Source organism: Benincasa hispida, chromosome 9 (genome assembly GCF_027475165.1).
Source record: "Benincasa hispida cultivar pf3 chromosome 9, pf3_genome.v1.1, whole genome shotgun sequence".
NCBI lineage: Eukaryota > Viridiplantae > Streptophyta > Magnoliopsida > Cucurbitales > Cucurbitaceae > Benincasa > Benincasa hispida.
Window position 1 is genome coordinate 5,269,324 of NC_143486.1, and position 72,089 is coordinate 5,341,412.

Consider the following 72,089-nt stretch of genomic DNA (forward strand, 5'->3'; position numbering starts at 1 on the left):
AATGTATGCTATTAACTTGAACATAGATCGTAAATAATAATTGAGATATTGGCAACTTCACTTATATGTTAAAAAAAATTACATTAACAAATAAACAAATTGTTTATATGTACAAATATAAATACACTGTAAAATGTATAGTTTCGTGATACTATATATAAAATGAATTTTGAAATCGTCTATTAGTTTTTTTTAGTCTAATAAATAGATGAGGATCTAAATCCTCGATCACGAGAAAGTACATAATTATTGTACCAATTAAGTTGTCGTTGAGTCCACAAAAATTGTCTAAAGTTTAAATAAAACTTATTGTTTTCACTTGCATTGATATAGTATGCAATCTGCCAGCCAACCTGGTAAAAGATGGAAAATTTATAACCTTACCATAGTCTTATAATTTTCCCTAACATGCCACATTAAGTTGATGTTTCACTATAATACTTATAGACTATATATACAATGTTGGATCAATTGATACATATGTATTTTCCTATTTTTGGTATTTGCATCGACAATAATTACTGATTTGGTGAAACACATATGGATCAGGGTTGTTCCATCTATGATTTATTATATCCCAAAATTAGCCAGCGAAGTATCTTGTCATATGTTTGAAACATATATATACTTTTTTTTCTTTTTTTTCTTTTTTTTTTTTTTATAATATGTGGGGTGGGGAATCTAACTTCACATCTTGAGTTGATAGTACAAATTTATATCAATTATACTATATTCATGTTGGATTGAGTTAAATGTTTAAAAAAATGAAAGACAGAAAGAAAAACTTTAATGTTCAAAGATAAATTAAAAAAAACTGTATAAGGCACGGAGATTAATTGAATAGAAAGCTATCCTATAATTATGAAACCAGTTAATCAAATAACTACCTGCTTGGTTACAGTTCAACGATAAATGTGAAATCATTGATCAATCCAAAAACTTAAGCGGAAAGGTTATGACAAATTTAAGATCATATATCAACACTCTAACAATATACATGCTTTAGTTATATATTAGAGTTTTGAATTTACTAAGAGGGTGTTTGAGGCATTGATTTGAGTTATGAAATTTATATTCCGGGTGCAAGATGGAATTTGTCGATAAATGTGCAAATTGCGACAATGTTTACTATTGAAGTTGAATTATTACAATCCTTAGGGAGTGTTTGACCTACTAATCGGAATTAATAAGTCTATAGTTAATATGTTGGTAAGTTATTGTTTAGGGTGTATACGGAGTTCTTATACAAATTTGAAAAGCAAAGAAAATTATTCGATAAATGTACAAATATAAGTAGTGTCTACTATTGAACCTAAGTTATTTAACATCAACTCATGAATTTGGTGTACCAAACTCGGCCTAATGTTATATTTTTTAAGTAAGAAAAAGAAAAGAAAAAATAAATAATAAATTAAAAATATAATCCAAAAGTAAAATCAATGGAGGAAAAAAAAAAAAAAAGAGAGAGAGGCTCGGGAACGGGCAGTGAATTTGAAAGGGAAGTGTCGGTGGTGTATATTGTATAGATAAATAATTGCGTATAGAAAAAACAGAGAGATTGAGAATCGAAGAAGAGAGAGAAGTTGAAGTAGCATCATCCACAGTCGTAAGTACTACGACTCTCTCTCGATTCAGCGGAGCAAATTTCTCAATCCTTCCATTTTGCCTTCCCTCAACTCATCAACGACCTCTCACTTCCATCCGCCATTGATTCCACTGCTTAATCTTCAGCTTTCTTTCTCCTTCTTCTTCACAAACCGTGACAGAAACCACAGGAGCAAGATCTCTGAACTGCAATGGGGGTGGATCTGAGACAAGTTTTGGCCGGAATACTCACCCTCACTATGTTCGTTATGCTTGGCCATATGATCAAGCGAGACCACTTTGATTCCGTCCAAGTATATCCTCTAAACCCCCGTTTCCTTTTCGATCTGCTATTTTCTCCATTTTTTTTTCATCTCGAGATCTTATGCTGTTCAATTCCTCGTTTCTCTCTGTTTTCTATAATTCTTATCTTTTGGTTTCTTTTTTCATGATATCTTTTCCTTTTATGTCGCTTTCTATCATCATTCTTTCCCGTTTTTGTTGGGATTTCATTTCATTGTGCGTATAGTTTGTCTAGCACTAGCAGAGAGCTCTCTATCTCTGCTTCTCCGAAATAGAGTATATATTGCGGAAGTTACAAGCTATTGTGGTGTATAGTTGATCTAATCTGCCAGTAAAACACAAGCACATTTTCCCTCTGTATATTTGATTGAGTGATATTTTGCTTCTCACAAATCAAGTTTAAAAATTCCGAATCCTAATTGATTGCGTTATATATTGCTTTTGTTTTGAAGGAAAAGTTTCCAGGGCCAACTAAGGATGTTGCAAAAGTAACAACAATGCGCAGCGTCCACAAAAAAAGTGACGTTCCGTGGAAAAATGAGGCTCTAGAGCTAAAACAATGTTGGAGTAAACCCGAATCTGGTTTGTATTCTATTTCTATCGGAATTGAAAAATGAGCGAAAGTTAACTACCATTTATCGTGCTTTTGTATCTCTTATCCTTCCCATTATCTCATTGCTCTTTCTTGGCTTGGAAGCAGATGAGGGGCAGCAATCAAAGGGGTATGTCACATTTTCATTGACCGATGGTCCTGAATACCATGTCTCACAGGTACCCAATTAGACTGTTCGATACGATTGGTTTTTGTTTTTTGTTTTTTGTTTTTTTTTTTTTTTTTGTAATTCAACAACGTTTATGTTTGGGATGGGATCAGTTAAAGTATATGCTTAAACCAGTTGAGCGATATTGCAATTGGTTGTTACTTATAAACAACTAACTTGATAGTGCACTGAACATTACTACTGAGGTTCATGTTCTTTATTAACCATCATGTTTATGAAGTAATTCCAGCATAATACTCAGGCTTCTTACTCTAAAATTCCCCATTTTACGCATTATTATTTTGGTTCTTCTCAGATCTTCGTACTTGTCATCTAGCATTGCCTTCCCTTCATTTTTCTGTATGTCCTATTGATGTTTATTGCCTCTTTTCAGATTGCTGATGCAGTAGTTGTGGCTAGATATCTAGGTGCGACTCTTGTTGTCCCAGATATCAGAGGGAAAGAGCTGGGAGATAAGTGGTAAGTTATAAGTTCTAATGAGGATAACAGTAGCAAAGAATAATTCCCATGTGATTAGATATTGGTTTTAGCCGGAGCAAGATCCTCTGTCTAAAGGATCTTCGTCTCCACATATATTTTCTTGGAATTTCCTATTGCTTCACTCATATTCAAAGATTTGTGCTTCTGTAATCTGTCTAGTACTTCTGGAGAAACTATTCTGGTTGAAACCTGATATTATCATAATCTTCCAGGAGCTTTGAGGATATCTATGACATCGATAAGTTCATTGGAAGCCTTGATGGAGTTGTGAAAGTAGTTAAACAGTTGCCATCTGAAATATCTCCAAAGAAGATCTCAGCTGTCAAAGTGCCAAATCGAGTTACAGAAGATTACATTTTGGAACATGTTGAGAAGATTTTTAAAAAAAGTGGCAGCATAAGACTCGCAACTTACTTCCCTTCAGTAAATATGAAAAAGTCAACCACATCAAGTGATGGTGATTCCGTTCCATGTTTGGCAATGTTTGGAACATTGGAGTTGCAGCCAGAAATAAGTGAGGTGATTGAATCCATGACTGAGCGGCTAAAAACTTTGAGTCGGAAGTCCAACGGTCAGTTCATAGCGGTCGATTTGAGGATTGAAATGTTGGGAGAAAATGGATGTCAAGAGACATCTGGAGGTAAAGGCTGTTACACTGCACAAGATATAGCTTTATTTTTGAAGAAGATTGGTTTCGACAAGGATGCTACCATATACTTGACTCAACCGAGATGGGAAAACAGTCTTGATGATCTCAAGGATTTATTTCCAAAAACTTACACAAAGGTGAGTCATTGATGAATTTATCTTTCTTCCATATATCCTTCAATTTCATGAGAATATAAAGATTTCTTTGAATGATTTATATTCCCCTCTGCTGCTTTTCTTAAATGGGTAATTCTAATGGATAGCATTTAAGCAGCCATTTTAAAGAATTGCAAATATAGCAAAATTTATCATTGATAAACTCTATCACGGATAGGACCCTAGGAGCTAAATCTAAATTTTATTATGTTTGCAATTTTTTCTTTTAGATATAGTCCAATATTTTGGATTTGATTGCTATATTTGCAACTGTCTTTTTTTTAAATATTATTTTGATTAGGATTTGAAACTTTGACCGAACTATGTACTCACTCTTTTGGAAAGTTGGGCAGTTCATCCATTACTGATTGTGAGAGTAATCCTCTACTTTTGCAGGAAAGCATAATGCCTGCAGATAAGAAGGCAAAGTTTTTTAATTCAAAGAGTTCTGAATACGAGAAAGTAATTGACTTCTACTTATGTAGCCAAAGCGATATATTCGTACCAGCAATCTCTGGCCTCTTCTATTCCAATGTTGCAGGCAAGAGGATTGCTTTGGGCAAGAATCAAATATTGGTTCCAGCTACCATTAGAGAATCTACTGCTTCCGCTTCCAATTTCATCTCCTCTTACATCACAAAGAAGAATCACTTGGCATACTCATGCTTTTGCTAGGCTCATCCTAAAGGTAAATGAAGACAAAAATGTATCGTCTGCGTGCATCAAGCTTCTTGGCTAGCCAGATGAGACAGCCCAATTGTATTGCATATGTTTTCTTTTTGTTTTTAAGTGATTCCTAAACAGAAGAATTATTTGTTAAGGTAATTTTGCAAGACATGCAGCAGAATGATTAAGATGTCAACTATTGTTTGATAAAGGCTTCCATTTAAAGTAATGAGATTGAGAAAGTACTACATTTTGTGTTCAAGTCCAGAGATATATAACGTATTTATATTGATGTTTTGCCTATCCTCTAGTTTTTGGTTTCTTTTATTATTATCCCTTCAAGGGAGGGGAAAAAACAATAAATAGGTTTAAATCCTATTTGAGTCAATATATTTTTTAATTTTGTTCATTTTAGTTTTTATATTTTTAATGTCCATTTTAATACATATATTTTCAAAGTATTCATTCTAATCCTTATACTTTAAAAAAGTGACCATTTTAGTCTCTACATTTCCATTTTCATATAATTTTTAAGAAACTTAAATGGTCACTCTTTTAAAGTTGATCAAAATGAATCAAAATTGAAAATATAAGGACTAAAATGAATATTTTGAAAGTATAGAGATCAAAATAAATTAAAATTCAAAGTATATAAACCAAAAGTCAGTATAGAGATCAAAATGAAAGTATAAAGATTAAAATAAACCAAAGTCAAAAGTATAGTAACACTCTCAGAACTGAACTGAATGAATATATATCTGGTAATAAATCATAAATTTGAAGGCCAAGAGCTTATTTATACAAGCTGATGGATTGGTAACCTAGGTAGCCGGTCATCCCTCCTTAAGTAACCGGTTACCAACTTACCATAAGTAAAAATTACAACTTAACAGCCGGTTACAGTGAATACGAAGAGAAGACTGATAATTCCTACACTATATAGGGATGAAAGTAGTATTTAAATCTAATAAATAACATTCCTCTTCTGGAACTAAAGATATTTCCAAGACAAACAAGAATGAACAAACAAAACAAGAGAGGAGAAACAACTATCTTTCTTCATCATTCAAAATTCATCCTCTTCTCAGAAATTCCTTTCCAAATCCAACCATAGTAGCCACATTGACATTGAAAGATACATAAGAGGTAAATATATAAAATTGTTCACAATCTGGAAATTCTTCCTCCAAACTTCAGAGAACATCACTATGAGTATTCATCATCAACCTTAAACATTACAATTACCATAAAATAATAAAAACGAAAAAAAAAAAGAAAAAAGCAATATACTGTAAAAAGTATGGAGTAAAATTTACAATTACGCTTTATCTCCTGGGTTAGTAAAGATACATTTGGCAGAGGTAATATTTACAAGCAGTCTGATGAGTAACCTTCAGCACATATCTTTATATCTGCTGTGACATTCATTATTATAACTGAACTTTTGAGCAAGCTAGTAATGGAGAAAAATTATGGGATTCTTCTCAAAAAACAGCATTATTAAGAGGAACAATTCTAAAAATAGCACGGCCCTCAAAAGTAATTATGAAACATTGTGAACAAAATGACATGATTTTACATCTTCAATAATCATTATGGTTAAAAATGATTTCATATCTTCAAGAACAAGATGAAGTTTCACTGTTCATAAGAGATAACGTCCAAACAGTTCAGTTTTATTGCATTTTAAATGTCATGAAATCAACACAAGAAAAGTGATTTTGCTTTCTAAAATGCATCATCTCTGAGAAAAATTTATATTTAGTCCTCAAAACTTTGGAACGGGTAATATTTTGGTTTTAATGTATACTCTTTTTTTTCTCTTTTTTTTTTCCTTTCTTTTTTTATGGCAACAATTTAGTCCATACTTTAAAAACGTAACAATCAAGTCCTTGACGTTAAAAACTTAATCCAAGTCATGAATGAGTAAATAATGAAATCACTTTTAATTTGAATTTAAGAAATCCATATGCTTTGTTGACTTCTTGCTCATATATCTCATACAAAGATTTTTCTAGAAAGTTTTAACTTTAGGACTTGACTGTTATATTTATTAGAGTATGATGACTAAATTATAACAGATAAAATAAAAATCCAGATTATAGAGATTAAAAGTATATTTTAAAACCTAGAGATACTAAATTATGAACTGTCTTTCAAAATAATGCTATTTTAAGGAAAAAAAATCCCAAAATTAAGCACCACGTGACCTTCTGCATCGTTGAACTGACTTTGTGAAGTATTTAGCCAATGGGGTCTCCGGAACTGGAATCAGTTTGCCAACAACCGCCAGCGGCCAACTGAAAGAGACAAGATAATTTAATTACAACTTGAAAAATCATTCAATATTGTTATTGGTCATTTAATGGCATATTAATCAATCGTTTAATATTGTTGTTGGTAATTAGAATTATATTAATAAATCATTTTATATTAACATATTAGTCAATTTAATGTTGTGGGTAATAAACAACATAGTAGTCAATCATTTTTTCAAATAAAGAAAAATGAACCTATTTATAATATAGTCAAATTTCACTATCTATCAGTGATAGATGTCTATCGCGATCTACGCAATATCACTCTAATAGACTGACATTTAAAATATTTTCAACAGTTTTATCATTTAAAACAATTACCTATCATTTAATGTTGTTGGTGATTAAGAACATATTAGCCAATCATTTAATATTGTTGTTGGTAATTAACAATATATTAATAGGTAAACGGACCATCAAAAATGAAAAACGTGAGTCAGATTCTTTATAATTCAATTCTCAATTGCCCATTCTTTAAAACTTTGTTTACATTGTTTTAAAATAATTCCTTTTGCTTATAACCAACCAGATTTTTGAATTTTTTTGTTATGGTTTCGGAAAAGCTATTAAAAAGGTAGAAAAGAAAACGAAAAAGCTCTTAATTACACGAATGCATTTTGAATGATCCGAAAAGGATGAAGAGTTAGGCCAACCTCACAAGGGCGACAGCGAAGCATATAACCCATTGTTTCCCATCAAGTTTTACTGTCGAAGTAAATTTTCCAGCAAATTCGACGATCAAAATCTGCATTCCAATTTTAAAATGAAAAGCATTAAAGTGAGAGCCTATCCATGGAATATTACAAACCAATACGTAGATGAGTGCTTCAAACCTGAAGCACGAACGTCGTTCCAACTATTCCCATAAAGAGATAATTTTTTGTCACTCCACTGAACACGTTCATTTCATCTGGTTTTCGAGCATTAAATTCGTTGAATATCTGCATTGTCAATGGAAAAAAACAGACATGTTTCAAATGGTACAAAGGAAAAATAAAAAGAAAAAAAAAAGACGGCGGGATGACACAACAAGAATTACACTTTCATGTTCTAAAAATTAAAGGAGAAAATTCGAAGAAATTTTTTAATGAATATTTTGAATTTTAGAAAAAATTAATATGTTTTCTTCTACACTATGGTCCTCGTGATTAGGTTATTGAAACTGCCCGATCAGATACTCCCTAGTTGTAACTAGCTAAAAAAGTAGATAAAACTCATGTTAAAACTTTAGTTGAGACACAAGGAAGATGCACAAAGATTTTGCATAAATTTCATAGTTATAATTACTTGGCAGAGGACAAATGCATTGAAAATCACTGTATTCTTCACATTAAAGGCATGCTCCTTGGTATCACTATTCAATTGAAGAATATCAGTGGCGTAGAAGTTGAGAACAAGAAGTACAGCGACTTGATATAAAGCCTGCACCAACAAAGGCGAGGAGAATTAGGGAAAAAGAAATCGATCCATGAGTTTCAAAGATAACAAACACCCGTCTTCTGCTCACATACCTGTACAATCAAATTCCTCCACATAATATTCGTTATAAGGGGTTCCCTGTAATCAACACAAATTACCATTAATCAATTGATAATAAAATAAATACACAACAAAGATTTTATAACCTGAGATGGTTCAATTGACGCATCATTTGATGCACTAGACTACCATATTAAGATTGATGTCCACAAATTGAATTTCAAATAAACATATAAGTTCCACCCTTCATTTCAACAAGAGTATTAAGAGTTTGAGATCGATACTAAAGAAAACTAATGAAGCTCTGTTCAAACATTGATGGGAAAAATAACAGAAAGAGTTAAAACCTTGGATGGAATGGATGGGGGATGTTGTACTTCGTTTCTCTAACTTACCGTTATTTTCCTTGACCTAACTTTATGAGAGTGCAATGGAAATTCACAGCACTAGGGAAATTATATTCAAGTTTCATATGATATTTGCAAAGAAGAGACCAAGTTTCATATCACTCGAGCCATTGAACTCCAAACTTAACAGGAACAGAGAGAAAATTAGAAGCATGTTCATAACTAGTAATTTGAAAAGGCTCGATATGGGGTTAACGAACAACTAACTTGTATGATGGGATAAATTTAGTACTCTACAGCATATGCAGCATTGATTGTTACCTTCGCCCAACAGGTGACCGATGCATCAGGTGGTCTGTTGGTGGTTCAGTGGCTAATGCTAGAGCACCAAGTGTATCCATGATCAGGTTAACCCAAAGAAGCTTAACAAGGAAGACAACATACATTCATTAATCAACATCTGATAATCTTCATAGAAGAAAAAAGAAAAGGAATATTAAATCAAGTTCATGGAACCTCTGGCTCTAAAAATTAGCCTAAACTCCCACCATTATGATAGATTATAGAATATTTAATCTTATTTAATTTTAACATACCATAGCAATGTGATATGAAACAAATCATTTCAAAAGGAAAGAAAATGATTGGTACAGGGAGAGGAGCAACCTGCACAGTATTTAAAGGAACATCACCGGAAGACACAGCTGCAACGACATTGATCACAAGAGCGGCAACATTTACAGTGAGCTGAAACTGGATGAACTTTTGAATGTTTGCATACACAGAACGCCCCCACCTGACAACCTACATAAAATACACAATGGTATCCTGAAGTAAATACCAAAACCTGGAAGGAAAAAATGAGAGCACAAAATGAATACGACCACCATATCATTCTTGGAAACATTTGCACCGACCATATCTCATTGGCATAAATTGGCATAAGCAGTGTAATCATGAACTGGCAAGCCAATATTGCAGAATAAATGCAATAAATTTAGCAACTTCAATGTTCTCAACTTTGAAAAGATCAATGTTTTAAAATGGCCAAGGCACACTAAGGCACAATGGCCCTCTGGAGCCTAGGCGCAAGACACACAAAAATGGTGTAGGTTTTTTTTTCGTGAGGCGCACTATATATAAAAATATATATATAAATATACTATATACATGTTTTTACCCAACCAAAACATAGATGGATAGAAATGTGACTTTATTTTTTTCAACAAACCGTGAATGAATGAAGGAAGAAGGAAGAGAATAGACAGTACGGTTCTGATTTTTTTTTTTTTTTTTGAAGAGACAGTGAATGAAGGAAGGAGAAGAAGAGGAGAGAAGTTCTGATTTTTTTTTTTCTCTGAAAGAAACCGTGAATGAAGGATCAAGGAAGAAGAAGAAGATTTTGTGAAGAAAGAAGAAGAAGAGAAAGGGAAAGAAGAAGAAGAAAAGACTTACTGACTTCTTGGAGATGGAACCATGAAGAAGAAGCAACAAGGCTGCCGTCCAATAAAATTTGTTTTGTTGACATGTAGCCGTCATTCATACGTATCATTATGATGCCAAATTAGGTTTAAAAAATTATAATATATATATATATATATTAAAATGCAATCTTATTTGGGTTTAACTAAATGAGTATTTAATATGTATTTATTATAAAAAAAATTGATAGGCACGCCTCAGCGCTTCGTGGAAGGCACATGCCTTCCGTCGTGCGCCTCACCTTTCCCAGACGAGGCGCCACCGCTGTGCCTTGCACCTAGGTGCGTGCCTGGCCGTGCCTTTCAAAAGACTGGAAAAGATAATATCACGAGGTAGACTACAAGGAAGGTAAATAAAGTTCTTCTGTGCACCTTACCGATAAGCATATATGTTAAATCACAAACTAACTACCTGTTTAAGTTGATGAATAATAGTATATTAATTATATTAATACTTTTAATACTTGTCCTTACGTGTGGGCTTGGGAACTTATAGAAGGCCCAACATGTGAATATGACATCACTAAGTTTCAAACATACCTACTCTGATACTATGTCAAATTACTAACAACTTCTCGTAAATCTAATTATGTTACACGGCAACGATATACGATTACAGAAGCAGATTTCATAGATTGAGAATGTCAGTCCTGCTTCAATGCATAAACACAATGTATAGGGTATTGCAAAGCTGAGACATATATGATCTTCCATTAAGTACCAAATACAACGAAGGATGACAAATCTTTATTACCCATTCAGTTCTTAGAGGTTATTAGCTTCAGAACTACAGAGCATAAAAGAAACTGCAGTAATTAAGGTGAGAAAACACAAACCTTTACAACTGAAGCAAAGTTATCGTCCAAGATAACAATATCAGAACTCTCTTTAGCAACTTCGGTACCTTGAATGCCCATAGAAAGACCGATATCTGCCTAGAATTTAAAAGGGTAAAAAATGCTATGAACGTGAAATGAACTCAGTTAAACAGTAACAGACTTTCTCATGCAATATCAATCAAAACAAACACTATAAGACACAGGCAATATGATGGCATATCAAGAGGGACTCCTTCATTGAAATAACAAAATAACAGTATATAATACGGAAATAACTGTCACGACTTCTACCATCAAAAGTCCTATATGTCATGAACTCTGATTTTAAAATAATAATAATTATTATTATTGTTGTTGTTGTTGTTATTATTATTATTATTATAAAAACTAGCAGGTACTCAATCAAACAAGAACTCAAATGTTTCTAGACTTATTTTCATACTACCAGTGGACATAATTTCCACTATGGACACGTAGTTGCACGTAAAAGTTGTGAGCAGCATATAAACATCATTTATATTATATTGTATTATCCTGTCTTATAGAAAACAACAAAGAGTATCATATTACTGCACCTTTCTAGTTCATACAGCTTGCACATATTCTATATTTAGATACTAGTGCTAAAAGAAGCAACGCAAACAAATTGACCAAAAAAATTTGTAATAAATTCTCTTCTACATTATACAAATAGAGAATCGTTTGCAGAACTAGTGAAATAAGAAAAACCACAAAGATTACAAACCTCATGGAGTGCAGGGGCATCATTAGTCCCATCTCCAGTTACAGCAACAACATCCCCTCCCTTTCTTAATGCTTGAACAAGCAAGAGCTTGTCATTAGGTGAAGACCTCCCCATCACCTGTATTATATACCAATGCATGGAGTTGACCCTTTTTTATAATTAATTCTTATAAGTTATGATGAACACAAACTCCATTAACCGGGGTGGGGTGGGGGGGAAGGGCCTAGAGGCCAAGGAGACAAAATGACCCTTGCTTAACCATGTTATCCATATAAGCAAGACCTGAACATCAATAGCTAATGCATATCGTATTTTCATGTAAAATATATGCAATTACCGTTATTTTTGGGGCAACTTGTTCTCTTTCCTTCTCAGACAAGACACGGAATGTTTTTCCTTCAATTACTGTAGGCTCGGAAGCATCTTCAGTTGCGTTTAGTATTCCACACTCTACTGCTATAGCTTTTGCAGTCTGTATATTGTCTCCAGTGACCATGCGCACCTACAAATTTGCAATTGTATTACATAAAGCACACATATGGATATAGTGACATAATTCACATGCTAGTAGACAATTGATGAATGTATAATGAAGGACATGCCCTGCCCCAGAGCTCTAGACAATAAAATAAAAACTAAAGCAATTTGAAAATACAATATGTTTTCCTTAAATTATGAACCAAAGAACTAAAACGAAGTAGAAGAGTGATCAATTCTTCAGCGTCAAAAAACATCCCAAGGGAAACATAAACATGAACTCCAAAAGCCAAATGAAGAAGGTTTAACCATGTCCTCACCATCTAAAATTCAGGGTTAAGACACTATAAAGAGTCCAGCTCAATAAAAAATATGTATATGCATGTATAGACATCGAGCCATTTGATTGCCACTTGTGAAAGGAACCAAGATCTGTGAATGAAAATACACATAATAAGGTACCTTGACACCTGCATCCGTGCACACTTTAACAGCCTCTTTAACACCGTCGCGACAAGGATCCTGCGACAGGATGACATTATTTGATTGTGAAATATATCAGGAAATCTTTGATAATTTATCAAAACTCTCTATCTTGAAAAATAAATTTATCTTGAAACTCTCTATCTTGAAAAATAAATTTATCTTGAAACTCTCTATCTTGAAAAATAAATTTATCAAAAGATAAGGAGGCCAACCTCTAAAATTTAAAAAATAAGAATCTGTTCGAGCATTATTCATGGCAAATGAAACCGACAATAATAGTAATTTAGTGTATGACAGGGAGTTCTGCACTTGATCATTACCTTTATACCAACAATTGCAAGTAAAATAAGGTCATCAGCAGGCAAATCCCATTGATCCAAACGCTGTTCATCTATTGGAATCTTCTCCAATTCATATGATCTATATGCAATGGCAACACAACGCAAACTTCTTGCAGCCATGTCACTAATAGCTGCCTTAAAATAATCCTGGAAAGGATGTAAATAAATAGAGTTCAGTCTGAACATCTGAGAACGAGAAGTAAAAATTAAAAGTAAGAAATGTACTTGAACAAGAATAATATTCGATCAAATTCACCTTGTGTGTACCATTTCTCAAATTAATTATAAGTAATAATAAGATTAAGAGAAAAAAAAAATCGAGGAACTTGGATTGAAAGAACGTGTTATGGGTTTAAAATCAATCAAAATTCAATTCTAGAATATTGTTGCACCGATAAGTGATAAATAGTGTTATAGTTCTATTGTTAAGGTTTTCCATTATCGTAAATATCTTGTTATATTTTCCTTTTCTATGCTTTGTATACTTGTATATATTCTTATCTTTGGTGAATGAATAGAGTATTCTGATTCTCTCTCAAATCTAAGAGTTTTCCATGGTATCAGAGCCCTCTAAATAAACTTAGGGTTTTATAAACCTTAGGTATTTGAGAATTTAGAATTCGTTTGTGTTACATCTAGAGTTTTGTGGAGGGGTGAGTTTACACTTTTGCTCATAGCCGCCGTCTTTGGTTCATACGCCGCCACCGGGGGGGGGGGGGGGGGGGGGGGGGGGGGGGGGGTGTGATGAGGGGAGTAGTTTTTCCACACCGCCCAATCTATCGAGGAGCCTAGCCGTTGATCTACAAAACCCCGAAGTCCGGATTCCATCTGACCAGCGTGGGAGGCTCGCACGCCACTTTTCCCTTCTGCCATCAATCCACGTGCACCACCTGTTTCGGTTCGTCTTCTATGGGTTTCCTCGATTTTGTTGCCTCTTCTTGTTGGTGTGTTTGTTTGGGCTAAATACTCATTGTTTGTAAAGACATCTCTTCAATAAATTAGGGTTTGATTCTCTTTTGTCCGGTATTTACTTTTTGAGGTAATGGCTAATAAGAAACCAGTAGTCACGTCTAAGATGGTTCAATGGTGTCAAAAGTAACTGAACACAAGTTGAATGGATCCAACTACTATTCATAAAGATCAAAATGTTCATCACTTTATTAGGAGCATGGAGATGGATGATCACATCACAGAAGAGCCACAGATTGATGTTAATAAAAAGATTTGGTGGCGGGACGATTCAAGAATGCTTCTACAAATCAAGAATTCTATTGACCATGAAATCGTTGAACTAGTAAATCACTATGAATTAGTCAAGGAACTATTGGAATATTTGGATTTCCTTTATTCTAGGAAAGAGAATATTAATAGAGTGTTTGATGTTTGTAAGACTCTATATCAACCTGACCAAGGAGAAAAACCTCTTACAAGTTACTTTATGGAGGTTAAAATTACATGTGCAGAATTCAATGCCTTGATGCCAATCAGCACGGATCCAAAAGTTCTAATGGCTCAACGTGAAAAGTTGTTTATCATGAGTTTTTTAATAGGTCTTGCACCTAAATATGAGATTGACCAAAAATCTAGTATTGTCAAGCTCAAATATCTCATCGTTGGAAGAAGCTTATACTCGAATACTTCGTATAGAGAAGACACAAGCAGTTATGTCTAAGCACAAATGATTATAGAGGTAATAAGAGGGTTGAATCAAATAGCTCTAAAGGTCATCCCAATAACCAAAGATCAATTCCAAGAGGAGGTGTTTGCTATTACTGTCATAAACCTGGTCATACGAAACGTGAATGCAGAAGAATGATGAATAAGGGTCAGAGGGTGGCATCACCCTCTGTACATGTCGCTTCTACTCCTGATAATCTTGACAAGTCAATTACAATTTCTGCAGAGGAGTTTGCTAAATTTCAACAGTATCAAGAGTCATTGAGGGCATCATCTTCTACTCCCATTATGGCCATCGCAGAGACAGGTAACATTTCTAAATGTCTTCTTTCTTCCACATCAAAATGGGTCATTGACTCTGGCGCTACAGACCATATGGCAAGTAACCCCAGTTTATTCTCTAACCTTTGTACATCTACCTCTTCACCTAATGTCACTATAGCTTATGGAACCCCCACTCCTGTTTTAGGATCAGGAACCGTCCATCTTATTGAATCAATTTCTTTGTCATCAATTTTAAATTTACCACATTTCTCGTTTAATTTGATTTCGATCAGTAAACTCACTCATGCTCTTCATTGTTGTCTCTTGTTTTTTCCTGGTTATTGCTTATTTCAGAATCTTAAGACGAAACAGACTATTGGTAAAGGGCGTCAATTTTGAGGTCTTTACATCTTTGGACCATAAACACCTATAACCATCACATGCTCTAGTGTGTCGTCTCCCTTTGAAGAGAATTGTCGTTTGGGTCATCCGTCTATCTCTGTGTTGAAGAGTCTTCGTCCACAACTTCCACATTTGTCTTCTTTAGATTATGAGTCATGTCAGTTTGCTAAATTTCATCGTTTGAGTTTGTATCCTCGAGTCAATAAATGAGCTAGTGCTCCATTTGAATTAGTCCATTCTGATGTTTAGGGTCCATTTTCTATTGAGTCCAAAGGAGGGTTTAGGTATTTTGTTACATTCGTCGATGACTATTCTTGTGTTATGTGGTTATATTTAATGAAAAATCGTTCTGAGTTACTATTTCATTTTCGTAACTTCCGTGTTGAAATTTGAACCCAATTTAATGGTGCCCTTAAAATCCTACGAAGCGATAATGCTAAGGAAATATTTCTCTCATGCACTCAAGTCTTATTTAGATGCCCATGGCATTCTTCATCAATCTTCTTGTGTTGATACTCCATCTCAAAATGAGGTTGCAGAACGAAAGAATCATCATCTCTTTGAGACAGCCAGAGCTTTGATGTTTCATATGCATGTTCCAAAATTCTTTTAGGCTAATGTTGATTCCACAACTTGTTTCTTAATAAATCGCATGCCCTCTTCCATTCTTAAGAGTGTGATACCTTTTCGTACTTTATGCCCCAAGCAATATTTGTTTCCCATTCCACCAAAATATTTGGTTGTACCTGCTTTGTTCGGGATGTTCGACCTCAACATACCAAACTGAATCCAAAGTCCTTAAAATGTATTTTCCTTGGTTATTCCCGTGTTCAAAAGGGGTATCGATGTTATTTCATCTCTCCTGATGTCACATTTTTTTAACATTCCTCATTTTTTCCATCGTCGTCTTTCTCTTCGAATAAGAGTTAGGGGGAGCATAAGGAATTAGAGGATGATTTCCTTGTCTACACAGTTATTTCTCCTTCCAATTCTCTTCCTGATTCATCTCTACTTGTGGCTACCTCTACTCTTCCACCCATCATTAAGGTCTATACTCGACGACAACCTCCTTCAATTCCATGTCCTGTACCAAAGACTTCTTCGTCTTCTTTGGTTCCATGCCCCATACTAGAGTCTTCTTCGTCATTGGATCTAGAAACGAGTGATGATCTTCCTATTGCTCTTCGTAAAGATAAACGTACATGTGCTCATCCTATTTCCTCTTTTGTTTCATATAACCATCTTTCGTCTTCCACATGTTCATTCACTGCATCCTTAGAGTCTGTATCCATCCCTAAAACTGTTCATGAAGCTTTGTCTTATCTTGGTTGGTGTGCAGCAATGGTAGAGAAGATGACTTCCTTAGATGATAATTGTACTTGGGATTTAGTTTCTCTCCCTACAGGAAAGAAGGCTATTGGTTGCAAATGGGTGTTTGCGGTTAAAGTTAATCCTGATGGTTCTATTGCTCGATTAAAAGCGCACCTTGTAGCGAAAGGCTATGCACAAACTTATGGTGTTGACTATGCTGATACTTTTTCTCCTATGGCAAAGATGGCATTTGTGAGGTTGTTTATTTCATTAGCTTCAATCAATCATTGGCCTTTACATCAAACTTGATATTAAAAATGCATTTCTTCATGGTGATCTTTAAGAAGAGGTGTATATGGAGCAACCACCAGGGTTTGTTGCTCAGAAGAAGAATGGAACGGCGTGTCGCCTTCGTAAATCTTTGTATGGATTAAAGCAGAGTCCACGGGAGTGGTTTGGTGAATTTAGTGAGGCGATTGAAAGCTTTGGAATGCGGAAGAGCACGTCAGATCATTCGGTCTTTTTTAAGAGATCTAAGGGTGGTGTCATCTTGTTAGTCGTATATGTGGATGATATTGTGATTACTCGTGATGATGCTTTAGGAATCCAGTTCTAAAGACCTTTCTTCATAGTCAATTCCATATAAAAGATTTGGGCATGTTGAAATACTTCTTAGGAATTGAGGTAATAAGAAGCAAGAAAGGAATACTATTATCACAGAGAAAATATGTACTTGACTGTTGATTGAAACAAGGAAGCTAGGAGCTAAGCCATGTAGTACCCCAATGATGCCCAACTTACAACTCACAAAAGATGGAGAATTACTAAAAGATCCTAAAAGATATACGAGGTTAGTAGGAAAACTTAATTACCTTACAATGACTCAACCCGACATAGCCTATTCAGTGAGTATTGTGAGTCGGTACATGTCATGCCCTACAATTGATCATTGGGCTACATTGGAACGGATTCTGTGTTATCTGAAGGCTGCTCCCAGGCGTGGTTTATTATACAAGGACTATGGTCATACTAATATTGAATGTTTCTCAAACGCCGATTGGGCAGGATCTAAAGAAGACAGAAGATCAACTTTAGGGTATTGTGTTTTTGTTGGCCGTAATTTGATTGCTTGGAAGAGTAAGAAGCAAAATGTGGTGTCACGTTCAAGTGCGGAATCATAATATAGAGCAATGGCATAGTCTGTGTGTGAATTGATTTGGATATATCAACTTCTTGTTGAGTTGGGATTTGAAATCACCACATCGACAAAGTTGTGGTGTGATAATCAAGCAGCACTTCATATTGTGTCTAATCCAGTATTTCATGAAAGGACTAAACATATTGAAATTGATTGCCATTTTGTACGTGAGAAAATTCAACAAGGGTTGGTATCTACAGAATATGTGAAGACTGGAGAACAATTAGGAGATATCTTCACGAAGGCATTGAATGGAACACATAGATTATCTATGTAACAAGTTGAGCATGATTAACAGATTGCCATTTTGTAGGGGGAGTGTTATAGTTCTACTATTAGGGTTTTCCATTATTGTAAATACCTTATTATATTTTCCTTTTCTATGCTTTGTACACTTGTATGTATTTATCTTTGGTGAATGAATAGAGTATTCTGATTCTCTCTCAAATCTAAGAGTGTTACAAATAGTAAATGACTAAACTATATCTTGGTCCTCCAAATAACTACGACCAATGAGGCCATGGTGTTCGACAAGATAGAAGCCAATGAAAATTTAGAATCAGACATTCCCCCAAGGTCGTATATAAGCATCCTTAAACTCTCCAAATGACCAGAGGGCTACCATGATTTAAAGTCATTATATGGTTTCTCAATCTACTCAGTTTCCTATTGTTAACTATATTGCCAGATGAACCCAGAATTAATTTCCTGAATAAACAATTCCCTTGAATCCTACAATCCTGGGTAAAAATCTCAACCTTAACTGTTCTCTAAATAACAAATCGCTACCACTGACCTCATTGTCCTCAATTGAGTGCACTTCACCATTCAAGTCCACATACTTCGTACATGAAGATAACACCATCTCTGCCGCTCCTTTCCAATGTATGCAAACTTCTGAGTTGGCCTGCCAATAAACCACATGGCTAAGTTTCATCGACACATGTATCAAGCAATAAAGGAACTGTTTAAAACGTGAACACAATCAACAGCTTGCTTAAAAACAGTATTCCGGCGCTCTCTAAATAGTCCAACGCACAAACTTGTGGCTCAACCCCAACATCATAAAGCGGTGCGGAAGAACATGGTGCTCCAAATTCAAGAACATAATAATTACCCGCTTTATTGCAACACCACCTCGCTTCTTTTCTGAATTGAAAGGGACAACATGGAGAACTTTGGACTCTGATTTGACAACATCAAACTTCATTCCTAGCTGCATGACGGGTTTAGAAAGTGAATAAAGTTTTAATCGATACACAAAATAGAGGCAAAAAATAAAAAAATTGAAAATACACATACAGATATATACACACCTTTACAGCCCAAGATAAAATAGCCTTTTCTGTAGGAGATCCAGAGACCTCTATACCTTCACCATCCTGTCAATATAAATTCAGTCAAAGAAAACTTTAGTTGATCAACTCAATCAATCACAAAATGTACAAACAAATGATAGAGCTCCCCCCAATGACAAAAGAAAAATGGAAAATAAAATAGTAGGACATGCGTTCCCTGCTCAACTCAAAAGAAAATTTATAATTTTTTGTTTACTCAAAACCCTAAACGAAAAACAAGAAACAAAACATTGCCTCAAGCGTATAACTTCCATAACATCCTTGGAGAAGCAGTCAAGTGGTCTTCCCAGGACAAGCCAAAATTATAAAGAAAAATGTCGCCTTTTCTGTATGAAAGTTCACCTTAGCCACAAAAACATTGCCCGTGCTGTTCTGAGCAATGCCCTCATGTAGCAGAATGAGTACCATCGAATGCAATTGCAGTGGATCATCTGGGGGATTAATCATTTTCTTTCCAACACATGCCTCGACCACAGTCATCTAAGATTTCAATTTTTCAGCGAAAAAAAATTAAAAATAAATAAATAAATAATCACCATTTAACGGTAAAAGTAGAACATTGACCTAGAGTCCACAAACTAACTAATTAAACGAAAATCATACAAGTTTCTGAGCTCTCATTCAATAAAATTCTCATTTTTTAATCATAATCTTTTTAAACAATGAGAAACAAGTGGGTTCAATAATGTTCTCCATTTCCACACATTTTCAGATTTGTCAATAAATTTACAGACCTCTTTTTCTCTGTCCCAGTTCTACCAAAAAAGTTCATTAATCAATAACATGTAATTTAAAATATCATTCTAGATCTAGAAATTTGCCAATAAGTTTGAACATTTTATTTTCCAAAATAAATTTTTAATCAGAACTAATGTTTTGTTTAGACTAAGAATAGATAACTGAAATCAGAAAAGGAAACAACCACCGCACAAGTTCATAGTCAATATATATATATATATATATATATATATATATAAAGAAAAGAGAGAGAGAGAGAGAGAGAGAGACAAACATAAATTTGATATCAAAACCATTTCTTCTTCCAAACCATCAGGAGACAAGAAAATAGAAAATGAAGAAGCAAAGATCTAGTCAATTGTCCAAAAGTGACTAATGAAAAATAAAATTTTCAAATCAGATATTATATTAAAAAAATAATCCAAAAGAACCTGACTAACAAAGATGAAATAAATACATGACATGATGTAGGTTTACTGAAACGAGAAAATGTTCATTATCATGGTAGATTAATTACCAGCAAATGGTTCTCGCACTGCTAAACTTACACCCAAATCTAATTGTGGAGCCTCAAACGTACCTGATTTAAAGTCAACGTTCCAGTCTTGTCACTGCATATTGTTGTTGCAGAGCCCATAGTTTCACAAGCAGACAGCCTACGAACCTGCAAATCAACTTCTGTTAGTTGGGCTTGAGAAAGATGAAGAAACTTCAGAGTCTGCTCAGAAGACAAGGATACAATAGAATATTCTATAGAATAATTCCTATTCAAGTAAGGTCGTAACTTCAAAAGAGTCTTCTGAAGCACAAGTTTATGAGATCGAAATCAATAATAATACAAACCAATGCTTTATCAGCCATCATTTTCCTCATGGAGTATGCTAATCTGGAAATATAAAAGATTAAAATTATCAGAATTGCCTTAGAGAAATAGGATCGAATCCAACAAAAACTGTAGTAAAACAAATACTGCATAATTACTTTACTTACGTTAGGGTGACAGCCAAAGGAAGTCCTTCGGGTACTGCAACCACCACAATGGTAACCTGATGATTAACCGGAAATTAGTAAAAGACAATACACAGAGAGAAACGGCAGCGAGAGGCTAAACTTACAGCAACAGTAACAATTTTAATAACTCCATCTACAGCATCACCTAGACTCGTATGCCCACGTTGAAATTCAGGGTTCCCATTTGCATCGTGTGTATTTCCCGTAAAGTATCTAAATTACCAAGTTATATTGTTAAGGACAGAACCATGAAAACTCAATTGATAAAATAATAATTGTGAAATACAATATCACCTGCCCAAAAGAACGGCTAGCACAGAAACTGCAACCGCAAGCCCAACTATGCCTATGAAAGTTGCAACTCCATTCAACCGGACCTATTATATGTCATCCAAAGATAAATTGTAAGCCCTAACCAAACACACCAACAGCAAATTCCAAGGGCTTTTAAGCAATAAATGTCAAGATTACCTGCAAGGGAGTTTCTTCCCCAGTATCCTCTGAGATACTTGCCATCAACAATCCCCATTCAGTATTGATTCCAACAGCAGTTACCTGAAGGTGAAAATAGTGAAGCTCCATACTGGTAATTTTTGCATATTTTACGACAAAAGCATACAAGCATATCCATATACATCATTTATACTAAAGCACTAAAATGAAGAAATTAGCGCTAAAAACAAAAGTACAATGATCTGACATAAGCCAAGTTCTCAAAGAGAGCTAATGAATCAAATCAAAACCTAGGACAAAACCAATATTTAACCAGCCATGCTTCCTACTACCAAAACCAGAAAATTAAGTTAGGGAACATAATTAAAGTCCGGCTTCCAGCCTGCAAAGTTCTAGCCAAATGAATAAAAAAAACTCTATGATAAAACACTGGCCGGCAAGAGCACAAAATCTTGTTTGTAGATGCATGCTCGTATTTATAGTTCAAGAACTACACCAGACAAATCAAGAACAGCCAACGGTTACAAGTAGTCAAAGCACAAAAATTACCATCATGGTACCAACTCCATCTGCAACCTTACAACCAGACATCAAAAAGGGTGCCTTCTGATCCTTGCGAACCTGAGAAACACATCAGCTTAGTCATGGAGAAAAATAAATAAATAATTACAAAAAAAAATTAAAATGACGTCATGCAGTTGAGAGGGAGATACAATTAAACTTACAATCTTGCTTTCGCCAGTCATGCTAGATTCATCTATGGCAAGTGAATGACCAGTGATCAATATTCCATCAGCAGGGATCTAATTGATGCAAATGAGTCTGGACATGAGAAAAATATGGTTGAACTTGAATGTAACCAACAAACAAATTGACCACAAAGGACAGCCACCTGATCTCCAATTTTAAGAGTTACAACATCCCCAACAACAAGGTCAAATATTGAGACCTTTAAAGTCCTACCATCCCTCAAGATCTGCATCAAAGTTTGCTTTGTTAGCAGGTTAACATAAAACAAAAATTTCATCGTGGCATCAAGTTGCCAGCATGTGTACCTCTACTTGTATGTTCTGTTTTTCCTCATTTAAGTTCTGAAACTGAAGAGACTGTCGATAATCACTAACCGCTGTTCAATAAAATGGACATTTCAAAAATAAGAAGACATCGAAGAACAGAAAGGTGCACTCCTCTAAAGGAGGCATTTATAAATAAGACAAAAGCATCATAAAAACTCAAGTTTAAATCAATATGTACTGCGTTAGAACATATGTAGAATACAAATGCGTACATGACCTAAATGAACCTGCTGGAACAAACAAGAATGTAAGGAATCCATTTGAAATTATTTTAAAATGCATCGCATGATTTTCCATTCTGTCACCAGTCAGACCCTAAAAACTCTTCCCATTAATTCTTCCCACTTCTTTAGCAAAAGAACAAGCTTACTTGCACTTTGAATGGAAACAGATAGAGTACCTGTGACTATTATGACAAGAAACACAGCAAAGGCAATACTTCCTCCATCATACCATCCTTCCTCTAAACCCTGCGATGATTACCGAAGTCAGAATGCACTAAACTTACTACAGGCCAAAAGAGGCTGCAACGTGAATATACTAAAAAGAGCTGCATGCCAGATTGCCAGTAACATCAAATGCATGGGCTTTAGCTTCACACTAGACTTGAGTTGCATTATGCTATCTGGTAAACAGTAGAAGTATGTTTTGAATTTAAGAACTTGTCAGCAATTCATCCTAACATAATCGGATCTACTCTTAGTCAATTTCACTGTGTATATTCTCACCATGTTGCTCTTTACCAAAATTAATAAAACTCAAAGCATCAGTGTACATAAACCTGCTGGTCTTATAACTCTCTGGCACAAATATTAGTCACAACGTGTGACATAAATATATTTCTTTAAAAATGATTGAACAAAAAGGAGATGTTTAATAAACCAAGCAAACCTCTGTTTTAATCCCCAAAGCCAAAGATGCCACTGCAGCTATAATCAAGATGATTAGGGTTAAATCTTGCCAAGCTTCCCAAAGAAATCTCTGACATACAACAGTGAGGAATGGCCATTTACTAACACAAGACAAAAGGAAATAAATGGAGAACTAGTTTAAAAAATAAGTCGCAAAAATTTCTGGTACCAAGAAACTCCGTCCTTTTTTACGTGGATATGTATTTGATCCAAATGCATTTCTTCTAATAAGTAAATCAGTTTCATCTCCCGATATTCCTTTCTCGGTACTTGTTTTCAATAAATTTGATAAGCCTTTAACCTGACAAAGCAAGATAAAATGTTTTCATTTAAGCCGAGGATGAAGAAGGATAAATATACACAAAGAAACAAACCATAACTGACTTACTCCTCCATACTGTTGAAGAGAAGACAAATTTTGATCACGAGACAATGAAGCAAGCTGTTCTAAGCTAATGGAATAGTCACCACTTGACTCTGGAGATGATACTGATGAACCTACCAGTGGTGACAATGAAATTAGAAGAATAGGAATTGAATAAAATAAAAGCAATATGTTTTCAGTTCCCAGTTTCTGAATACAGCCGTTGCATTGCAGGCAGTTAGTCAGACATTTGTGTCAACCAATGGTTAAAAGACCACGCATAAGCACCAACCTTGGTTTCAGAATCAAAACTAATTTCGAAATGATTTATCTAAAGTCTTCAGATAGCATGTATGATAATACAAAACTTTTAGGGAACTAGACAAGGAATAAGTTGTGAAAAAGGATGACAGAGTTAATTTGTTGTAACATACAAGACACGGGAATAAAAAATTTTAAAAAAAAAACAAAAACAATATTGAAAGTTTTGTGAAAAATATGGAAACTTTTAAGAGACACGATACCAATTTGTTGCTCCCCTGCCAATTTGAAAAGCAGTGCTGCCTGAAGAAAGAAGAAAAAAGTGGTAAGGATATAAAAGACCGACCATGTGATAGAAATTGTTGGTGAAGAGTCAAACTATTACCCTTATGACTTGTGCATGGGCTCTAATCATCCGTCTTCTTTGTTCTTTCTCTTCCTCCTTTTTTAAGTCCAAAGTATATCGAAATCTCCGAGATGCATTAAGCACCAATGCAGCTTGCTGCACCCCCAAGCGGAAAAGAAAAAAGGAAAAAAAGTAATTGGTTCATACTCCATCTCCATGTACAAAAAAGCTGAAAGGTCTTTCATAAACATAAAAAAAAGTGTGTATTTATATTTAAAAGGATTTCGAAATTTTCATGATAAGAGACTAATGCTCAAAATACGAACAAAGTAGACAAAACAAAATGGAACAAAATGGGAAAAGAAAAAGTCACTGAAGATACAAAAGATAAAGATCAACTAAGAAAGAAACATAAAATTCTCCCCGCCCCTGAAATATTTTATCACTAAGCATCCAATAGGAAAGAAGGATTTTCCCACAGAGGGGTTATTTGCAAATATGCATCACATTTTGTATTCTTTTGAATGATGACTGAAGTTTCCAGGTTCATTTCTGCGCATCTCGTGGAAAAAAGGCCCAATCCTCTCATTTTGTAGTATTTTGCAACAAGAAACTTATTCAACGTCTATATCCTTTATAAATGGCGCTAGAACATAATTCTGTGATCTCTAAAATATCTATAGACAAAATGCAAGGTTCTTGCTTGCAGGGTCTCCAACCCTGAGCCCCTTATTCACACAAAGTTTAAATTGTTTACCAATTGCTCAATGAAAACCCCCACTCTCATCTCTTCCCAAAGCTTGAACTCTCTAAAAGGTTGCCTACACCCAAGGGCAATCAAAAGACAAAAAAGGAAATAAAATGGAATGCCATCAAACTTCAATGTCCCATTGAGTTAAATATATGATCACCCTTTACAGGTTTCTAAAGGCTCAAGTCGTGATTTATTTCATACTTGATCAGCTTTCAAAAGAAAAATTAATTTCTTTCTCAAAATAATTAATTTAAAATTGTATTTGTACGTGAAGAAAAAATAGTAAGAATATAAATGATTTAATTTATAAATTTAATTGATAAAAACATTATAACTATTAGATAATAGATTAATGAAATGCTAATTTATATTCAAATTTAATCGAAAGTTCGAATAAAAGTCTTTTTTATGAAAAATAATAATAATAATAATTAATTGAAAAGTTTGTTTTATAATTAGTGCTGATAATATTTAAAAAAAAAAAAAAGAGAGAGAAAGAAAAAGAAAAAGAAAAAAAGAAAGAAAGATTGAAGGAAGGAAAAGAAACATAACTTTTTCGTTAAAAAAAATGAAGAGACTAATGCTAAAAAATACAATATCCTTGAAGAGAATAGAGAAATTGAACAAAAACAAAAATAAAAACAAAAAACAAAAAAAAATAAAAAAAGGAGAAACGAGAAACGAGAAACAAAAGGAGATAATTTTTATCTAAAAGTTAAAATTTCAAAAAACATATTTTCTTCTTAAAGAGAAGGTGGGAAGTAAATGTCCGATAAGATAATCATGATCCAAAGATCTAATGGATCAATCCACGTTCAGTACAAAGTTTTGTCAATTCTAACAAGGTATATGGGTTGGGCAATGAGATTTGACTTTTTGAGTTGGGTTGGACTAGCCAAGGCCCAAATATTGACTTATTAAATTGGGCCTTTCCCGAGATTGGATTAAAAGTTCTTGAGACCTGACCAGACTCTAAGAAAAATATAAAAGTTAAAATCTTGAAAGTAAGACGATTGAGAATAAAGATTCTATATTTGGAGTTGAAATGTTTGAATATTGTATGCCTATAGATAAGATGTGGTATCTGTTGTGGGGGAGTTATGTAAATAATTGAGTCAAGACCACAAGATGAAGGGTCTAAGAAAAATATAAAAGTTAAAATCTTGAAAGCAAGACGATTGAGAATAAAGATTCTATATTTGGAGTTGAAATGTTTGAATATTGTATGCCTATGGATAAGATGTGGTATCTGTTGTGGGGGAGTTATGTCACAAAATAATTGAGTCAAGACCACAAGACGAAGGGTTTAAAGGTTTAGCACCAATAGTCAAACAACTAAAAGCTCGTGGATGTTTGGCCCAAGGAGTTGGAGTTGGGATAGGGAAGTTCCTTGTTTGGTCCAAAGGGTTCATAGTCCCACGAATAAAAAACATCAATTTAATGTCTTGTTAACTCCTTACATTGTTGACCAACGATTTCTACAATTCTCCAGACTTAACACCTTCACTCCTTATCCAAAACATTGTGGGCCCCACAATTTCACAACTCTCGTGATTTAACAACTCTACTTCTTGCACCCAAATGTCTCCTAAGCTTGTACCTTGAATCTCTACCTAGTTTAAATTGTGTGCCAAGTGGAAAGAAGGGGAAAATTTGCTGAGTCATATATATGGGCCAAATCCAGAAATCAAGCCTAAGACTAAGCTCACCCAGCCAATTGGTCAGTCATGCAGTTCTTCCATCTTCTAATAGTTCACTTTCAGTAAAGAAAAAATATGAAGTTATTATGTTCTTATTGACAAATTTAAATAAATTATACATATATTATTTATTAATAATCCTAAAAATGCATCGTTCGTGTTATATTTTTGAAAAAATAATATAAAAGGCAATGTTGGAACTTGGAATAGGTCAACCACTTGGTCGGCCTAGCCCATTTTGTCCTGAGATGAAGAGGGCGGATATATTAGCTTCTTTTTCTTTTTCTTTTCTTTTCTTTTCTTTTTTTTTTCTTTGGACAAAGGATATATTGGCATATTTTTATATATCAATTTGATTCTACTCTTGAGCAAGTAATTTATAATTGATTTTATTAACAGAAAATAATAATCACAATAACAATTTTTCATCGTCTTAATATAAAAAATATAGTTTTATAGTTTAGTTTTCTAATTCTCATTAATTTTATTGAAATCAACAGTAAATCCACTTGTCTAATCTTTTATTTTCATTCCAATCATCTAAACTCACAGCAAAACAGAAGTAAATGAACATTAAACCCCCTTTTTCCATTCTGCATAGTAAATGGTAAATATAAATTGAAAGAGAATGTGAAAGATAATTACCCTCCAACGCTTGAGTATCTCAAGAGGCACATTTTTGGTATTGTCGATGTCGAAGGGATCCAATACAGCCTCTTCTTCCTCCTCGTCGATGCTTTTGCTGGATGAGAGCCCAGACTCAACATCGTGGTGGCGGCCGGACGTGGAAACGGTAAGCGGTAATAGGCCATTGGCAGAAGCGGAGGAACCACGAGACGTCATGTTCGGCTCGGCTCAGATTGAAGTATGTCACAAGAGAGATGGCACAGCACCTACACACAATCGACCGATTGCTTACACCTGCCGAGCCAACTCGCCCGCAAACGAAAAGAAAAATCACTCAAACTCAAGAAATTCAGAAATCGAAAACACATAGAAGAATAAAGAAATGCGATAAAAAAAAAATTGTCGATGTTAATTCTGGTCGACGGTTATGCTATTTCTGGAAAAGAGCGATGAAATTGGGGGAATGAGTAGTAGAAAAAAAAGGAGCAATCACATACCAAATTTAGGAAACAATAGAGAAGCAAAACGGTGGGACTGGTGCTTGAAACTGAATGCAGGTATCTGCGTAAGGCAATGGCAGCCAAAATGGAGTGGTGACTGTGTATCTGTAAGTGAGAGATGACCAATCCATTGATCTCCAAAAGGCAGCTCTAGAAAAAGATGCAAAGCAGAAAATCGCCATGAAAATGGAGATCCATTGGAGCTCCGAGCTGGATGAGCACGAAACTGATCTGTGACTGTCCCCGAGTGTTATCGTTCCACAGATGCGAAATTTCGAAGAAACTTCCTCTTGTTCAACGGAGACTACTAGACATCGACTTTCCCACGCTTTTTCAAGTTGGTTGTACTAATTGGTTAGGTCGGGCATGTTTGGAATTGTGCCTGACTTGGGTGAATCTGAAAACATAAATTTGAAAATATTATTCAATAAAAATAAGATTGTATATTATATTTTTAGATATATGTTTGATAGTACATTCATAAATTAAAATTTAATTCAAACAAATTTTTAAAATATGATTGAAAATATATTTAGTTGTTCACTAAATACTGGGTTGAATATAAACCATTACTAATTAATATTTTAACTTGATATATGTAAAAAAATTTATACAATCTTTATTTGTAATATCATATAATATATACACTAGAGAAATTATTTTAAATGACAAAATTGTTTAAAATATTTATAATTAATAGCAAAATATCACAGTTTATCTATGATAGACCGCAATAGACACCAATAGACTGTGATATTTTAGTATTATTTATAAATATTTTAGTTCATTTTCCTATATTTGAAAATAATCTTATACAATATATTATATATTTTAAATTTGACAAAAATAATTGAGTTTATAACATAAAATGATATCATTATTATTGTTTTTATCATTTTCAATATAATTCTACATTTTAAAATTTTTAATTCAAAATCTGGATACACTAAAAACATTAAAAAAAAAATTGTTTTCATAATTTGCACTGCTGGGATTACATAATCTGAAAACAGTTTTTTGAAACAGACTCATAAAACAAAATCTGAGTTGTCTACCAAACAGATTCTAAAATATTGTACACATCTTAAAAACTAACTCTAAAATGTGAAGGTATTTGTAATTACATCCTCTTTGTAAAATTAAAAAAAAAAAAAAAAAAAAAAAAAAAAAAAAAAACATCTATTACAAATATTATAAAATATGTGATTAGATGTCCACATGCTTATTGTCCAAATACCAAGTGTCACTTTTCCATTATCCAATGTGTTGACCATGTGTCATACAACGATCCATATTGCGTGTCTAAGTGTACCACATCCCCTTGCCAAAATCCCTATAAACAGTGGTCATCTGTGGATTTTGTAGACACACGCATTGGTGAGAAAATCCACTTCAAACTTCCATTTTCCATATTGTCTACTTCCATAATTTTTTTTTTATGTTTTTATATTGTATTTATTTATTTATTATGTTTTATTATCGAAGGAATCGAAATCTTTAACAAAAATGTGTAAACACGTGTGCTTTTGAAATTCGTTTTGGAAATCAAGGAAAAATAGAGAAAACATGCAATGCAGTATAGGTTAAACAAAAAAACTCATCAACGTGTTATGGAGAGGATAGAGAGATTAGAGGAACTATTCTTCAAGCAATTATTCTCTGCAACTCATGAACAGCCACGAACTCTCCTCTGCAAAAATTTCTCCCTCAAACTCAATGAACAGGAACATCACTATCCGGCCTTCCTTGCTATTCTTTGGAATAGGAATCAAGGATGCATAGGATCCTTGATTTTGGTACAGGAAGTCAACTTGAGAAAAGGTGATATTTCTATTCTTTAAAGAGGAAGTCGAGAGAAAGATTTCTCTGCATAAGAACTCACTTCTTCTGTCTTTCAACAACACATGATTGTTTTGTGAATAACTCATGTGAGGGCAGATAATTCAACTTCTCATCAACTATCTTGCTAACTGTTGGGGAGTTAACATTAAGATCTAATTCAAATTTAAATTAAATCGTATTTAATTTAATTTAATATATATTATTTAATCTATTTAATTAATATAAATTAATTAAATATCATATGTTTAGCTAATGTCACATTTGAATCACATTCAAATGTATTTCCTCTCATATATTATAGTTTTAGTATGAATCCCATTTACGTTAAACTTAACGTATGGTTTTAACATGAATATCATTCATATTAAATTTAAACTATAGTTTATTTAATATCTAAATTATATTCAAATACATTATTCTCTCATATAATTAAAGATTTAATATGAATCTTACCCATACTATATTAACCTAAAGTTCTATATGAATCTCATTCATATAAATAGTATTTGAATCTTATTTTGATATTGATTCTCGCACGTATAATATAAATTATAATTCATATTTATAATTAACTATATATTATAATGTATTTATATGAATTATATTAATTGTATCTTATACAATTAATTTCATTATTTAATTTGAACAATTTAAATTAATCCAAAATTAATTGATTCCCATTTTTACCCACTATGAGGTAGTAAGGGACCTAATGGAACTATAGATTAGAAGCTCAAATGATTCGAGATTAATTAAATAACTATTTAATAAAATTAATCAGCATTCATTAACTTTTGATCACTTCACTAAAGATCCATAGATACACTTGTCGTACCGTAGATATATTTTCGTATCCATGGATATAATCAATCAACAGAAAGTCGACTCTTCACGAATTGCCCGTAACTACAACTGGATCTAATTACTGCTTTACCTTGCAGTTACATTTGACTCCTTAAGTACCATTGATCCTTCTAAGAATAAATAGTTTATAATTAAACTATGAACTAATCCCTCTCGGGCTATTGAGATGGTGAGACCTCAATGTTCAATACTTGAAATTAGGTATTAAGGTAGAAATTCATCTACTTACATTAAATACGGGAATGAGTAAATTTTATATTGTAACGACCCGACCCCCTAGGACTTAAGTTAGGCCGTTACTAAAATACATGCATGCATGACACTTAAAATGACACTCCTTTATGTTGAAATAAATGTTAAATAGATAAGGGAAGTTCAAAAGTCCTTTATTAAATGCAAATGTTAAAATCAATAATAGGGTATCCATAATCATAAAGGTTGATAAATAAGTATGGGAAAAAAAAACAATTCTTAATAATAAGTTTCAAACATCAAAACTAAACATTAGGAGAACCATGAAAAGAACTCTAAATCTCATGATGTGGAAGTGTAAAAACCAGTCCCAGTGGCTACATCACGAATTCCGCTTGTCCATCGCCAGAGCATCTCTACCCTTACCTGAAACAACAACATGAGAAAGAATGAATATAAAATACTCAGTAAGTAACCCCACTACTGGTGTCAAACTGGGCATCTATGTCCTTTAGATACCCACCTCTAGCACATATACACATGAAACAAGAAGGAAACTGAGTCCTATCTTACTGTAGTTAAGTATGCCCACTACCTCTGGTGAATCCCGAAGGAGACACAAACTGGTGAATCCCGAAGGAAACATAAAATCTAATGGGCATCTAACTAATCAGTAAGAACATTTGCACAGTCTCAACATCAAAATCCTCACCGTACAAATCTATGACATACATATAATCCTCAACATCATGGCTCTACCACATACACATATACCTCAAAATCATGGTTCTATAACATACATGTATACCTCAACATCATAGCTCTACAACATACATGTATACCTCAACATCATCATATCAAATACAATCACATGGAAGCACATACCATCTCATACTAGCATTCAAGTGTCTATGTGCATAATTAAATAATTCAGATCTCGTACCATAACATACTTTGATCAGATCATATTATCAATTTATCATGCTAACATTCTGCCATAACATATATTTATCATGCTAGCATACATCTAATGCCTGGCCCGTGGGCAGTTCCAGTAGTAAGATTACTTACCTTAATCGAAAATCCACAGATAAAATCAGACAACCAAACGATGACAGTGGTTTGAAGTAACGACCCTAATATACGAATACAACCATTAAATTTTAGTCCAACAATAATTGCGAAACCTTAGATTCAAATCCAAAATACCCAAAAGTTTACCCAAATAAACTTGATCAACAACCACTCCCAAGATTTCGACTCCAAAATCTCCTCCTAACAGATTCTAATTCCAACGAATGACAACTTAGAACCTTCAAAACATGAATAAATGATTATTTAATCCAATAATCAATGGGTGTCAAAATCCTTCAAGAAATCCATCTCACAACATTGACCTTACCTAAATCCAAGATCTGTTTAAAACCAAGAGTCGGCGGCGGAAACTGGTGAAAGGAGTTGAATGGCGACCCCGTGATAGAAACTCGAGCAGTCCGTTGGACAGATTCTACGACAGCGGACCGACAGCGTGAGGGTTTGCAGGGCTGGACGGACGAGTAGGAGCTCTTCCGGTTCGGGCTCGAAGAGGGCGGTGGCGCAATTCAGACGAACGACTCCTCCAGTTCGGGCTCGAAGAGGGCGGCGACGCGACCCAAGCGGACGCCTCCTCCGGTTCGGACTCGAAGAGGGCGGCGGCGCGACTCAGACGCTGAACAGAGGAGGGTATGGGGGAGAGTTGCATGGCGAGGTCTGTGGTGGTCGAAGGGAAGAATTGGCAGCGAACAACGAACGACTGAAGTTTGGGCAGTGAGGGAGGCGGCGACGGAAGGGTTCAAAAACGAGGGTGGGGGGTTTCTTTTACGAGAGGAAGAAGGAAAAAAGGTTTTGTTTTTTTTTTTTTTTTAAAAAAAATAATAATTAAAAAAGGAAATAAGTATAATTATATTTAGTCCCTTTCCTTATTCCACTTTATACTATTAAATTTCTTTCGATTTCAAAAGAAAATTAATTTATGCCATTAATCTTCAAATTGAATAATTTCACGCCAACAATTAAATTCCCACACTTATACTTAAAATCAAAAATTCAAAAAATGCCCTCCAACTAATAACAATTACTAAAATTCCAAATAATAAAATTATTGAAATTACATATTAAAAAAAATGTGTGGGGTATTACATTATTCCCTCCTCAAAAAACTTTCGTCCTTGAAAGTTCATTCTTGAAAAAACTCCGGGTACTGGGCCTTCATCTCATTCTCTCGCTCCCAGGTAGCCTTATTGAACTGGTGATTCTGCCATAGGACTTTCACAAAAGCAATTTCCCGGCGGCGCAATGTAAACCTCTCTGGCGAGAATCTCTAAGTTTCTCCTCGTAGCTCAAGTTATCATTCAACTGTAAAGGCTCGTAGTCATTATGAACTGAAGACAGTGTTGGGATCAATGCCAAACGGTAAGCTATAAGGCCAACTCGTTCCAGGACCTCGAAAGGTCTAATGAATCTCGGACTCAACTTTCCCTTCCTACCAAACCTCAGAATACCTTTCATGGGTGCCACTTTTAAGAACACTTACACACCAGTCTCAAATTCCAGGTCCTTACATCTTACATCGGCATAGCTCTTCTGTCTGCTCTGAGTTGTTTGCATACAAGCGCTGATCTTTTGTATTGTCTCATTCGTGGTCTGCACCAATTCAGGTCCTAACAATTTCCTCTCATCTACTTCCTTCCAACACACAGGGGACCTGCAACTCTTCCCATATAGAGTCTCAAAGGGTGACATCCTAATAGTGGACTAGTAGCCGTTATTATAAGCAAACTCCATTAAGTGCAAGTGGACATCCCAACTTCCTTAAAACTCTATGGCACAGGCAAGCAACATGTCTTCCAACATCTGATTCAGTCTCTCTGTCTGCCCATTAATCTGAGGGTGGAAAGTTGTATTGAAGTCTAATCGGGTCCCCAAAGCTGCCTGGAGACTTTTCCAGAGGTTAGACGTGAAACGAGGGTCTCTGTCCGACATAATAGACATGGGCACTCCATGCAATCTTACCATCTCCTTCATGTATATCTATGCCCACTTATTCGCTGAAAAGGTGGGCTTCCCAGGTATGAAATGTGCTAACTTCGTAAGTCTGTCTACCACGACCCATATCATAGTGAAACCTTTTACTATCTGAGGCAACCCCATGATGGAGTCCATAGACACATTCTCCCACTTCCATTATGGTACACTCAATGGCTGTAACAAGCCTGCTGGCTTCTGCCTCGGGGCTTTCACCTGTTGGCACACCAAACACTTATTGACGAACTCTGCAACCTCTATTTTCATATCATGCCACCAGTAGTAACGTTTCAAGTCTCGATATATCTTGGTGCTACTGGGGTGAATCGAAAATAAGGAACTATGAGCCTCTGACAACAACTCATCTTTAATATCTCTAACTGTTGGCACGCACAAACGCCCCTGATAAAGAAGGCCACCTTCCTCTAAAACTGAGAATTCGCCGTCCTGGCCTGACTCCACCCTATGAACTCTCTTTTCCAGATAAGGGTCGTCTCACTGCGCATCAATAATCTTCTACCTTAGACTCGGTCGCACCGACAACTGTGTTAACTGTGCCGTGACCTTTCTCACGGCTACTACAATCTCTTCTCTCTCCAGTTACCTTTATAAGTGAGTCTGTCTAGTAATGAGGGCTGTTGAATGAGCCACCTTTCTGCTTAGAGCATATGCCACTACATTTGCTTTTCCCGGGTGGTACAAAATTTCACAATCATAATCCATCACCAGCTCCAACCACCTTCTTTGCCTCATGTTTAACTATTTCTAAGTGAAAAAGTACTTCAAACTCTTGTGGTCGGTGAAGAGCTGTATCTTTTCTCCATATAAGTAATGTCTCAAGATCTTGAGAGCAAAAACCACTGCTGTTAACTCCAAGTCATGCGTGAGATAATTCTGTTCATGCTTCTTTAGCTGACGTGAAGCGTAAGCAACTACTCTACCCTGCTGCATCAGCACGCATCCCAACCCCTTCTTAGACGCATCACTGTAAATGATAAAACCACTTGATCCATCTGGTACTGGGGCTAAAACCAGCCTTTGCTTGAGGTCTTGGAAACTGTTTTCACAAGTCTCATTTCAAATCAATGTTGTTCCCTTTCGGGTCAACTGAGTTAATGGGACAGCTATGCGAGAGAAGTTCTTTACAAATCGTCTATAGTAGCCTGCTAACACCAAGAAACTGCGCACCTCACTGACTGTGGTTGGATGAGCCCAACTCGTAACTTCCTCAACCTTTGCAGGATCCATAAAGACACCTTCATTCGATATTACATGCCTTACGAAGGACACCTGCTTCAACCAAAATTCACATTTAGAAAACTTAGCATATAGTTTATTGGCCCTCACATCTCCAAAACTTTCCACAAATGCTCCTTATGCTCGGCCTCTGTCTTAGAATAAATCAAGATGTCATCAATAAAAACAATCACAAAGGTGTCGAGGAATTCCTTGAACACCCTATTCATCAAATCCATGAACACTACTGGTGCATTCGTTAGACCGAACGACATCACTATGAACTCATAATGTCCATACCTCGAACGAAAAGCTATCTTGGGTATGTCACTATCCTTTATTCTTAATTGGTGGTATCTTGACCGAAGATCAATATTAAAGAATACTGTAGCTCCCTGCAACTAGTCAAACAAATCATCGATCTTGGGAAGGGGATACTTATTCTTGACGGTCACCTTGTTAAGCTTTATGTAATCAATGCACAGACGTAATGATCCATTCTTCTTTTTCACAAACAAATTAGGTGCACCCCATGGTGACACGCTAGGGTGTATGAAACCATTGTCCAACAACTTCTGCAATTGGACCTTCAGTTCCTTCAACTCTGTCGGGGCCATCCTGTATGGAGCCTTCGAAATAGAGGTTGTGTTTGGATCCAACTCAATGGAAAAATCTATCTCCCGCTGCGGGGGCAATCCGGGAAGATCCTTTGAAAAAACGTCTGGAAAATTCCTCACTATTGGCTTCGAAGTCGAGGTGACTTCAGTCTCTCTAGTGTCCACCACACTAGCCATAAAGCCCCAGGCTACTTGGTCGAATAGTCTACTGGCCTTTAATGCATAAATCACTTTGGGTAGGACTACGGTCCCAACCCCTTTAAACTAAAAACTAGCTTCTGTAGGAGGGTTAAAGATGACCTCCTTACGAGAGCAATCTATGCTAGCATGATTAACATCTAACCAATCCATGCCCAATATCACATCAAAATCGCGCATATCTAAAATTATCAAGGTTACATCTAATGCGCGATTGGCTACCTCTACCTGACATGCTTTTATCTTTTATGTAGCTAACATGATCTCTCCTGATGGAGTGGAAATGGACAATGCAAATGGCAAAGGTTCTGAGTCTAACATAGCATGCCTCACAAATACAGCAAATATAAACGAGTGCGAAGAGCCAGAGTAAAATAAAACTAAAGCATGTTGTCCCGAAATGGGAAGTGTACCTGTCATCACGGTGCCTGACTTCTCGGCTTCACGCCGAGTGGTAAAAAACACCATACCCTGCTGTTGCTGATGACTCGGGCCTCCCTGGAACGAACTTACGGGCTGGCCCCTGTGTTCAGGCGCATTCCTCCTTGGGCATCTATCCAACATATTCCCTTTCTGGCCACATTGAAAACAGATCCCAGAGCCGACTAGACAACGTCCTCAGTGTTGCTTACCACAAGTGGTACATATCGACCTATCCTCCCTGCCAGTCACAACCTCAGAACCCTGCTGTCCTCACTGACGTGGAGCATTCACTGTGTTATGGCTCATCTGTTAATGCTCAGGAGCCCTGTGCTCAGCCTTCATTTTCTGATCTACAGAGGTCCCAATCCTGAGCGACCTCCTGTATTCCTCTCTCATCTGGGAGTCAGAATCAATCCTCACGGCGGCCGGTAGTGCCGCAGCATGCGTCTTGAGACCCAAGGCATGCACCATCTCTCGCAGCCCGCTCTTCAGGCCCTAGATGAATCTTTCTGTCCTTGCTGCCTCGGTGGCTACTAGTTCAGGAGCAAAGTGAGACAGCTTATTGAATTCTTGCTCGTATTCCTCTGCCTCAAGTTCAAGAATTCTACCTGTTGGTTGTATCGGGTGTTGGCCGAAAAGTACTTATCATAAAAGCGCTCTTTGAACTGCTCCTAAGTTGCAAGTTCACCACCAGTATTAATCATCTTTTCTGTTGAACGCCACCAGATTTTCGCGTTACCAGTCAACATGAAGACTACGCATTGAAGCTTGTGCTCTTCTGGGCACCTCATAAAACGAAATATTGTCTCAATAGATGACAACCACATCTCTGCATTGATGGGGTCCCCCAACGATCCATCAAAGGGGCGAGGGTCATACTTCCGGAAATCCCTTAGATGTTTAGCCTCAAGAGACAGGCCCTGCATGTCTCTGCCTGTGGTCGGGTCTGTCGTACCGGCTCGGGTGTTACCGGTTCCTCCTGAGCCTAGGTCTGGGCAGTCTGTCTTGTCGTTGTGCTACGAATCAGTTCCTGCAGGTTTCCCATTAGAGATGATGCAACAACTTCACTAATTCTGGCTTCCATCGCCTTTTCATCAACTTGGGTCACAGGCGGATTTGGAGCTGCCAGAACAGTCTGGCTACTCTCATCTCTCTCTACTTGCATTACTTCTCTAACTGTCTTTCTTGTTATATGTTTAGGTGCCATGTCCTGTCATAAATTCGTACTTTAACTAGCTATTTTTGGGTCTTTCTCAGACATTATGCATTTAAAACACTACATCACTGTTCTCATATATGCATTGAAACTTTCATTAGTAGAATGTACCTGGCAATGACGAGGGATCTGTTACTAGGTGGACTATCTAGACTTATGTAGTAAGTAAGTCTATAGAACCCAAAACATGGGCTCTGATACCAACTGTAACAGCCCGACCCCCTAGGACTTAAGTTAGGCCGTTACTAAAATACATGCATGCATGGCACTTAAAACGATACTTCTTTATGTTGAAATAAATGCTAAATAGATAAGAGGAGTTCAAAAGTCCTTTATTAAATACAAATGTTAAAAACAATAATAGGGTACCCATAATCATAAAGGTTAATAAATAAGTATGAAAGAAAAAATCTTAATAATAAGTTTCAAACATCAAAACTAAACATTAGGAGAAACATGAAAAGAACTCTAAATCTCATAATGTGGAAGCGTAAAAACTAATCCCAGTGGCTCGATCACAAATTTCGCTTGTCCATCACCGGTGCATCTCTACCCTTACCTGAAACAAAATATGAGAAAGAATGAGTATAAAATACTCAGTAAGTAAGCCGACTACTGGGGTCAAGCTGGGCATCTATGTCCTCTAGATACCCACCTCTAGCACATATACACATGAAACAAGAAAGAGACTGAGTCCTATCCTACTGTAGTTAAGTATGCCCACTACCTCTGGTGAATCCCGAAGGAGACACAAATTGGTGAATCCTGAAGGAAACACAAACTGGTGAATCCAGAAGGAAACAAAAAACTGGTGAATCCCGAAGGAAACACAAACTGGTGAATCCCGAAGGAAACACAAACTGGGGAATCCCGAAGGAAAAACAAAATCTAATGGGCATCTAACTAATCAGTAAGGACATTTGCACAGTCTCAACATCAAAACCATCATTGTACGAATCTATGACATAAATATAATCCTCAACATCATAGTTCTATAACATACATGTATACCTCAACATCATAGTTCTATAACATACATGTATACCTCAACATCATGGTTCTATAACATACATGTATACCTCAACATCATCATATCAAATACAATCATATGGAAACACAGACCATCTCATACTAGTATTCAAGTGTTTATGTGCACAATTAAATAATTCAGATCTCGTACCAAAACATACTTTGATCAGATCATACTATCATTCTATCATGCTAACATTCTGCCATAACATACATTTATCATGCTAGCATACATCTAATGTCTGGCCCGTTGGCAGTTTCAGTAGTAAGATTACTTACCTTAATCGAAAACCCACAGATAAAATCAGACAACCAAATGATGACAGCGATTTAAAGTAACGACCCTAACATACGAATACAACCATTAAATTTCAGTCCAACAATAATTGCGAAAACCTCATATTCAAATCCAAAATACCCAAAAGCTTACCCAAAGAAACTTGATCAACAACCACTCCCAAGATTTCGACTCCAAAATATCCTCCTAACATATTCTAATTCCAACGAACGACGACTTAGAACCTTCAAAACATTAATTAAATTATTATTTAATCCAATAATCAATGGGTGTCAAAATCCTTCAAGAAATCCATCTCACAACATTAACCTTACCTAAATCCAAGATATGTTCAAAACCAAGAGTCGGCGGCGGAAACTGGCGAAGGGAGTTGAATGGCGGCCCCATGACAAAAACTAGAGCAGTCCGTTGGACAGATCTACGGCGGCGGACCAGCGGCGCGAGGGTTTGCAGAGCTGGACGGTCGAGCGGCTGCGAATGGCGGCTCCTCTGGTTCGGGCTCGAAGAGGGCGGCGGCGCGACTCAGACAGACGGCTCCTCCGGTTCGGGCTCGAAGAGGGCAACGACGCGACTCAGACGTTGGATAGAAGAGGGTATGGGGGAGGGTTGCACGGCGAGGTATGTGGTGGCTGAAGGGAAGAATCGGTAGCGAGCGACAAAAGACTGAAGTTTGGGCAGTGAGGGAGGCGGCGGCGGAAGGGTTCAAAAACGAGGGTGAGGGGTTTCTTTTGCGAGAGGAAGTAGGAGAAAATGTTTTGTTTTTAAAAAGAATAATAATAATAATAGTAATAATTAAAAAAGGAAATAAGTATAATTATATTTAATTCCTTTCCTTATTCCACTTTATACTATTAAATTTCTTTCCTTTTCAAGAGAAAATTAATTCCTGCCATTAATTTTTAAATTGAATTTCAAATTGAATAATTTCACGCCAACAATTAAATTCCCGCACTTATACTTAAAGTCCAAAATTCAAAAAATACTCTCCAACTAATAACAATTACTGAAATTCCAAATAATAAAGTTATTGAAATTACATTATTAAAAAAAATGTGCGGGGTGTTACACATATTGTGTAACTATGTTCCCAACTCCTTACCTGGAAAAATCCTCAAAATGGTAGACTTATTAAGTTGGTGAATCCGGTCACTCTCATTCATATAGATCAAAGGATCGCCCCCCCATAGACAGAAGTTCACAACTCACTCAGAATTAAGAGCGAGTCACCTGTGATCATCTTATGAAATGTTAATCTCTTCAATCAATGGTATTATAAAGAAAGACTACTCATTTCGCGATTTGGTCTTATACAAACTCTTTGTATATGATACCTCTACTCATATGTTTCCACATGAACGATCGAAAAAATCATCTGTAACGCTTTACAATTATTGTAACAATTACAAAGTGGGTCGTATCCGTAGTATCACCAAGATAAGGCACCAAACTTTATCCATTTACAACGAACAATTTAAGTTATTACTTAAACATGATCCACCTGTATGTCAACCACATACATATTTAAGTTACATAAAATAGTCTTGGATCTCTCTTTAATGGATTATTGCATATATAAAATAATCAACAATTATTTCAAATAACATATAACTACGAGGCTTTAGGGCATACATCCAAACAATAATTATATGATATTTTCTCCATATTTGGGTTCTTGTTGTGCTCCTCAATTTTAAAACACGTTATTAGTATGACTTTATATCATTTTCCCTACTAAAGTTGGACCCTAAAGGTATGTTGATTTTTTCCTCTTCACTACAATTAATAAATTAAATGTTGTTTGCATATTTTAAATTTCTAATATAAATACAATATATATATTTTTTTATAGTGTTACCATGAAAATCTTACAAACCTAGAATTCGCCGCTCTTGACATTAATAAAAATAATTATTTGTCGTGGGTGTTTGATGCTAAAATACACCTGGATGAACTGAACCTTGGGGAAATAATTAAAGAAGATAATACGACATCTAGTTAGGAAAAGGGAAAAGTCATGATCTTCCTTCATTGTCATCTCCATGAGAGATTGAAAATGGAATATCTAATAGTAAAATATCTCTGTATCTTGTAGAATGATTTGAAAGAAATATATGATCACCAAAAGACAATCATTATTCCTAAATCTCGTTATGAATAGATACATTTGAGACTTCAAGATTTTAAATCAGTTAGTAATTACAACTCTACGTTATTTAAAATCAGTTCCAAACTGTTGTTATACAGAGAGAAAATTATTGATGTGGATATTTGGAAAAGACATTTTCCACATTTCATGTCTCGACATGCTCATGTAGCAGCAATATTGAGAGAAAGGTTTTTAACAGTATTCTAAACTAATTTCATGTCTTCTCATGGTCGAACAAATAATGAGTTATTAATGAAGAACCACAAATCTCGATCAATTGGAATAACACCATTTCCTGAAGCGAATACTGTGAATTCTAACAATCATGGTCGAGGTCGTAATTGTGACAATGGAATAAATAATTATTATTTTCGTGGTGGTCATTTTAATAATCAAAATTTCAATAGAACCCCTCAAAATGATGATAATAAATGAAAAGCTCCACAAGATAAGAATTCAGAAAATATTGAACAGAGATGCTTCTTATATGTCATGACTGGACATCGGGCACGTATATGTTGTACATCAAAACATTTATTTGGATTGTATCAAGCTTCTCTGAAGGAAAAAAGAAAAACGTGGAAACAAATTTTGCATATAAGGATAATGATATATTTGACTCATTCCATATAATAAATTTGGATGTAGCGAATATCTTCAAATCTCTTGAAAAGAAAATTAGCACCATCGATGGAACAAGTGCTTCTTTTAATATTGAGAATATCTCAGATTAATATTGTTGTTTTTTTTTATTATCTTACATGTTTTTGAGGTTAAACTCTTGTATTTTAAGTCTTGCTTATCTTATTGTAATTATCTTGTTTAATGAAGAATTATGGACTGTTTTCATATGTTAAGTGACTAAAAAATGAAGAATGAATATCTTTGTATAACAGACCATTCAACTACACAAACAATACTTACAAGTAAAAAATATTTCTCCAAACTAACAATGTTGGAAGCAAAAGTCAATACAATATCAAGTTCTACAAACCCAATTAAAGGATTTGGAGAAGCAAATATTATTTTGCTTTGATGAACAAATTTTACAATTAACAATGCATTGTTCTCGAGTTAGTCAAAGAGAAATCAACTAATTTTTAAAGATATGCGTTGCAACGGTTATCATATTGAGACCAATAAAAAAATGAGATAAAATATTTTTATATCATATCTACTGTCTCATGTGAAAAGCGTACACTGAAAAAGTAGTCTGCCTTATCTTCTTAATCATATTATACTAATATGCGAGTAATTGAACCACATGAAACAATGAACCTGAAGTTCATAAATACATATATATTTACAATGTGGCATGATCGATTAGGTCTCCCATGTCTATAATAATGAGTTGAAGAGCTAGAAGATTCTCTAACAATTAGAAGAATTGTTGATAATTCACATGGACATCCATTGAAAAGTCTGAAGATTATTCAATCTAATGAATTATCATGGGATGCTTACTCTCAAGAAAAATTAATAATTAGACCATAACCAGCTAAAGTGAGAACTGAATCACCTACATTTTTTGAACAAATTCATGGTGATATATGTAGATCTATTAACCCACCAAGTGAATCATTTGGATATTTTATGGTTCTAATAGATGCATCTAGTAGATGATGACACGTGTATCTATTATCAAGTCTAAATTTTGCATTTGCAAGCTCACTTGCTCTTATAATTAAGTTAAGAGCACAATTACCTAATTATACAATTAAGATTATTTGCCTTGATAATGTCATTGAATTTACATCTCAAACTTTTGATAATTATTGTATGTCAATTGGGATAAGTGTTGAACATCATGTAGCTTGTGTTCATACATAAAATAGTTTGGCATAATCATTCATAAAATATTTGCAATTAATTGCTAGACCATTGCTTGTGAGAGCCAATTTTCTACATCTGTACGAGATCATACTATTTTGCATGTTGTGTCACTTGTTTGTATTAGGCCAGTAGCTTATCATAAGTACTTGCTAGTACAATTAGCTTATAGCCATGAGCCAAATATTTCTCATATGAGCATTTTTGGATGTGCAGTATAAGTTCTAATTGCTCAACTATAACGTATTAAGATGGGTCCTCAAAGAAGGTTGGAAATATATGTTGGATATGATTCCCCATCAATTATTAAACATCGTGAACCATTAACGGGGTGATGTATTTACTGCACGATTTGCTGATTGTCATTTTAGTGAGACAAATTCTCCAACATTAGGGGGAGAAATTAAGAAGTTGGAAAAAGAAATTGCATGGAATGCACTGTTATTGTCTCATTTAGATCCCCGTAAAGATCTACTTGATGTCAAAAAACAATCATTTGTAAAATATAGCAAATCAAGTTACAAGATGCATTTATATATGCAAATAAAGTAACTAAATCACATATACAATTGTAAATGTTCCATCGAAAATTGGTATCCCATCACGGCAAGTTGTCATTAATGAGTTTAGAACACGCTAGAAGCGTGGTGGACGAGTGTGTTCCAAAGATAAAAATTCTCGAAAAAAAAAAAACTTGGTTGAGGATATAAATACCTACGAAGAAATCCTTGGCATGACTAGTGAAAAAGGTGAAACACCTAAAGATAATAATGAAATTTCAATAAACTATGTTATGACAGGAAAAAGATGGAACTGAACTAATATAGTTATTGACAACATTTTTGCATATAATGTTGCTTTTGATATTATATCTGAATATGAAGATTTTGAACCAAAATAAGTTGAAGAATGCCAACATAGAAAATATTGGCTTCAATGGAGAAAAGCAATCAAAGTAAAATTAAACTCACTTTCAAAACATAAGATTTTTTAACCAGTAGTCTAAACACCGGAATGTAAAAACATGCAACGGAAGCAATTAGAATCAATAAGCACTATAATTACACTTAATTTGAGTTATAAAAGCATGCATTTGTAATTTTGTCAAATAAAAGGGTTCCAAAACTATTACCTTTGAAGAATCCTCCAAATCCGAGTTGCTCTCCATGAATTTCAGCTTCAAATCAACAGTAGACCACCAAGAGTGTCTTCTCTACTACTTAGCCTTGAATTTGAGTGGTGGAACTCTGATTTGAAGTGACTTGAGATGGGAGATGAAGAGGGTTTGAGCAGAAATTATTTTTTGCAGAAAAATGAAGTTTTTTCAGCATCATACTCTTCACCAAATCCAAATTGAAGTGTTTTATGATCTAATACATGCAAGATATCAGCTATCATGCTGCCAGCCACTTCAATTAGCACTATAAAAGTGGTATAGGTGTTATTTTAAGATCAAGCCACAAAACCATGGAAATTTCCACTTTGAAAGTGGTTTTTTCGATTAAAATTGATTTTCAATTTGTTTGATTTAATTCAAAGTTAATCAAAACTCAAATTGAATTATGAAAAATTGAAAAATTTGATTTCAATTAATCAAATAATAATTTAATATCAAATATTAAATTAATCAAACACCTAATTTTAAACATGAATGCTATTCATGTAATTTAATATTTAAATCAACATTTAAATATTTTGAAACCCTAAATTCAATTTGAACATTTCAAATCAAAATCCAAGTTGAACACTTCAAATTGAAAACTTAAATTTGATTTTGAACATTTCAAAATTACTCAATTCACTAATCCAAGGTGTTCATGTTTTATGAGCTAATAGAGGGACCTTATGAACCTAAAGATCACGAGCTTTAATGATTTGAGATTAATTGGCTAAACTCTTTAGACCAAATTAATTAATATTCTTTAACTACCGAGTCACACCACTATAGCTTGATAGTTGCACTATCTTCACTGTAGATATATTTTTGTCAACTTTATTTAACGATAATTAGTAAGTCGACCATTCACTGGTTATTCGTAATAATGGTTGGGTCAATTGTTGTTTTACCCTCCGAAACTACATATTGCTCTTTAAGTTCCACTGATCCTCTAATGAATAATTGGTTTGTGATCCAATCACTAAACTGAGTCCATCTCGGGCCAATGAGAGGGTGGGATCCCTTGTTCAAGATCTGGATTTAGTACTTAAGAGAACAACCTTTCTCTTATCTCTTATTTTGGTAGGTGTGAATTCCTTCTTACACCCTATGTCTCCAACTATCTACCCGGTCTTACCCTTGAAATGAAAGGCTTATTGAGCCGGCGCTGTTGAGCCAACCCTCACCTATGCATACCTAAGGATAATCCCGAATAAAAAGGAGTTCATAGTTAGCTCGGGATTAAGGTCAAGTTACCTAGGTCATCTATTTGAAACATTAAATCTTAAACAGTAAACAACGTTATAAAGTAAGAGTGACTTATTTATTGGTTTGATCTCATGCAAACTTATTGCATAGGATGCCCCACTTTTCATGTCTCCACATGAACGATTCAGGATCAAATTGTTTGTACTACCTACAAAGTAGGCCACATCCAATAGTATTACCAGAATAAGGTACCTAACCTTATTCATATACTGTAGACGATTTTGGCTATTTACTTGAACTCGATCCATCTTTATGTCTCCACATAAAGTTCAAGTATTCATGTAATAGCCAGAGATCTTAGTTTATTGGATTTAATCTTTATAATTGTAGTTTATATTCAACAACAATTTTATTAAATAAAAGTCAATAACATCTTTATTAATAATAGAAAATGTTCATCTTTACAAACTGCAAATTTTAGGACATACAATCCAACAAACTCCCACTTGGACTAAAACTCCAGTGGATAAGTATATACAAATATATACAGTGTTGAGTAATGAGAGAAAAAAATACAATAAACTAGGGCATCAGATACCCAATACTTCTCCCACTTGCCCTAGTTCAACCTATTATGTAGCCCTAGTCCCACTAGGTGACCCTCAAACACTTTAGCCGAGAGGGCCTTTGTAAATGGATAGACAAAGTCGTCTTTAGAGGTAACCTGCGTAACGATCACGTCTCCTTGGTGTACGATTTCCTTGACGATATGGTACTTGCGCTCGATGTGTTTTTCGTGCTTATGGCTTCTAAGTTCCTTTGAGTTTGCAACTGCTACACTGTTATTACAATGCAGGGTGATCAACAGATGCATATTTGGAACGACTTCCAAATCAATCAGGAACTTTCTGAGTCATACTGCTTCTTTGGTTGTTTCACGTGTAGCTACATACTCAGCTTCCACGGTGAAGTCATCAATACAACTTTGCTTTATTCTCCTTCACACTATTACTCCTCCATTTAGGGTGAATACTGACCCTAAAGTAGATTTTCTAGAATCTATATCGGTCTGGAAGTCAGAATCAGTGTATCTAATAAGGATCAAATCCTTAGCACCATACACAAGCATATAGTTCTGTTGGGATTGGTGTCCTAAATCTCCTTGTAATCTCGTAGCTTGCAAACTTTGTATAAACATATTGTTGTTAATAAAATATTCTTTGAACTTTTCAAATGTTTCGGACTTAGGATGCATTAGGTAAATATAGTCATACCTTGAATAATCATCGATGAAACTGATGAAATATTCATACCCTCATTTTGCTCTAACTTTCATTTAACCACAAAGGTCTGAATGTACTAGCTCTAAGGGTTCTTTGGCTCCAAGACCTTTTCCAGTAAAAGATCCTTTGGTCATTTTACCCTCGAGACAAGATTCATATGGTGGTAAAGAGTTATCTTCTAACTTGTTTAGAAGTCCACTTTTAACCAATCTCCCAATCCTATTGAGATTAATGTGGCCTAGTCTTAGGTGCCAAAGATAAGCATTTGAAGAAATTTTTATTTTTATTTTTTTATGAGTTTCAGCTGTTTTAAACATCTCTATGTTTGAAACAACTTTTAACTCAGTTAGTTTTAACATGTACAAGTAATTTTCTAGTTTTGCATAACAAATTTTAATATCTTTCGAAGTAATAAACACTTCATTATTTTCAAAAGAGATTTTGTAATTTCGTTCTAGCAAGCACGAGATAGATATTAAATTTCTTTTCATATAACAAATGTAATAAAAAATTTCAAGTAAAATATGTCTATTTCCAACGAATAAATTCATATCTCCCACTCATTTAGCTGAAACAACCTCTATGATCCCTACTTTAAAGGTTTCTTCGGTTGTCTCCAGGAACTAATTTCCTGAGGGAAAGTACATATATGATTAGTGGCACCTGAATCTGCTATCCAGGTCTTTTTATCAGTTTCCACCAAGCATGTCTCACTGAGAAGTAAATCGTATTTACTTTGTCGTGCTACTTTTGTATCCTCATCTATAAAGTTTAAAACTTTTTTATTTAAAGATGAGTTAGGAGATAGAGAACATTCCTTTATTAAAATAAATTTTAAATCATCTTTTGCTAATATATTTGATTTGTATGTTGAGTGATTAATACTATTAATTAAACTGGAAGCGAGTAATTTGAAGAATTTGACATGCTAAAAATTTAAACAAAGTCTAATAAGTAAATTACAATTAAACCCAATTCAATTTTTAGCAAAAGTAATAATGTACCCAAAATGCATTATTTATTTGCAACAATATTATAGTGAGTCAGAATAAGTGCTACCGAGGGGTAGTCAAATACTCCTTCACTAAAGCAAAACAATCTCGACTAAATATTATCTCCAGAATAACTCTTATTTCTATAGTCATTTAGTTACCGTTTTAGGTCAGATATTACTAACAGTTTAGTAATTTTGTAACTGTAACCCTCCATTTTCAGACTTCAGAGTTGGGCCCCAACGATGCTACTGAATCTGGAGAGCCAAGGTACACGCGTTGCTAGCTCATTTCAGCTTCATTGCCACGTGCTGACACGTGGGAATGCGTGAAGTCGTATTCTCTGCATTCGTCAGTTGGATTCATCTCGGGTAGTCTTTTTTTTTATCCATTTGTGCCTTTTATTCTATCAACATCTACTCGAGCGTGAGGCTGTTTGGAAAATACCCTTTTGTTCTTATGGTTTGTGACTGTTTTGTTCTAATTTGGGGCTGTTTTGCTCTTTGGTTTACCCTAATTTCAATTCTGATCTGTCTAATTTTTCTTGCGGGATCGCGTGTTAGTTCTTAATGGATGAGATTAAGCATATGATTGTATCCAATGTAATTTCCTCAACATCAAAGATATAGAACATAAGTTAAATGGAGCTAATTACTATAATTGGTGTCGCACGATTCAGTTTTATTTACTTAATACTGATATGGATGATCATGTTACTGAGAATCCACCATAAGATGATAAGAAAAAGGGTTGGCTTCGTGATGATGTTCGACTTTATCTTCATATTAAGAATTTCCTTGAGAGTGAGGTTGTTGGTTTGGTAGATAATTGTAATTCTATTGAGGAACTCTTAGAGTTCTTATAATTTTTGTACTTAGGAAAAGAACATGTTAATCGACTGTTTGAAGTTTGTGTGCAATTCTTTCGAGTCGAGCAGAAAGCATAATCTGTTACATGCTACTTTATAAAGCTTAAGAAGATAGCTGCCGAACTTGCTTTATTATTACCTTCTAGCCCAGATGTCAAAGTTCAACAAGTTTAACGAGAAAAGGTGGTTATGATATTTTTTAATGGACTTTCACTTGAATTTGGGATGACATTCATTGGACTATAGAGATCTGAATGTATGACCTCTAAGGACTTTTTAGCTCCATAACTTTTTCCACTAAAAAGTCTTTTAGTCATTTTTTCTTCAAGACAAGATTCACATGGAGATAATGAATCATCTTCTAACTCGCTTAGAAGTCCATTTTTTACCAATCTCTCCATTCTATCGAGATTTATGTGACCTAATCTCAATTTCCAAAGATATGTATTATTATTACTTGGAGAAATTCACTGTCATTTTGTTCGAGTATTAGCATTTTATGATTTAAAAGTGTTTTTACTTTAGTTGGTCACAACACATACGAGTTATTTTCTAATTTAGCTAAACAAATAGTCAAATAATTTTTCATAATGAACACTTCATTAAAAGAAAAAGAAACTGAATGCATTTGTTTAATTAAACAGGATCTAGATACAAGGTTCCTTTTAATTTTAGGAACCACATACAAGTTTTCTAAAAATAAGTATCTATTTTCAAAAAACAACTTTTTAGCTCTCACTGCACAAGATGAAATGGCGCTCTCATTCCAACCTTGAGTGTCATTTCACCCTCTCCGAGCTGCTTGAAGGAATTAGTTTCCTGTAAAGAAGAACAAACATGATTAGTGACTCCCGAATCAAGTATCCAAGCATTATGTTCATTTTCTATCAAACAAGTTTCTAAAACCAATAAATCATATTTACCTTCCTTTTTTTTCTTCTTCTCAGCAAGGTACTTGTGGTAATTGCAGTTTCTAGCGACTATCCACACTACAGTGGAAAGCATTTGTTATTGTCAGCAACTTTGGCCTTGGCCTTGGCCTTGCCTTTTCCAACAATGGGAGTCTTCCCCTTCCCTCATTTATTTTTCCAAATTTTCTTAGAACCAGACGATGAAGGAACAAACTTAGTTCCAAATGATGAACCCTTATGGAACCTTTTGAAATGGGCAACATTTGCCTCTCTTCCCATCGATCCTTACTTTTCATAAGAGACTGATAAGTCTAACTCATTTAGAAGGATAGTTATGGTGTACTCTGTTTTATTCATAACCGCATTACTGCAAAATTGAAGGAAACTCTTCGAAAGAGATTCCATAATAAAAGACACATGACTTTGCTTATGGATGACCGCGTTATCATGGCCTCCTACTTCTCGATAAGAAGAAAACTCTGCAAAATCGGGACCATCAGGTCAAGAACATGTTCTCTCACTAATTGGACTTCCTTCATTCGCACATTCATACTTGAGGGCTTCATGCTGGATCTGAGAGAATGGTTGTCTAAACATCTCTTGGAGGGACTTTATGATCTAACGTGTAGTGATTATGGCCTCCCACTTCTCGATAAGAACATCATATAGGCTTGCCAAGATGTAGAACAGGCCTTGTCATTGGCCTCTGTCTAGCGATCATGAGCATTCGTGAATCCTTGGGATGCATTTTGAGAAGGGATTGGAGGACACTCCTTTGTTAAGATGACCGTATATCATCTCTAACTAAAATCTATTCAAGTTAGATTTCCACATCACATAGTTTTTACCAGTTAATTTTTCATTTTTCTAGCAAGGATATAATTGTAGAAGACATGCTAACAAGAATAACAAACAATTGATCGTGTCAGATATATTTTTCCTTAATCCATTACACAAAATATAGACATCCAATCAATTCAGCAAAAATCAAACAATCAAAGAACCTTAATTAAACTATTGATTTAGTTTTTGTAATGGTACTTTAGAGGTTTAGAGCAATAGCCACTGAAGAGTGATCAGCTACCCTCCCCTGAATTAAGACAATCTCAGCTAACTACTAATATCAAAATAACTTCTATTCCTATAGTTCTTAGATATCGTTTTTTGGCCAAGGATTCATTAACTGACTTAATTCATCCTATAAGTGTGACCCTACCATTTTTGGATCCTAGAGGTATGCTTCAACAGGCTACCATATGGAAAGACAACTGTTGAAGATTAACTTAAGAAACCCTATCCATTACTGAAGTTTACGTTGTTCCGAACCCTATGATCAAGCCCTCAAAAGGGGTGGTCACTCAAGCACAACACATAAACGGATCATAGGAATCTGATGGTGCAACCTAATGGAGGTGACCATAGGATATATTGACATGTGTTCTTCTCCCACTTACTATGAACACTTTCCCTATTCACCTTGGTATTGACCGATACAAACACTTTTCGAAGAGAGGTCGTGTCCAGGGTGGCATTAAACCGAGCATGGATCTCACAGTGTGAACTCTTAGGGACGTGAGAGCTAAAAACTGATATATCCCATATACCATTTTTCTCCCACTAGCGTGTTCTACCGTTTTATGGTTTTATTATACTTAGTTAAATTTAGACTTATGAATTTATCTGTCTATGCCTATTATAACTCTTATAATAAGGTCTTTACTCTGATGTTCTAGGTGAATTAAATTATTTAATTAACCTAGTGAAATTCCATGATAACAGGACTAAAGTTAATTTAGCTCAAGTTTCAGGTCACTTCCCAGGTAAGAGGTGTTCAATAAATCGTCATTTTAAGTATCTCAACCTAGACAAAACTTCCCCAGTAAAGTTCCTTATAACCTAAAATCATGTTTGTCCTACTCGTATTTTAAATCTCTCTCTCTATATATATATAATCTTATTAGAATTAATGTGATCTAAGCTCTAAATTAATTTTAAACATTTTAAAATTAATTCCAATCCCCTAAGATCCTAAGTTTGCATGCAACTTTTTGTTATAGGTTGACGGTTGCTAAATATTAATTTCATAACTATTATAAAATTAATTATTAGCCCTATAATTATGCTTTTTATAGTTTAATTAATTAACAATCAAATTATAATGATTAAGAAAAACCATATTACATGCATTTCATGACTTTAATATAACAATTATATTAAACTATGGTTGTGTCATACTGAATGCAAATATTTTCAACTTTATTAATATAACACTTATATTAAATAATTCATGAAAAACAACCAAACATACACAAAACATTAATAAATAAAACCCTTTATATTTACCTAAGTAATGTCATGCATTGTGTTTTTTCCAATTTCATATATTTAACATGTGAAAATATATTAAATAACTCATGAAACTATATATATCATGCATTAATACCATACATTATACCCTTATAATATATTAAAATGCATGAATATGCTTACCTGTAGTGAGATTTATCTACATGACATCGATAATGTCGGGGTTGATGCCCTAAATCTTGTAGGGTCTCGTAGTTTGTAAACACTTGTATGAATAATATTTTATGATTTATAAGATGTGATATTTTATTCCCTTCAGTCTATGAAATATTTGATATTTTAGTTGCATTAACCACAAACCAATAAACTAAGATCCATGGTTATCATTGTAACTTAAACATGAATATGGAGACATACAAGTGGATCATGTTTTATGTGATAACCTAAATGGTCTGTAGTATAAGGATAATGAAGGATACCTTATCCTGGTGACACTACGAGTGTGGCTCGCTTTGTAGGTGTTACAAATGATCTGATCCCGATCATTCGTGTATTAGAAATGCGAGCAGAGATATTCTATACAAAGAAGTTTGTTTAAGATCGGACCATGAAATGTTTAGTCTCGTTATATAACGCCCTTCATAATTGAGACTTTCATTTCACTAGGATGACCATAGATAACATGACCTTAATCCTGAGTGAATTGTGAACTCCTGCCTATGAGAGAGATCCTTTGATTTGCATGGGTGAGAGTGGCCAGATCGCCGACTCAACAAGCCTACTATTTTGGGGATTCGTCTGATTAGGGAGTTAGGAACTCAGCTACACAATATGGAATTCACTCATTCCCCGAAGTAGGGGTAAGTGGATAAATTTCTCCATTCCGGGGCTTGAACAATGTGATGTCACACCATCTCTTAGCCTAAGAGGGATTTAGTCATAGTGGGACTATGATATATTGTTCATTAGAGGAATCAGTGGTACTTAAGGAGTTAGATCTAACTACAGGGAAAAAATGGTAATTTGGCCCAATTGTACTTACGAGCAATTTGTGGAGAGTCATTGTATTGTTGATTGGTTATATCCAATGGACACAAAAATATATCTGTAATGCGAAGAGTGCAGCTTTCGGTCTTTAGTGGTGTGGCCGACAGTTAACGGATGGTGGATAATGTGATTAAAGAGTTTAGTCAGTTATTCACGTACCATTGGAGCTTCAAGCTACAGGTCCATAAGGTCTCTTTGGTAGCTCAATATATTCAAATTGAGAATCAATTTCTGGGTTAGTTTGAAGTGTTCAAACTAACAAGAGGGAATTTGATTATATGTGATATAATTAAACTAACTCAATTATATATGATATAATTGATATAAACTATTTGATACATTATTGTTTGATTTGAGGGACTAGTATTTGAATATGATTCAAATTATGAATAAGATTCTTAGTTATTAAATTCAATATAAATATGATTTATATTAAATGCCATAAAAGAGAAAAAGAACTATGGTTTATATGTTGCAAACCCAATGAGCTTGTAAGTTTGTGCCAAAAGATCAATGAAGTAGATGGTAAAAATTCCGAACAATCTCTTGGTAGAGGAAAGGGCAAGGAAAATGTAAGTTGTTCTGAATAATCTCCAAAGAAAGGTACAGTAAGTTTTCTCGATTATATTCGTAAGGAAGATATTGAACTAGTGGACGAAGGGATAGAAGATTATGCTTTCTCTGATAACTGTTCTTCAACTAAATTTTTATGTGAATGTCAGTGCGGGAGAAAAATATATATTTCAGGTGTTGCTGTGCATGGAATGATGAAGCCACCTTGAAAGTTGTCTGAATTAGAGACTTGGTCTTGCTAAACCAAGTGTTCTAGCATTAATTCAATTTTGGTTTTGTTTGTTATTTGATTTTTTTTTTTTTTTTTTTTTAAGATAGAGAGCCACCTCATGATTATTTTGTTTTGATCCTCAGGTTGGAGATAATGCTCAAGTGTTTTCAAGCACCAGTTCGCCATCCAGATGCGTGAATCCCTGCTCATTGCCCAGGCTTGTATCACTCATCTATTGTGTGATTGTTTTAGATGTTATGTATAGGGGACAATGCATATTTTTAAGTTTGGGGTGGGGGGTGTACTTTGTACTTGAATCTCATGTTTTTATGCATGTTGTTTTAAGTTGATTGTTATATGCATGTTATTGTGGATTTAGAGGAAAAATTGAAAAATTTTGAAAATTTTGAAAAATAGTCGATTTTGGTTAAAAGGAATGTTGAGACTGATTGAATTGTGTTCTTTGGTTGCTTTCTTTTACTATGATGGGATGTATGTCATGCTTTGAGGTGGAAATTGGATAACATAGTCCTGTCTTGAGTGTTCTTTGTTTTGAATCCCTTTTTGTATCCTCTGTTATCTTGAGCACGAACCACTTTAATTTAGAACCTCTAATTGAACAAAACATTAATTTAAGTCAATTTGGTTGTCACCTCGAAAGGCCCCACTAGTTAGAGAGTGTCTTGCATGATGGGTTGTAATGTTGGACTAAGAGGAAAGAAAAGAATATTATCATTGCCTTTAAGAGAAATAATAAAAAAAATAAGAGTATACTCATGTGCTTAAAAAAATATCTTTTTCTTATTGTAAACTTGTAATGCGTATGCATGGATGGAGGTAAAAAGAGTTGCATTTGCTGTGATCAGTTAGGAAACCTAGGAATTGATTATGTATGGTTCCCTGCAGTGGATGTGTGAAAGCTAGTGTCCCTAGGTAAAATGATGCAAGTTTAGGGCCTTTTTTGCTGTTAAAAGAGAGAGAGTGTGTGATAAGGTACCTCAATGAACATATACTTCCTCGAGTGTGGTGATGCTTGATGACTGGTGCTTGAGCTAGATTAGGGGGAAAACTGGTGAAGCTTAATTAAATCTTAAGTCAGTTTTTGAGTTTTGAATTAAAGAAGGAGTCACACACATAGAGGATAAAAAGTTTTGGCTTTAGAAACTCTTGATAATTAGGATGTGTATGAATTTTTCTATGGACGAGTGTTGTGTATGTTGAAAAGCTGATGAAACCAGAATAAAAGAATGCACGCCTTAACCCTTTTCATTTTAGTATTCATTACTTCGCCTACTTTGTGTTTCTTTATTTTCTTTGCTCGAGTCTAGCAAAGTTTTAAGTTTTAGGTGATGAAAAGCATCTAAAAAGTGCTTTTATTACCTTCGAATTTAGAATTAATATTGCTAGTTTTATTTAGTTTGACGTGTTTTTAATGAGTAATTTCAGGAATATAAGCATCAGAAGCAATTTGTGCGAAAATGATTAAAAAAACCTGGACAAAACTCCAATTTTTAGCAATTATGGGTTGGCTATGGAAGTAGGAGGAAACCAAGGACCCAAGATAAAAAAAAAATGGAAGGCAATTCGGGGGAGCCAACATTGGAAGAACGTTGCAACGCTGCTCCCTGACGTTGTAGACCTGAGAGCAAGATGGAACAGAGCAGTATTGCAATACTACTTGTAGCATTGCAATGCTATGAATTTGATGTGCAGCTGGCATGACGCCAACATTGCAACGCTGCGAGTATATTATAAGTAAGATATACTTGGAGAGAGGAAAAAAAGAAAGAAAAAAGGAGCGCTGACTTTGAAAGATTTCAGTCCATAAATAGTCGAATTAGAGCGATTTTGTTCGTTTTTGGCTGAAGACTCGAGATTTTGATTGAGAGTAGATCCAACATTGTTCTGGGTTGATCATAATGAGAAGATTGATCGTAATCGTGCAGTTTTGTTGAAGAACAATCCGAGATTTTTGGCGAGAGTCAAGGAGATCGTAATTGGGATTCAGACCTATTGACGGGAGATCATTCTTTTCTGTTTAATATACTTTTCACTATAATGCTTAATTATTTGTTGAATATTGCTATCAGAATCGTGTGTGGCTAAACTCTTTTATTATAGGGTGTTTGTAGATTTTAGGGATGTTACTTTGAATATTGAATTTACAGTTGATTGATTTTGCATGGATTTCTAAATTATCTGTGTTTAATGCTTTTGATTAACTGGCCATTAATTGAATGAACTTAAGTTTGTTAGATGTCTCGAGAGAGAGATTAATTCACTGGACCCAATAATTTTGATTTTTATTCGAAATTGAATGAGAATGAATTTAGAAAAATAAGGGGTGCAATTAAAGGGTCTCAAGGCTGTAACTATCCAAGCGATAAAAAATATTTGGGTCGATGGGTAGTTATTAGGATGGTCTGAGCTCGAGAGAGGATTTCCTGATTTTAGAACTTCTAGCCTCAATCTATCAATTTCAATCAATTGCATGTCATATTCATTGTATTCTCTAAATGAAACAACACCCTGAATTGTTGTGCTATGAATTTTTCTTGTGTGTGATTGAATTTATGTTAGTCATAGTTATAGATAAAAATCATCTCTCAATTGCCTGAATAAAATTGACAAGGAACTATGATAGCTAGGTTTAGGAAAAATTTTCTCACACCTGTCTTTGAGGACAATACCCTATTTGGGATTCATTACTTCGGTTGCGTACACTTACGCAGACCGCATCAAGCAACTACCACCGAAGGGTGACCAGCTACTTTTTCCCTGAATTGAGACAATCTTGGCCAATCAATTTTAGATTATTTCGGTCAATGATTCATTAACTGACTTAATTCTGTAAGTTTGACCCTCCCATTTTCGGATCCCAGAGGTATGCTTCAACAAGCTACCGAAGGGAAAGACAATTGTTCAAGATTAATGATAACTTGTAGAAATACAAGTTATTTTTGCTCTTAAGTTAGAACAACTAAGGTTTTTAATGATAAACTCTCCTCATTTTTAGTAGAAATGCATGGTTTATTTAAACATCGGCAAACTCATGCAAAAGAAGTTTTATTACTGAATATCGCAGCACTAATGCACTGTATTGCAGGATTTCAACGCAAGAATTAACATTAACGCATTAGATAAGTGTCGTAGGAAAGGTTCTAACGCATGGGCCATTTGTTTGAGGGAGTTCAACGAAAAGAAGATTCATTGCTCCAGGCTGATTGTGTCACATCACCACTTGCAAGTATGGGCACCTGCAACAGGCGGCGTCTGAAAAGTTTCCAAGCAGTAGGCGGTGTCTGAAAAGCTTCCAAGAGTCAAGCGGCCAACCAGAGCATAAACTTTAATGCTAACCAGGGGATGGACTTTAATGTTGCCCATTCACCAAGTGGACGTAACCAATGCCTATAAATAGATGAAGTCCCTCGAGAGTTAAAAGTTCGAAAAATCATCAAGATCCTTACTCTCTGTAAATTGTAGTTATAGTATTAATTCTGTAGAAGCTGTGCTGTGGTGTTGATACGATCAAAAGGGTTGAGAACCACCACAACCGTCGGTCGGGGAGCGGAGGAAACCACTCTTAAGAAAGATACTCCATCCACTGCCTATACAAGTGATTGTACACAACGAGATTGAGCCAAAGAACTACAATAGATTGTATTCTTTGGCTTGACTCAGTTTCCTTCTTATTTATCGCTTTCACTCCATTCGATTGAATATTGTTTTTGTAAAGACTCCTTATTTCTTTATAAAATTCATATATTTGATCCATCATACTTACTATTGTTTATCTCTTGTTTATGTTGAATGCATTAATACTTTATGCACAACTTCATTCTAACGCCCAAGCCAACTCGACAACTTGGTAAAAGCATCTTTAACTTAGATTGTTCGAAAGAATAACTAAGCTGTATCAAGTAGAACGCCTAGTACAACTAGAGATAGACTTACTGATATTTCCTGCATTCTGTGTTAGACGCATGCATCCTAGAAATAAGCTTTGTATGTTATTCGCATTGAGAAGTGTTGAATAAGGTCTAACGCATAAACAAACAGATAAGCAAATCATCACATCTTAGTTGTGTACATTCATCCTAGACCGACGCGTCCCCCTACCTCAAATTCTATTTTCTATCTACGAGTTTTAGGGCATAAAACCTAACACCAACTATATAAGTTAATTGGCTAAACTCATTTACCTCGTTGATCAATATTTGTTAACTATGAGTACACTCCACTAAAGACCCACAGCTACACTCTTCTCACTATATATATATTTCGGTGTCCACGAATATGATCAATAATAGCAAGTTAGTCCTTCGTGAGTGTTCGTAATACCAGTTGGATCAAAATTACTGTGTTACCCTTGGGTTATTTCTTTATCCTTAAGTATCAATGCTCATCTAATGAAAAACCTATTTATAGTTCAACCACTAAACAGAAACCCCTCTCGAACCAATGAAAGGGTAGGGCCCTTAGTTCAAGTCTCAGAGACACCATTACCCTATTGTCGGCAAGGAGTGAAATCCATTTTGTATTACTATGTTCCTAGATCCCCACTTGGTCTTGTCCCCAAAATGATAGGCATATTGAGTCAGCGAATTGGCCACTCACACCCATACAAATAAAAAGACATTCTTTCATAAACAGAAGTTCGTAATAGACTCAGGACTAAGACTAAGTTTCCTAGGTCATCCCATTAAAATAGAGATCGAACTAGTCAATAGAGTTACATCTAGTGGTCACTATTTCACGGTTCGGTCTTATGCAAACTCATTGCATAAGATACCCTCACTCGCTTGTCACCTACACGAATGTGTTAGATCATTGCATTTGTATCAAATACAAAGTTGGTTGTATCCATTGCGTAACTAGGATAAGGTACCCAGCCTTATCCCTATACTATAGACCCTTTAGGTTATATCTTGAACAATGATTCATGTATGTCTCCACATACAGTTCAAGACTCATAAGACAACTTAGGATGTTAGTTTATTGGATTTAGGGTTTTAAGACAAAACGAATTCAACAAAATCAACAACACTTATTGAAATAACGTCAATAACTCTTTATTGGTAATAGTCTATTATTTATCCTTTCTATCTACAAGTTTTAGGGCATAAAATCCAACCGTTTTTATTTTTGTTGGACTTTACTTTTTGTTTTTGTTTTTTTTTTTTTTTCGAGGTGTCTGATATTACATGAAATTGTTGGTTTCATGTTGTTTTTTGGTTGTGCAAAGATGCTCTTTATGATGATACTTAAGGCATACCTCTTTTTGTGTATCTTGCTTTCAGCCCCGACAGGATACAAAACCAAGTGTTTTATGTTTGTCTATTTGTGCAAAATCTTTCTAGGCTAGTCTACCGCATGCCCACTGATAGCTTGTAGAAATACAAGCTATTGCAGCCTTTTACTTAGAATGATGAGGGTTGATGAGCAGAACATGCATTAATATTGCTAAGAATTCATGTGGAATAATGAACTTGCGTTAATCAGCACTAAAAGTCCCCGCTAACCCTATATCATGTGTTATCTTGCGTTAAAATGTCTATTTTGTAGTTATCGCAGGATTCGATCGCATGCGTTGATCCCAAACCATCACAGAGTTGATCGCATGCGTTGATCTTAATGAAGACAAGTTGGTCGTATGAAATGATGCACCTGCCAGATAGAAGGTATGATCACAAATAGTAGGTGGAATATGTTGATCCTGCAGAAGAAGCAAGCATGAACGCATACCTCATAAGTATCAAAGATATAAGATCATGATGACATTCTCACCTACCGCGTCAGTAGTGGCAATGATTCAGAGCAAGATTATCAAAGTTGTTGGCATTTGAGCTCTATAAATAAAGCCTTAAAGCCCAAATTCAAGCATTCGGGACTTCTACCTTAGGCAGATTCCTTGAGAATTCTTCACTTCCACAACTTCCTTCGATTGACGATCAGAGCTTCGCAGGGGATAGATCTCAATAGGGACTACTCCACCGCCCTTCCATTGCACCACCAACATCCTTGACAATGATGGAAGTAGAGATTTCTTACATCTCGCCATCCACATCTCTTCTCACCTCTGTATTGTATTACATTTTGGCCTAAGACATTAATAAATTTTGTAATCAATGCATCTCTTTAAATCTTTCAACATCATTTTTATCATCTTCTTCTACTTTATAATATTTTTCTTTCACCCCAATGAATTAAGTGTAGATTGCAAGAGTTATCACATACTCAATCACGTTGCATAAAGATATGACGCATGTAGGAGACCATCGAGAGATGTGCATTGCGTGAGTATAGTAAGTCAATCATGTTTGCTTGGTACGAGGCTATCATAATGCTTATTTATGAGCTGAGTAGCTATAACCAACCGCCCAATAGGGTAAGTAGTGGAACTCACTAAGCAAAGTAAGTAGTATTCCTAGAGATAGGAATAACCTTATGCTCAACGCAACCATGCATTATAGAGATATAAAGCATGTGGCTGACCACCGAGAGGTGTGCAATGTGTTAGTGTGGCGAGCTGGGATTACCTTTGCGACCAAACTTGATGACTTGGTGATATCTCCTCCCCAACCTTATTTCTCCATGCATCTTATTACGCATTAATAGTTGCCGCATCTCTACCGATTCTCATAATCAAACTTTAATTGTTCATTCTGTTTAGCTAGGAGTAGAAGTAGCGCATAGGCTTCTTTATTTTTATTTTTATTCTCTTCTTCAAACACATTACTTTACAATCATCTTTTAGTTGCAAGTCCCTGTGTTCAATCTTGTATCATCTCGAGAAACTTGTGATCATGTTATACTTGACGAGAGAGCAAGAAAACTTGTAATAGGAATGCATGATCATCGCATATACGATTAATGCATACTGCATGTTCTTCATATTAATGCATATTCAGTGCATGACCATCAACGCATATCAATTAATGCAAAATGAATTAATTTCTTTCCTCCAAACAAGTTTTTGGCACCGTTATCGGGGACTTGGCATCTAATAGTTTGTTTTAAGTTTTGTGTTTTCGCAGACACCTTTTTTTATCTTAGGCGTATTGTAGCTTATGCGACCAACTTGCAAACGATATTTGAGTGAAGGTGTTGTGCCTGAATTCAATATTGACCCTGAGATTGAAAGGCTATTTGTCGCATGAGCTAGAAACAAAATTAGGAGCATGGTAACCGTCATGTGGCCAATGATTGCTGGAAGCTCCGGTGGTCGAAACAACGAGTCCCTTGACCCAATCATGCGAGTTCGACCCCCTGCATGGAAGAGTCCTTGTGGTGTCTTCACTCCAATTTCTCCAGGGACATCTTCTGCTCTATCGTTACTTTGCTTTCCTAGTTAACTTGTTTAGTTGATTTATTTAATTATTGTCGTTTTGGATTTACAGATGCTTTTCTTGGATGTGGTGTGTTGCGCTCACTCTATTTTATGCAATAATGATTTCCTCTTGGTATGTTCTTTCGAAAGAAGAATTATCTCCTTCATTCAACACATGATGATTTCCTCTGCATGAATTCTAGTTATCGACGCAATCGACACTCTGCCCGCATCTATTATTTTCTTGTCATCTTGTATGCGTTATCCTTTTGAAATTTTCTTTTGCTTGATTGCCTTCTTTTGTATTGATAAATTAACATATATGATGATACTTATGTAAATTCATTAAATCCACTCACTAAAAATCACATGGTTCACCTCACTTTAGTAGCTTCTTCAAAGTTTGACAGTCTTAAGTTTTATTGTGTGCAAAACTCTGCTCAAACCTCTTTTATCGCATCTCTGAACAATTTTGTCTTTAGCTTTTTGGCAAAGACCCTGCCACTATCTAAATTTGGGGGTGGGGTCGGTCTGAGCCAATGCGTTCAATATAAACATTGCGATAGCGCTTTAAAAAAATGATCATAATAAAAACTCTGCTGTCAATGCAAAGGGGAAACCCAAGCCTATAAGAGTTAAGTTATGAAAGGTACCTACCCATAGTTGGATACTTTGCATGACACTCGTGCAGGTAAGCCAAAACGAAAGTAAGTGACCAGAATCAACGCATAATAATAACTCCTCTGTATGGTGCAAACTAAATTTAGCTAAGATAAGAATTGAAATGAATATGGCATGCAACTGAAGTTGGATGCTCGCATGACGCCTCAATCTGATAATGAGTTGCAAAGCTTTGAATCATTTTGAACGACTGCATTGTAAAAAGCTAAAAGAAAAGTTGTCTGTGCTGAGTAAAAAGTTTTTAGCAGAGGCTTGCCAGAATTAAAACTCGGAAAATATTTCTTAGAATAAGTGGCTAAGTTTGAGGAGAGTGCTACTACCTAGGCTAGAAGTGCAAATGATTGTATTCTGAGAAGCTGGTCAACAAAAAGGAAAAGTCAGAGCACAAGTTTTGAGTTTCCTTAGTATAAGGCATGCTTGGGGACAAGCATGATTCTAAATTTGAAGGTGTGATAGCTTGTAAAAATACAAGCTATTGCAACCTTTTACTTAGAATTATGAGGATTGATGAATAGAACATGCATTAATATTGCTAAGAATTCACGTAGAATAATGAACTTACATTAATCAGCACTAAAAATCCTTGTTAACCCTATACCATGTGTTATCTTACGTCAAAATGTCTATTTTGTAGTTGTCACAGGAGTCGATCGCATGCGTATCCCAAACTATCGTCGAGTTGATCGCGTGCGTTTATCTTGATGGAGATAAGTTAGTCGCATGAAAGGCCACAACTACAGAATGATAGCCATGATAGAAGGTATGATCATAAATAGTAGGTGGGATGTGTTGATCCTGCAGAAGAAACGAGTATGAATGTATATCTCAAGACTATCAAAGAGATAAGATCATGATGACATTCTCATCTACCGAATCAGTAATGGCAGTGATTCAAAGCGGGATTATCAAAGATGTAAGCATTCGAGCTCTATAAATAGAGCCTTCAAGCCCAAATTCAAGCATCTGAGACTTTTTCCTTGGACAGATTCCTGTGATCACATATGAGAGCATGAGCAAAAAATTCTTCGAGAATTCTTCACTCCCACAACTTCCTCCAATTGATGACCAGAGCTTCACTAGAGATGGATCTCAAGAGGGACTACTCCACCACCCATCCATTGCACCACCGGCAACCTTGACACACATACGAGGGAAGCAAGAGATTGTCTACATCTAGCCATCCACCTCTCTTCTCACCTCTATATTGTATTACATTTTGGCATAAGATATTAATACATTTTGTAATCAATGCATCTCTTTAATTCCTTCAACATCATTTTCACCATCTTCTTCTACTTTATCATTTTTTTCTTTCATCTTTTTCACCATCTTCTTCTACTTTATCATCTTTTTCTTTCATCACAATGAGTTAATGCGGATTGCAAGAGATCGCATACTAAATCACGTGGCATAAAGATGTGATGCATGTAGCAAACCACCAAGAGGTGTGCATTGCGCGAGTATAGTGAGTCAATCATGTTTGCTTAGTGTGAGGCTATCGCAATGCTTGTTTATGAGCTGAGTAGCTATAACCAATTGCCCAATAGGGTAAGTAGTTTAACTCACTAAGTAAAGTAAGTAGTGTCCCTAAAGTTAGGAATAACCTTATGCTCAACGTAACCATGCGTTAAACAGATATAAAGTAAGTGGCTGACCACCGAGAGGTGTGCGATGCGTTAGTGTGGCGAGCTGGGATTACCATTGCGACCAAACTCGATGACTTGGTGATAAATACTTCCTAACCCTATTTCTCCATGCATCTTTTACGCCTTAACAGCATCTCTACCAATTCTCATAGTCAAACTTCAATTGTTCAGTCTGTTTAGCTAGGAGTAGGAGTAACGCATAGTAATCAACTTCTTTCTTTTTACTTTTATTCTCCACCTCAAACACATTACTTTAAAATCATCTTTTAGTTGCAAGTCCCTATGTTCGACCTTGAATCATCCCGAGAAACTTGTGGTCTCGTTATACTTGGCGATAGAGCAAGAAAACTTGTGATAGGAACGCATGATCATCACATATACGATTAACACATACTGCAAGTTCTTCATATCAATGCACGATCAACGCATGACCATCAATGCATACCAATTAACGCAAACACAAATAATTTCTTCACCTCAGACACCCACTAATTTTGTGTTATGAGAGATCCTAACCGTACATTTTGCAACCAAGCCAATACATCATTCTCTTGTTTTTGCCCTTTTTGTAGTTTCTCTTTCTCAAGCAATGAAGGCATCGCTTATTTTAAGTTTGAGGGGGAGAACTTTCACGTTTTATATACTAGTGTAATATTTATTGTGTGAATGTGTACACGTATGTAAATGTCAGTGTTGGGTTTTATGTCTTAAAACTCGCAGTTTGTAAAATGATAAACATTTTCTATAATTAATAAACTTATTATTGATTTTATAAATTATATGAAAGACTAAATCCAATAAACTAAGACCCATGACTATTACATGAGTACTTAAACTTTATGTGGAGACATAAGAGTGGATCAGGTTCGAGTAAATAGTCAAAATGATCTATAGTACATGAATAAGGTTAGGTACCTTATTCTAGTAACACTATTGAATGCGGCCTACTCTATAGTTGTTACAAAGAGTTGTAAAGTGCTACATACACAGTGATCCTAATTCGTACATGTTATGACATGAGGAGTAAGGGGCGTCCTATGCAATGAGTTTGCATAAGATCGAACCAAAAAATAAGTCATTCGTACTTTATAACACTGTTTACTGTATAAGACTGAGTATTTCACTTAAATGACCTAGGTAACTCGATCTTAATCTTGAGCTAACTATGAACTTCTGTTTATATGGGATTATCCTTAGATTTGCATAGGTGAAGGTTAGCTCAACAGCACCAGTTCAATAAGCCTCCCATTTCAGGGGTAAGACCTAATAGATAGTTGGGGACATAGGGTGCAAGATGAAGTTTACACCTACCTGATTTAGGGATAGGAGAAAGGTTTTTCTCTTAAGTATTGAATCTAGGTCTTGAATAAGAGGTCCCACCCTCTCACTCAGCTGAGAGAGTTTGCTTTAGTGATTGGATCACAAACCAGTTGTTCATTAGAGGATCAGTAGGAACTTGAAGAATAAGATGTAATCTCGGGGGTAAAACAGATATTTGACCTAGCCGCGAACAACCTGTGAAGGGTCGACTTACTGATTATGGTTAAATCATATGGACATAATATATCTACAGTGAGGAGAGTGCAACTATGGGCTTTAGTGGAGTGACCCATTAGTTAACAAATTGGGGTTAATTTGGTCTAATGAGTTTAGCCAATTAATCTCGGATCGTTGGAGCCTATGATCTGTAGGTCCGCGAAGTCCCCATACTAGCTCGTAATGGACTAACTCTAGAATAGTGTGATAAGTTAATTTGAAACGTTCAAATTAGAATCAAGGGAATTAGTAATTATATGAGATATCATTATGTGTTTAATTTGAGAATTAAACGGAATAGGAGAATTTATATTTAAATATGATTTAAATATATAAAGATGGATGTGTGTAAAAATTAATTTAATATTTGATATTAAATTAATTAGTTTTATTTAAAAATTAATTTATGAAATTAATTTTATAAAATTAAATTTTTTAGTTTTAAAATCAAAATGGATTTTAAAAATCAAGTTTTGATTTAGTGATAAAATTGGAAAATTGGAAAAACAATACACAAGATGGAAAAACAATTTTTTCTATTATCCATCTTTTTCATGCTCACACACTTTCCATTTCCAACTCCAAGTATGAGCTGCAACTACAACTCATGTAACTCTCTTCCTTGCATGATGATCTGCATTATATTGAAGAGATTTGAGTGAATTTGAGGTATGCAATCAAGAGAGAATTTTAGAGAAAATTCATGTTGAAGAAAGTGTTCTTCAAACAGATTGCTGTTGTGAGCAATTCTCCATAATCTCTTGATTCAAGCTTGTTTTAAGTCCTACAACTCAATCTAGAGCACCAAGAGAATAGTGGGGAAGATCTTGAGGTGGTCTGCAACAAGATTCGGAGAAGATTGCAGCTGGAGATCGAGCTTTGAAGAAGTTCTACAAAGGTATGTAATGAAACTCACTTGTTTTCTGCAAAAGCATGCTTTATATTTTTCCAAAATTAATGAATTAGAGTGCTTAAATGATCCTTGTTGTTAATACATTCATACAATTAGGCCTTAAAAAAATGGCTAGGATGACACTCCTCCTTTCTGAATGGGCCACAGAAAGTAGCTAGAAGTGGAGCATGATGTACTTGTGCTCTCTTTACGTGAAAAGGTTAGCTTGGAAAACGAGTATTTTGCCTCAAGTGTGACTCTACTCGTAGTCAAATGCTCGCAGATAACTCGCATGGGCAAGCTAGAACAAAAGTAAGTGACACTAAGGGTCGTTCCTAGTTAAGAAAGAAAAAAACAAAAAGAAGAAGAAGAAGAAGAAGAAATGTGAAGGCTTTTAAAATGTAAGCCTTAAGGCTTAGCAAAAGTATAAGTTTTGGGGAAATAGTGAAAGGTTTCTTTTGTAATCCATGCTAGTTTGGTGTTGAAAAGGTTGTGGTGTGTTTTGGATCTCCCTAGGGTCAAAGATTAATAGCATAACTAGTTTGGCATGTTTAGGTGGCTAGTGAAAATGTTGAGTCGTTGGGCAAATCAAAACTCTTGTAAAGATTCTTAAGGAATTTGTAGTTTTGCAAGGTATTGGATTAGAGACCCCTTCTGAAAGTTGTTGTCTTTGCAATTATCAGACTAATCATGCATGTTTGGATGATAGTGTAGGATTGTATCAGCAACAACAGAAGCACAAGGATTATCTAAGCATGCTTTATATTATGCCAAAATTAGTGAATTTGAGTGCTTAAATGATCCTTGTGTTTCCACTACTGTTGATACAATCCTACAAACACGAACTTAATCCTGAGTGAGTTATGAATGCCTATAAGGGCGGGGCGGTTCTTTGATTTGCATGGGTGAGAGTGGCCAGATTGCCGACTCAACAAGCCTACCATTTTAGGGATTCGTCTGATTGGGGAGTTGGGAACTCAACTACACAAGATGAAATTCACTCATTCCCTAAAGCAAGGGTAAGTGGATAAATTGCTCCCTTAAAGGCTGATTCCGGATCTTGAACAATATGGTGTCACACCCTCTCTTGGCCCGAGAGGGGTTTAATCATAATGGGGCTATGATCTATTATTCGGTAAAGGGATCAGTACTACTTAAAGAGTTAGATGTAACTACAAGGGCAAAACGGTAATTTGGCCTAGCTGTATTTATAAGCAATTTGTGAATGATCATCGTACTGTTGATTGATTATATCCAACGGACACAGGAATATATCTGTAGTGCGAAGAGTGCAATTATCGGTCTTTAGTGGAGTACCCGACAGTTAACGGACAGTGGATAATGTGATTACAAAGTTTAATAAGTTGTTTACGTATCATTGGAGTTTCAAGCTACATGTCCATAAGTTCCCTTTGGTAGCTCAATGGATTTAGTTGAAAATCGATTTTTGGGTTAATTTGAAATGTTCAAATTAACAACAATGAATTTAATTATATATTATATAATTAAATTAATTAAATTATATATGATATAATTGACATAATATATTTGATACATTATCGATTAATTGGAGGAATAAATATTTGAATATGATTCAAATATATTTTTTATGAATAAGATTCATAGTTATTAAATTTAATATAAATATGATTGATATTAAATGGCATAAAATAAATAAAAATAACTATGGTTTATATATTGTATATGATGCAATATTAAAACTACATGTTATAAATATAATATGATAAGTTAGTTATCATATTTATTTATAATTTATTAATTATTTGATAATTAAAACATTTTTCTCTCTAACCACCCGTTATTGAGAAGTTATTAGATTTTTATGGCAATTTGGGATAAATGAAATGTGATTTTAATTATTCCAAGAGACAAGCATTCACGTTTTCTAGAGTGGCTACACGATTTCCTTGAGAGACCATATGATGGAGTAAGATAGTCTATGAGATAGACTTGATCATCTACACGATAGCTTTGTGCCTTCCTCGATCGTCTTCCTCCCCCAACTCCAAACTCTCCTCTAACAAAAATTAGCCAGAGCCCACCACTTCTGGATTCTCACACTGAGAATACCAAGGTCACTAAGTGGCAGTGTCTCTTTTGGTTCGAGTTTCTCGTTGTTGTTTGTTGTTGTTCGTTTGGAGTGTTGGTGACTTGATCAAAGCGTTTGTGAACGAGTTCGTTCGAGGGATTAACACGAAGAAGGGTTCTTCGAAGGTATAGTCTCTTGAATCTTTGTTTATCGTTCAAATGCATGCTATAGTGTTATGCATAACTTGTTATTGTTGACTATAAATGTATGCGTTCAATCGAAATGGGATTTGGACGATCCGCTTCCACTCAAAGGCTCTACGTCAAAAAAATTCCTTCACATATAATTTAATATATATATATATATATATATATTATATGATAAGTTAGTTATCATATTTATATATATATATATTAAATATTAATTTTAAATGAGGGAGGGAGTTACAACTCCTTTCCCCTCTTTTCTATCCACCCACGTAAGTGAATTTATGGATTATTTAATTATAGATAGGAGAGAGTCTCCTACTTCCCCTTCTTCGATTTTGAGTATGTGTAGAAGACAGAAAGTGTTCTGTAAGTTTTGAGTTGTTGGTGAACAATCTCAACTCTTCCTCCTCTCTACTCAAAATTAATTCCCTCATTCCAAAATAGCCATAGCCCACTACTCCTAGATTCTCTGCCTGAGAATACCGAGAAAGCCTTCGTGGTAGCGTTCGTATCTTGTTCGAGGGATTCTTAAAGAAAGTCTTCAAAGGTAAGGGTTTCTGAAACCCTATGTTTTTTTTTTTTTTTTAAAACTTAGCATGCTGTAATTAATTTTATGTAAATGCATATCTTGTTCTTTCTTTTCTGTAAGAATCAATTTATTTAAATAATGGTGTTTGGGACGATCCGCTTCTGCTCAATGTTCCCTTGAATTTAGGATCCTTCACACATCACACTAACATGATTTATGCATCATCTTTGTTGAGTTTAAAGTTGGTATTGATAAATTAAATTGGGCACCTTAATTTAACAATCCAATCAAGTTTTAACACTGAGAAGGCTAGAGTATAAATGGATATCGCAAAGGGATATAGGACCAAGAGCCTAGGAATAGGAGAGTCATGTCATCTTAGGAATAAAGGGTACCATAAGGTAAAGAAACCAATCTTTAATTAATCTAAGATTCAACTACCCATGGGAACATTAGGTAGTAGCTGCTTAAAACTCCTAAAGGAACTTGACACAAGACCAAATAGGTGTAGATTTTTACCGATTGCATGTTTTATGTCCCGGTGTGATGCGACAGCATCACTTTTGATATAGAGTTCAAAAGGTTGAAGCATTGTTAGTCCTGTTCAACTATCATTGTTGTTTTTTTTAACTTAAATTATTGTTCATTCACAACACAATACATTCTAGTTACCTTTTGTTGCATTAAATTTACAATCTTGATCAAATTAAAACTACTGCTAGTCCAGTGGGTTCAATACTAAGAATATTCCGAGATTATTATTTATTCGATAGTGTATGTTGCACTTAGACCTTGCTTATCTTTATTTCTACCACTCATACATTAGATTCATTAATCAGTATATTCACGTTTCATTTTAGAATAAATATTCAGTATGAAGTTGTTGTGACTTTTAAGACAATTGTTAACAATTTTACTAGTAAACATTAGTTTAAAGCATATATATAACAGGGTTAGAGCAAAATAATGTTGAATTGTTGTGATTAACATCAGTGATAAATATAGATCCACTATCAAAATTTGCATTTTTAGGTTCTTAATTCATATTTTTAATTAGTTATATCATATGTGCTTTCAACTTCTTTTTTTTTTTTTTTTTTTTTTTGCTTTAAGAAGTTGGCATTGAACTAATCCATTTGAAAATCGAGGGGTGTAGGATTTGATCTTTGAAAAATATATTAAATATAAAAAATCGACTATATTTTTTAAATGATAAAATTCTTTTTTTTATATATAATTAAAATTTAAAACTTACTCCAAAGTAACGCTGTATGCAAGAAGTGTGAGGATGAACACTCAAATTGCCTTTAATAATATTTATTAAAAATAATAATAATAATAAAATAAAATAAATAAATAAAAAGCCGCAAATAATGAGTTGAAAAGGAAGCGTTTTTCATGCTCATACCGCTGGAGGCAAACTAAAAAAGAGCGCGAATCTTTCTCGAGTTTTTGAGTTTAGTACCTTATCGTTCTCACGCTTGCACGTTGTATTTGTGAAAACGTGTTCCCAACTCCCTCCATTTCAACTAGATTTTGAGATTTTGAGATTTTTTTTTAAAGGAATTAGGTATTTTAATAAATGAAGAAGATTTTCGATTAGTGACCAATAGGGTCTATATGTTGGACATACGAGTCCTATCACTTTCATTCAAGTAACTATCTTCGACATTTTAATATTAGATTGTTTGTGAATAATATTGTAATTTCTATTAAAATCATCGAAAGTCATTTTTTCGGTATTAAACATTGTTATAAATAATTAATTATTTTGTATTTAAATATTTAATGGCTTAATTTTATAATTAATCATCCATATTTGATATTATTTTGTAATTATTTGTTCATTTTGTGTAAAAAAATTTGCTCTTGCATCGACATTTATTCATAAATTTACAATATACATCAAAAACTTGTCTTACTTTACATAAATGATTATTAAAATGATCAACTATAGTCCAAGTAAGCAACAATCAAAGTTTCATCAACTAACTATAATAATTTTTATTGATTTCCATAAAATTTCTCGATACATCCATAAAACTGGAACCTTGTTATTTCCATAGACATTGATATTTCAAACATTGCAATGAATTTTCACAACTTTATTTGCAGTAAAAGCATTGTCATCATTATTATAACAATTGCATAAAGAAAGCATTTGAGTGCATGCAATTGCTAATAGTTGACAAGTCAAGCCTATTTTAGCAAAGTATGGTTTCTTTATGTCAATATTAAAAGTTATATTTTGGTATTTGTATTTTGAAATTTAAATTAGAGGTATTCAAATGATCTGACAATGTTGGATTCGTTTTAGTTTTGGGTTAGGTTAGGTTGAACTTTTAATGTTCTTTTCGGGTTGGGTTGGATTTGAGTTAAACTTTTAAAAAATAATTCATATATATTTTTATGATGTTTGTATGAAGTTTGTGATAGATATTTTGGATTTTGATTTTTAATATTTGAGTTTTATGAAATTTTAGTTATTAGTATGTGTTATACACAAATTTAAATATTTTAAGTTACACTACAAGAAATCTGACTTATCCCGACGTCACATTTCGTCGAAAAAGTGTGAAAAATTCGTCGGAAAAGCCTCTTCCGACGAATAAAAGGTCGTCGGGAGTTTGGTCGGGAAAAACTCCTCAGGATAGGATCTCCCGACGCACTTTAAAACGGCGTCGGGAGTTATTCAGGGAACTCCTAACTCCCGACGCCCTATATGTGCGTTAGGAGTTCCTCGAATAACTCCTGATGCCGTTTGTGCGTCGGGAGTTCTCCGAATAACTCCCGATGTCGTTTTAAAATGTGTCGGAAGATACAAGAACTCCCGATGTAGTAATATATGCGTGGGGAATATTAAAATTTAATCTGTCGTTCGTATTTTTTAAATTTGATCTGAAAACCTGTAAAACATATTAAACGAAATAAAGATTCACATAATTAAAAAAATGAAAATGAAGTCCATATTATAACAAGTAAATACAAAATTACAATATCCAAACGAAGTCGATACTAGAAGTTCATAAACATTCATGTCACTAATACATAAAAGAAATAAAATCAAAACAACATCTAGAACACGTCTCGAACACAGCATCTTCAACAATTGTCCTAACTCATCTCCGAACAACATTCTACAATAAAACAAAAACATTCAAATGTTATATTGATAAACATCCATAACACGTTCAAACTTCAATACAGGTGGTAATGAAACTCTACCCACCCCCCACGACAAACATGTAACCTCCCGAACATCAAAAACACACAAAACAAGTAAACAATGACCAATACACATAAAACTCAAACTTTGTCCCCAAAATGATTTAACCAAATCTCAACACACAAAACAATTAATAAATAATGTAAAAAAAAAAAAAAAAAAAAATAACCCAACAACCCGACCCGACCCAATTTGAATTTTAAGGGTTGGGTTGAGTTGGGTTGGAGGTCTTATTCGGGTCATTCGGGTAGCCAACCAGACCATCCAAATTTCTAGGTTGGTCCAAAAAAAAATTTCAACCTAACCCATGTACACCCCTAACTCAAGTTTTAATCCTTATAGGCCCATTTTTTAATACAACAAAGAGAAATAACAAACATTAAGACCACATTTATC

General features: G+C 34.8%; 2 protein-coding genes and 1 long non-coding RNA gene across 4 annotated transcripts; 1 reads left to right on the top strand and 2 right to left on the bottom strand.

Annotated features, from left to right (window-relative positions):
• Window positions 1-1,438: 1,438 nt before the first annotated feature.
• On the top strand, window positions 1,439-4,881 carry LOC120086433 (protein MANNAN SYNTHESIS-RELATED 2-like). The gene is made up of 6 exons (XM_039043081.2): window positions 1,439-1,898; window positions 2,340-2,469; window positions 2,588-2,658; window positions 3,043-3,128; window positions 3,362-3,935; window positions 4,350-4,881. Exons 1-6 carry the CDS (start codon window positions 1,797-1,799, stop codon window positions 4,626-4,628), a joined length of 1,242 nt encoding a protein of 413 aa, XP_038899009.1. The 5' UTR covers window positions 1,439-1,796; the 3' UTR covers window positions 4,629-4,881.
• Window positions 4,882-5,755: 874 nt separating this feature from the next.
• ACA9 (autoinhibited Ca(2+)-ATPase 9) lies at window positions 5,756-28,432 on the bottom strand. 2 transcript variants are annotated; one of them, XM_039042840.2, is made up of 34 exons: window positions 28,081-28,432; window positions 27,602-27,849; window positions 24,542-24,658; window positions 24,420-24,459; window positions 23,920-24,029; window positions 23,701-23,832; window positions 23,512-23,601; window positions 23,021-23,090; window positions 22,600-22,670; window positions 22,437-22,520; window positions 22,270-22,347; window positions 22,094-22,165; window positions 21,563-21,646; window positions 21,386-21,468; window positions 21,196-21,304; window positions 21,071-21,126; window positions 20,924-20,966; window positions 20,661-20,744; window positions 19,685-19,822; window positions 19,301-19,366; window positions 19,102-19,200; window positions 18,781-18,891; window positions 13,112-13,279; window positions 12,768-12,827; window positions 12,166-12,330; window positions 11,829-11,945; window positions 11,081-11,179; window positions 9,430-9,567; window positions 9,085-9,185; window positions 8,449-8,494; window positions 8,225-8,359; window positions 7,771-7,878; window positions 7,591-7,682; window positions 5,756-6,919 (listed from the first exon to the last, which is right to left on the bottom strand). In XM_039042840.2, exons 2-34 carry the CDS (start codon window positions 27,797-27,799, stop codon window positions 6,814-6,816), a joined length of 3,270 nt encoding a protein of 1,089 aa, XP_038898768.1. In that variant the 5' UTR covers window positions 27,800-27,849; window positions 28,081-28,432; the 3' UTR covers window positions 5,756-6,813. The 2 variants fall into 2 exon arrangements, with proteins under 2 accessions (XP_038898768.1, XP_038898767.1); XM_039042839.2 differs by having other exon boundaries at window positions 27,602-27,877; window positions 28,081-28,405.
• A 9,675-nt stretch (window positions 28,433-38,107) lies between these two features.
• LOC150033596 (uncharacterized) lies at window positions 38,108-39,792 on the bottom strand. The gene is made up of 3 exons (XR_016532470.1): window positions 39,376-39,792; window positions 39,194-39,285; window positions 38,108-38,293 (listed from the first exon to the last, which is right to left on the bottom strand). It is a non-coding gene; the product is annotated as an uncharacterized LOC150033596 (long non-coding RNA).
• Window positions 39,793-72,089: the final 32,297 nt, after the last annotated feature.

Coding starts and splice junctions, on each gene's coding strand:
- LOC120086433 (XM_039043081.2), top strand. CDS start 1,797: ATGGGGGTGGATCTGAGACAAGTTTTGGCCGGAATACTCACCCTCACT. Junction 2,659..3,042: donor CTGAATACCATGTCTCACAG/GTACCCAATTAG, acceptor GCCTCTTTTCAG/ATTGCTGATGCAGTAGTTGT. Junction 3,129..3,361: donor AAAGAGCTGGGAGATAAGTG/GTAAGTTATAAG, acceptor ATAATCTTCCAG/GAGCTTTGAGGATATCTATG.
- ACA9 (XM_039042840.2), bottom strand. CDS start 27,799: ATGACGTCTCGTGGTTCCTCCGCTTCTGCCAATGGCCTATTACCGCTT. Junction 21,647..22,093: donor ATGGAGTTGGTACCATGATG/GTAATTTTTGTG, acceptor TTTCACCTTCAG/GTAACTGCTGTTGGAATCAA. Junction 21,127..21,195: donor TTAAAATTGTTACTGTTGCT/GTAAGTTTAGCC, acceptor GTTAATCATCAG/GTTACCATTGTGGTGGTTGC.